Raw genomic sequence first — 53022 nt, forward strand, 5'->3', positions numbered from 1 at the left:
TATAAATATATATATATAAAAAATAAATAATGAAAGGGATAGAATATTTTAACAGGAATAGAGTATGTTTTCCACATGAGGACTCAGTCCTGGTACTACAGTAGATTCAATAATTTCAGAAAGCAAGCTACATGTAAATAGTTCTCCGAGTTGTGGTTGATACCTTGACAGTCTTGCCTTACTTTTCTTGTTATTATTTATTTATTCTGTTATTTATTAATTAGAGTGGGGGGTTTTCCTGTCAGAAGTTAGATTTTCATTGAAGTTCTAAAGAAACCACGCAAACCAATTTTTTGGTCGTTTATAAATAACATCTTTTAAAATAAATCCTTAAAGAAAGGAGATTAGGAATATGTCTATATAACAGACCAAAAGTGTCTTGCTTGTAGATTGACGCACTTTTGTAAAATATATGTTTACTATCCCTGCTTATCTCTAGGGATTATGCTATAGAGAAACTTAATTTTTATGGATATTTGGTATTCATAACTCTTTAATTTCAGTTGATTTGAAAAAATATTAAGTGCTGTAATATTTTTTTAAATGTTATTTTTCTTAGGCAGCATGGTTAATAGGGGACAAGGCAATGTACGCAGCAGTAAAACTCAGAATGTATCACATATTGCATTTGGATCAAAGATCCTTGGGCCACCTCCATCTTCAAACAAGAGAGTCAGCACAAGGGTATCTGGAGAGGTAAGAAGGTTTAAATTACAACAAAACTGCTGGCACTTCTACCAAGGAAGAGATTGACAAGCAGAGGAGTCACACCAAAGGGTTTTTTCAGAACTGACCTGAGGCTGTGTCTGGACTGTTGTGTTTGGTTGTGGACCCCCAGTGCAAGAGATACTGAAACATCCAGGGGAGGGCAAGTAAAATTCTTGGGTGACTACAGCACATGGCATGAGTTTGTTCAGCCTGCAGAAGAGAAGGCTAAGGAAGATTATAGTTTCTATTTTCAACTGATGCAGAGTTATAGAGAAAACTGGCCCTCTTCTAAGAGGTGCAGTGAAAGGACAAGAGGCAACAGGCTCAAATGGCAGGGGAGCTCTGACTGGGTAAAATGTTAAAGGGGTTCAATAGTAGAACAGAGTCATAGGGAGATTGAGGAATTTAAAAAAATTGACTGGAACAGGCTGATCTAATTTCAGCATTAGGCTTACAGGTGTCTCTTCTGACTGAAATTACCCTGTGGTTTGTTATTTTTCTGATTTTGGGGGGTTTTATGGCTGGAATTCTTGTGTGTGTAAATATTTTTCCTTACGATGAGAGCTATGATGCAGAGCAGCATTTCAGTGTGCTCCAGGTGGATGGCAGTCAGCCATACAGTAGTTGTGTGATGCTGTCCATTACAGTGCCAGGAAAAAACTGCTGATCTCACCCTGCCCGCAAACAATATGCCCATTTTAGGAATCTGGTCAGGACTACAATTCCCAGTTTAACATTGTGAGTAACAGATCCAGAAAAGGAAGTAGACTCTTCTGTAGGAAGTCAATTGAAAGCTAAAACTTAAAATGAGATTCCTTTCTCCAAAGGAGAAAAGACTGCTTCTGAGGTCTAGAATAGCCACAAAGTTTACTGTCATTTTATCCAGACAGTGATATTTTTTTTTTAATCTTCTTTGCCTTGTTTTCCTTTCACTCAGTGAAAAACCCTGTCTTTTACTAGACTGTAAAGACTGAAGATACACATATACAGAACTGTACCTACCATAAAGTTTCATGAAAAGATAATAAGTAAAAAAATAATAATTTAGAAACATTGATAAATAATCTTAATTCAAAGTGTGTGATTACCTTTGTGTATTTTGAAAGCTTTTACATTTTTGTCTTTTATTAAGAAAATAATGTCTTTCAAGGTAAGAAAGACCTCGGGCAGCAAGAGTAATAGATCATGCCAACATCGGAGTTCAGGAAAGGGAACTGAAACTGTACAAGACATTGAAAGATTGGAGCTATCATTCTTGCCATACGATGATTCTTTAGATCAGAGAGGCAAAGGAAATACTCACCGAACTGAAGATGAATGTCAAAATGGTAAGAACATAAAGCAAAGAATATGTAGACTTCACAAACTGCCAAAATTTTTGCACGATTCTGACTAAAGAATGTAAGACCTAATACTCTGTTTTTGTGATCTCTTGTCTACCTGGTTAGTTACTGAAGATATTTGTAATAAATCATGACATATTCTTACGTATGAGCTTGAATAAATGCTCGTTCTCTCTGCAGATATTAATTGTGTAAGTTTGTGAGCCAAGGATCCCCACCTGCTGGCAGTAGCCACAGTTTATACACATATTCCACTTTCCTCATGCTGTGTATATAACTGGGCTACTGCAGTGGTTCTTGATTATTTTTCAGACTTTTCCAAGACTGTTTTTTATACCTCCTGTGGCTTGCCTTTCTTCTATACCTAGAGTCAAATTTTTACTTTCTTGTGACCATCATATTCCTAAACCCTACAAGATTCCTGTGCTGCTTGGAAGATGTTTGTATTCCGCGATAGTGCTCTGTTTGCTGTTTTTCCATGCCTCAAGTAAGAAAAGCACACAATATGAGTGTTAACAGGTATTTCATAAGCTTCTGGGTTGTATTTCAGATCCTGCAGTACAGGCTCAGAAACCCTCTGAGAGTGAAAGAGGAGATTTTCAGCTCACCTCACCACAAAGACCATCAGCAGAAAAGAACAGCCATAGAAGATTATCTCTAAAAAATGAAACAAAAAACACATGGGACATAACCAGCGGTATGGTGCCCGTTTTATATTAGGTGGGGTTTAGGGGACTGTCTGTTATAAATTTCAAAGGACCCAGAAGCAGTTCACACGAAATATAAATGTCTGTGTTGTGGGGGATTATGGAAATCAAGCACCCTGCAACAGAATTGCTTTTGAGCATTGATAAGGATCTGCAGGATTAAGCAGAGTGCCACAGGAGTGAATGAATATAAAAAGAAAAATTTTGTGCTCTCATGATTAAAGGGAAAGAACTAAAAAAAAATTATTCTTTAAATCCCTATTAAATTTAACACTAAAGGCTCCAAACATCAAATCTATGAGAAATTTTACTTGTCCCAGGCAAGAGTTTAGGATATTAATTACCTTACTAGTGTAGTATCAGGGGGTTTGTTTTAGTTTTAAAGTTTAGTGGTGAATTTACTTTCCTATTTATATAAAGACATCTGAGATTTTTTTTTTTTTCTTTCGCACCTATTTGTCAAAAGGCATGGATATTTTTTGTCATACAGTGTCAATCAACTTGCTTTGCAGGTATCTGGAAAATACATTATTGTGGAAAAAATAGGCTTTGTTTCTATGAAGAAGTAGTGTTACTTTCTGTTAAAGGGCATAGCCACCAACTTGTAAAGTGGGCAGACTAATTAAATCTACTCAAAATTGACCAGAGAAATTTTCCCTCACATTTTGAGTTATTTCCATTTTGGTTTATATTTGGAATATTTAGACACAATTGTATATTAGGACAATGTCAGTACTCCATAATTGCTCTTATGGGTTTCATAATGTAACTGAAGCAGATGCAAGATAAGGCGAGTAGAGTCTTCTGGAAATTTTTTTACTTGCTATTTACCTGAATTTTGAGGACTCTGAGGCAGGAATCACTGTCTCATTCTTCATCTGGAACACTGGGGCCTCTACCTAGGGCTAGAATTTCAGAAAATTGCGTCAACACTTGTTATTTTATGTAAATACAAGAGATGGGAGTAGACTGGCGTGTCTAAATGCCTTATTGTAAATTCAGAAGCAGAGAACTGAGGAGGAAAGCTATGTATAAGTACTGCAATTTTGCTATTTGTGAGAATGAAAACTGTTTCTGTATAGTCTGGGTTCTGTGTACAGGCAGATAAAGGCATGGTGTGAAGACCAAGTATAGTCAGGATTCCCAAGGCTTTTCAAGTAAACTCTTTTTATATTAGATAATCATATTCTTATTACCTTAGAGGTTAGCCACCGCTGTTTATAACAGTATCTTTTAGATTTATTATATACCTCAAATCAGCATGTCTTCTGTGGCAAGTGTGCAGTACCTTTACCAAGGTAAATTATTTTAAGCAAAGGAAAAATGAATGAGCATTGTTTATGGCCTGCCAATCTTATTTATACGATGCTGACACCTTCATTAAAATGCTATGCTGCAATTAGAAGCTTTAGCATAAGTGTGACTTTGCAGAAGAACTAATTAGACGTTCAGGTGATCATTCTTGCATTCACCTTGTTTGCTGCAATGGTGCGATTACATAGTAATTTGCATATTTTGCTAAGAAGATACTCCAAATTGTTCATTACAATTGACATGGAAATGCTGACTTTAAAAAACATTGCAATGTAGTTTGTGGTGGGATTTGCTTTGGTGCAAAACACCCCATATCTGTCACTTGTAGGCTAATAATAAAATACTGCACTGACTGAAGGTTACAGAAGTTACTGAACTCCATAGCCAGCAAAAAATGTCATCTTATAGCCTTATGGACTCTTCTGTCCTCCTCCTGCATATTTCACTGAGAAAAGTACTGTGGTACACAAACTAATATTCGCATTTAACTTACTACTAACCCAAGTATATTTCTTCAGCATCTTTGGAAATGAATGTTGTTCTTTACAGAGGAGATTAAATTGAAAAAGCAGAATATTCAGGCTAAATACTATACAGACTATACTGAATCATTTATAGTTCTTTATATTTCTGAAGTTCTTTGGATTCACAGTGGTTGACATGGACATTCAAAACAATTTCAGGCTTTTCAGATTCCTATTGGACAAATGATTGAGTACTTTAAAATACTGATTTAGTGAGAGAGAGATTTTTAATCATGTTAGGCCACAAAATCAGTTGGGGAAAAAAGTTCCCGACTCAAAGTCGAGTCTTCTCTGCCTTTTCGAGCCTTTATTCTCAAGCATCCTAATACTCTGTTCAGCTTCATGCAAAAAATTAATAAGATACCTCTTTCATTTCATTTTATAGGGGAAATGATTACTCTAAAAATGCAGCTTATATAGATATTAAATATAGTGAAAGCATAAAAACTGTGAAATGTGAATTCATTATTAATACTGTGCTTTCTCTAATGATTTTAGTTGTTTTATTTGTGTATGACATTTCGCATGTCATTCCATTTCCTTACTAAGAAAAATATGTTATTAGAGGAGTGTGAGATGATCTTGAGTGATCAAAGACAGGGAAATCCTGTCTAGTATCCTCCTCTGAAAAACTCGTAGTTATTGATCACAATGAAAGGTCATTGGGTTTACACAAGTGAATAGTAGCTCTTAAAAATTTTGAATAGTCTCACTTATTTCTTGAGTCTCTTGAAAAAGCTAGTCCAAAATATTTCTAAAATAAATAGCAGTACTTACATGTTCATGTTTCAAGTTCTTTATTAAATAAAAACAAGATTTATCTGTATTTACAAAATAGACTTTTTAATGTACAATAGGCAACAATCTGCTAGATTGTTTGAAACCGACGTAATTCTCAACTATAAAGAGTTTACCTGAAAAGCCTTAGAGCTTCTGACTATAGAGGGTCTTTATGTAGAGACTGAAAATAGTCTCTTCTGGAACAAATTCAGTTCAAGCCCTGGATGTACAAGATGTTTCAAGTTCCTACCTCTCGCTGGTTCCCAGTACAAGCCATTGTTTAGGATATTAACTGAAGTTGGGTAGCCTTACTAACCGTCTTCGGTAAACTAGAAAGAAGACAGCTGTTTCTCCTGATGTCTCTTTCTTCTTTTTTTGCCTTCGTTTATGATGGTTCAGACTTTTTTTTCCCCCCTCCAAAGCTGCTGAATCTGCCTGGAGTGAAAATTATCTTTAACAAACCAAAAAAGAGTAGAATACCATAGTTAACTTACTATCTTCTTTGATGGCAAGCATTTTATTATTGCAGTGCTACTTTATTATTACATTTTTAGTATTTTTTTATGGAGGCTTTTTAAATATGGTTGGTGGTAACTTTGTTTTATGGAGCCAGAAACTTTCAAGATCTAGTGAATAATCCACACCACACTACCTTTAATGAAGATAAGAGAGTATTGCATACTTGAGCAATTCTCCTTTTCTCAGATGCTATTTGAGATTGGTTTTAATCAATCAAATTGACATTTTTTTCTATACCATCATTCCAAACAGTAAAATATAAGTTAAAAATAAGAGTATAAAAATGGCCTTTTCATGTTTGTCTGGTGCACTCAATCTTTAAATCCATTTCTGTGGTTTATTGTTTGTTTTAAAATTGGCAGATTAGTACAGCCTGTGTTCAGAGAAACTTGGTGAAACAGATATCTTAATACATTTTTCGTGTCACATTTTTCATCAGAGATGTAGTTTGAAATTGAGATTTAAACCATAAGTTCTGGACATAAAAGAAAGTGTAGAATTTCAGCAATGAAGCAGCAGCAGAATGTGATATTATGAACTTTCCACCAACTATGTGTGATTGTTTTTTTTTTAATGTCAGCCACAAAAAATGCCAATAGAAATAGATTAACAGCCAAATTGAATAAAATTATGATTTCCTAGAATGAAATTCAGTTAAACAGTTTCAAATCTTCACAGCTAAATAGTTACAGATTTGCAAATTGCAGGCTTATGTGTCATCTATCATAGCCTACAGATTTTTTGAGCTCTGATCTGGGAATATTTTGATTAACTTTACCTCACTTAGCAGCCTGATCTTTTCCGTTGCATCCTCATCACTCTTGCAACTGTGTAAATCTGATAAGCAGAAAGTTTCTGTATAAAAAAATACCAAACACCTTCCAGAGAAAATGAGAATGATAGGGTAGCATACAATTTGCATATTTGCCATTAAAGTAAACACTGTACATTTCAGATGAATGGGTGTTCCCAGAAAGCTGCACTGAGAGTGTTCAGTTGGATGGGAGTGAGCAGTCCGCAGCTACTGAAGGTTCAGCCTGCCATAATATAACCTCACCACAGAATGCCTCTGCTGAACATCACAGCAGTGGAACAGGCGATCATCAGGTGCATAATAAAGAGATTTTCACATTTTCATCAAGACCTCGACCAGCTCCTCGTGGGAAGTCTCCCAGTATGTCACCAGAATGTTGCGTTTTCCCTTTGGATTTGAAGCAAGACAGTAACGGAGTACGTGTGAAAAGCCAAACTGAAGATAGCTTTCAAGGAACTGACAGCAGTGAAGAGGTAGGCCGCTTTGCACAGGTAAATCTTGATAAAGTAGACTTCATCCTGAAGCTCCTAGGATGAGATTCTGTCTTCAAGCTAGGCAGAGGATAAATCATCTTTTCCCCATATACCCACAGGTAGATTTGTCTTTGTCAGGTTGCTGTGTCTAAGTGGATACAGGAGTGAAAATGCAGGTATGCCCTCTGTAACCAGAGGACAAAAGAAACCTAACTCAGTCAGCCCCTGTGCTAACAGAGACATGTGAGCATCATTGCAACAAAAAAGATTTTGGGAAAGCTTATATCGTAGATTTGAGCAAGTCCGTTATGGTTGAGCAAGAGTGCAGTAAATGAGATTTCATTTTGCCTTTAAAAACTGTAAGCAGGGACTGTTTTGCCCACCAGCATTGTCAAAAGCAAATTAAGAAATTTCGGCTTTTTAATGTCACTTGATTGGTATTTTGGCTTTGTATCATCTCTGATCTGTGTCTGCATCACCAACTTTAATTCTTTTGCAATGTGGAAATCTTTCAGCAATAAAATTAAAGAAAGAAAACAAATATTTTTTTAACAAAGGTATCAACTGATGCATTTGGTGAATTTCTGTATAGTAATAGCTGCACTGTGTTGTTACAGTAACTGCTAAAAGTTTCTTCATGAATGTTCTAATATGTTTCATTTTTATATAAGAAATGTTTCTTGGCGTTCTAATGAGCAACAGTTCATCCCTGAGAAATAAAATGCAACTGAGTTATGTAATAACAAAATGAACTGAACTTAGCTGCTTCATGTTCTGAGAAATCAAATTGCTAATGTTAACTATAGGAAACAAAAAAAATCTCATTTTTCTTTCTGCAGTTGTGGGAATTTTCCCATTATCTGAGGCAGTGTATTACTTATTAACTTAAACTTTTATTTCAAAGTTCTTTTATTTCAAAGTTCTTTTATTTCAAAGTTCCTGAATTTCAGAATTAAATCAGTTTTAGCTAATAGTTCATGAGCGATGCTGTATGGGATACCATTCTGAAGATATAGGATGGTCTGAATGTCCAAGAATTTCTTTGTCAGTTATGCTTATGAAAAGCCAGAGAGGTTACAGAAGCTAGGTTAAGAAAATATTTTCCTAGCATAAGGATTGTAGAAAAAGGGCAAATGAAGATACCTGAAGAGGTACCAAACAGTAAAGGCCATGCTATGGTAAGTGAGTGAAAATAAAGAGTCTTTCAAAATGCAGTGTACATGGCATACTTCTCTTGCTCTATAGTACATCAGTTAAATTTATATAAATTAATCAAAAGTTAATGTAGTCAATAAACTTTGGTGATTAAGCAGGTACCGAAGAAGATGGCTAACCTTCCCTGCCATCAACCAGCTTCAGAGTGCCAAGTGCACGAAGAGAAAGCAGCAGCCAAGTGCTCCTGCTTTTACGACACAAGAACAACTTTGGGACACAGCACAAGCTGGAACACAGGAGGTTCCCCAAAAACCTTAGAGAAGGCTTCTTCACTGTGAGGGTGACAGAGCCCTGGCACAGGCTGCCCAGAGAGGGTGTGGAGTCTCCTTCTCTGGAGACATTCAAGACCAGCTTGGACGCGTCCCTGTGTGACCTGCTCTGGGTGCTCCTGCTCTGGCAGGAGGTTGGACTGGATGATCTCCAGAGGTCCCTTCCAACCCCAAACATTCTGTGATTCTGTGATTAATGTCATTCTAGAAAGCTGGTGCAAGAGAGACTGATAGAGGATCTCTGTCTTCCTTAGAAAGATTTAAGGTGTTATATGTATATATACTGAAAACTTTTCTTTGACCGTGTGCCAGAGGTGTGCTAGGGAACAGCCTGTGCTTCATTTGTTATCTTTGGATGCAAACTGCATTAAATAGCATCAGCACTGCAGCTGGAGATGTATTAGACTTACAAAACTAGAAGATAATTCCATTAAACAAATTTACAGCATGCTAACAAATTATCAAGGGGTTTTTTTCTCAGTCTAACCACTACATTAGTAATTCATAGTTAAGCCTTTCTTTCATGTGAAAGAAGTCACTGAATCAACAGATTACTTAGCAGTCATATTTTGCCCATATTCTGCCTCTCCTTGTACAGATACATTCTGTGTTGCTTCTTGAATTCCGCTTTATAGTAATAGTCTGGATACACATTTAATGTTCAGATTGCTCTACTTTGCATTACTGAAGTAAACTAGAAAGCAGTTTTGTTTCAAGCAATGAAAATACAGGAAGGAGGACCTTTGAAAAGCCATGATTTATGAACATAAGACCGCTGACTTAACCTTACCTATTTTAGGACAGTTTAAGGTATCTTTGCAAAATTACCAGTTCTTTAATGTGTTTCCCAGTTTACTTCATTGTCCTGGTTTGAGCTAAAACAGAAGCAATTTGGTGCAGCTAAATCTTTTCTAAGAGACTGCACCTCCTGAAGTTAACAGCATATTTTTACAGTGTCTGCTTCTAGAAGTGATAATGCCTGATATTTGTACTTACTACCAAAGGTTGGTGTGACCGAATATTTATTTGACTAGATTATGCTGAATCTTGCGGTGCTTTTTAAAACTATACATTAAATCTTGCATGCTGAAATAAGCTACATTGTTACAGGTGTTCACATTGGTATTGTTTCTCATGATCATTATATCACAGCTTTCTTTGAAATTCAAATTCTTTATATTTGTATAACACATGGATATAGAGACACTCTTGAACTACATCAGATAAGATGGGTATATCAACCTATAATTTAAATAATTGGATGTGAACATAAATTTCCTTTGTTCTGGAAAATATAAATTAAACCTAGTTTTAATCAAAAAAAAAAAAAACTTTTGCCTATCTTTTTAAGTATCTCAGACTGGTAAAAGTCCAAAAATTTTCCTTGTGTTTTTTGTCCCTACATCATGAATTAAACATAGTTAAAGGGGCTAAATCTCAGTTTCATCTTGTGTCCCTCCTTCCTTGAGAATAAGAAATGAGGCAAACACAAGATACGCTTCCCCATTACTTGCTTTTTGTTGTTGAGGTGGAATACGAGTGGTCATACACTTGATTCATAGGATATTTTGCAGCAACATGGTTAGAAGCCTGAATATGAGTTTAACAAACTAACCTCCAAAACTTTTAAGTGATATTTAAATAGTACTGAATGTAGTATTCAATGACACTTCCAGAGGTGACCAATGTTAGAAGCCTGAATATGAGGTTAACAAACTAACCTCCAAAACTTTTAAATGATATTTAAATAGTACTGAATATAGTATTCAATGACACTTCCAGAGGTGACCAAAATTATCTCAGCAGCAGTTATTCCTTGTACACGTGTTGAAGATATGGTGTGAAAATATGGAACATTAATAATTCTGTTGAAAAACATCATTATTGTGGACATTTTGCTTCCTTTTGGTTTAAAATTGTAACAAATTTTATTGAAATTATCATTATCATGTAACACACAGGTTTGGTTGGATACTAGCATTCTAAATTTGGGCCGACATTTTGAAAAGTGTAATCTTGTCTCCCTCTCCTGTTTTTTCTGCCTTCTACTTTTCAATGCTTAAGATGTAAGAATACATTTTTGGTATGTTAGGTGTAGTTTCCAGGAAGAGCATCTGTTTTTTGGAACCAATGGAAATGTAAAATCAGGCAGCACAGATTAAAAGACCCATTTTGAAATTTTAAGGTTATGCAAAACTGTATTGCATGATGATGAGAGGGAATCACTCTTACTTTGTTTCCTAAAATTAGGATGACAACGATGAATTCATCCAGGGTACTGAGAACCTGGAGATCAGCTACAGTAAGCAAGGAACATCTGATTCAGCGGTTTTGAAAGCGACGATGTCATGGCAGAATAAATACTGGAAGAATAAGGAACACAGGAAACATAACCTCGAAGATACCGTCTTGTCAAAGCCACAGAGTTCCACTGTGAAACACACAGCTTCTGTTACCTCCCAGAGCAGCCTAAAGCCTCCCCTTTCTCTTTCTCCAACTGGAAGTAAATATGAATTCTTTAAAGTAATTCCAGATGGATCTGAAATATATGAAGGAGTTTCTGATCAATTAAAAGGATCCATCAGTAAAAAGTCTCTCAAAAAGATCTCCAGAGGAAATTCCTGTCTGACAGAGCAGACTTGTGTAAGTGATTTTTACTTTTAAATTACATTATTGGATTATATAGAGAAGCTGTAATAGAGGTACCCATTTGCTCAAAGTAAGAAATAATATGTCTTTTATCCAGATATATTCTCTTTTCATTGTAGCAGTATTTAAAGAGCTTAGTCTTTTGAAAGTTGATTTCATAGTTTTTGTGGCACACAAAATAGTACTCCAAATAAAACAGAAATCACAGAGGTTTATAGATAAAAAGACGTGTCACTGAGCAACTTGCACCTTGGAGATCTGCGAGTTAGACAGTAGTTTGGGGCTAAATGATTACAAAGGAAAATTGACAGACTTTGAATTGATGTATTAACAAGTGGACATAGAAAGAACGTTAATCTAGGTACTTCATAGTCTATCTGTGACAGCCCTGAAAAATAATAAATTATGTGATGGAGGGCCAGCAGTAAGGCATAAGCTCAATCGCCTAGCTACTAAAGGAATTATTACATTCACCAAAGTGTTGTTTTATTCCTATTTTTATGTTCCTGGATTCTCCTTATGGAAACATGCAGTAATTCAAAGAACAAGTTTGTCTCAAGCTAATTATGTTCTTAAATATTTCCTATTCTTTTTGAATCAAATATATTTCTCTCATGTTTCCTGATTCTTTAAAGTTTTGGAAAATTGTTCCACTTAAAATTCAACTATGTTGAAATGATATGTTGATCACTTTTCCCAAAGATGTTATCAGTGTTTACTGCAGTGATTAACTCTGTCCTGTAGAATGTAACTAAATATAGACTACCTAGGTGGATTGCAATTAAGTTTTTAAAGTATTAGATTTATTTTACAGCGGTTTTGTGATATTTTGTTTTAAAAGATGAAGGAAAAGTATTCCTCTGCTCACTAAATAGTTGACTAGTAAATTAGACAGTAGAATTATTACCGTAATGTACTTGGAGCTGTAAAAGTACTGAAAATGTAATTTTTTGGGTTTGCAAGGACAAAGCTTATTATCAATGTGTAGAAACTCAGGAGTACTGAACTTTGTTTTATTGCTGCAAAGTGTAAGATGAAAGTATCTGGCAGATTTAGTTCTCATACTTGATTTGATCAAGTAATAAATTTTTCCCATCCAGAAGCCTTTCCTCAGAGTTCCTTGATACTTCTTTTTGCAATGGTCAAAATTAGAGATAAATTTGCGTGCCACTGACTGCCTTTTCAACAGGGGGCGTTTACACTAGAAAGTGTGTTCACCTGACATTTGTAGAATAAAGTCAAATACATATTTTTTATTGTTAATACTTCCAATAATTTTAAAAGTGATATAATAAGCTATTGTATCAGCCCTTCTGATCATATACCAATGTAAAGCTTTTCTGCTGGAGCAGTTTTGCAGGAAGAAACTAGTAATCTAAGTCCCCACAAGTTTTAAGAAAGAAGCACTGACTTATAATACTTTTAACTACAGAATTTGTTTTTGTGGGCTGTGGGCATGTAATTACTTTATTTCCATCCTGCAACACTGCTCATTGTTTTAGGAATTATGTATGAAAGGATAGTTTTGTATGAAAGGGTATTAGAGTAGAGTTTACAGAGAGGTAGTCTTTTCTAATCTGCTCATACGGAGGACTGGTAAAGAAAAGAAAAGAAAATGCTTAACCAACCCTTGCAATCGTTCCGCTAACTACGTAATACACTTTAAGGACCTGGTTGCTTGCAATGTTTTATTCATGTTTTCTTTATTATTAAGTTCAAATATTTTTAATTAAGAAAGAAGTACAGCCCTCTGGGTAATATTGCAAGCATGTAGATAGCTGGTAATTAAAGTTTTCTGTATGTATAACTACGTTCAAACAATTCTGAATAAATCATTTGAACCTAGAAGAATGCAGATGTCATTATATGTGAAAAAAATCCTTTCAACAACAGGTTTCGTCAATCTAGCAAGTTTTAAGGGCTTAATAAAAATACTTTATCATAAGGGGAGGATATGCAAAAGACGATAAGCTTTTAATTACTAAATGAAATAATAATTTTAGACAAATCTACAAGTATTGCAAAATTATTTCTTACATCAAAAGTTTCTCCTAAATTACACTGAACTCAATTTCAGATTCAGTTTTCAAATTTTCTCTTTGAAAATGGGCCAAGACAATATAAAATTTGTGAAGAGACTTTTTTGTAGTAGTCATCTGAAGGTACAGAATAAATAGTCCAAACTATTTCTTCTTGGTTACAAGGAGTTTGTTGTACAGGATGTTCAACACAGAAAATTGTCAGGACACCTATTCTCCTTTCTGAGCGTGGTATTTCTAGAGTGAGACCATTACAAGAAAAGAAAACAGAATAACGATTTGAAATTAACTGGGGGAAAAAAAAACCCAACAAATGTTTTGAATTGTTTTGTAAAAATTCCAAAAATCTCTGTGTCTATCCAAAAATCTATTCATCTATGGACATGAAGGAAAAGATGCGCAGGTTTGGGCAGTGTTTCCAGATGTAGCATAGCAAGCTACGTATGAAGTAAACAAATAACAGCAACTGAGCTAATAACATACATTCAGTGATGGTCCAGGGAGAACATTGTGTGTTATCGGAAGGATTAAAAGTAGTAGTAGTGATCATGCTATTCAGGAATGAAGTGTGGACCTCAAAAGCCAGCGGTAAAAAAGGGGTGGCAGCTGTGCTAACAGCTTCTGTCATCTTCTACCTTGTACACAAAGGCAGACTACGTTTATCTATACCAAAAAATAGCCTGAGTGCTTGAGGTGATTCTGTAGGAAATATCTTTGCAAAGGCTTAAGAATTTGAGACTTAAGAATTTGAGATAGGTAGGAAAAAATTGAAAGTGCTTGCAATAGGCTTTAGAACTGTTTTTTTTCACGCAGATTTTCACACTTTCATGTGCAGCTGTTTCCATTTGAGTGCCCTTCAGTCATAAATCCTGTTTCTTGTGATATATTTACCTGCTGATTGTCAGCTTGCAGGCATACTTTCCATCAAAGGTGGTTTTCTTCATTATTTCAGTGCGAATTTTCTTTTTGACCAGTTATTTGCAATAGATGGCTTTAAGTGAAATAGTAACGTGGTAATCAGAATGAAACATCAAAGATAGATGATAGAGTTGCTGCTCCTGAAAACTTACTGTTTTACATCAGCCTTAACTGAATGGAACTTAATTACTTAACTAGAATTAAAATAGGAAGTATTATTTTACATACTATTGAGATAATAACTGTTGATTTCTTCTATGGCGCCCATAAGGAAATAAAACTATGTTACAAATTTTTATTCTAAAAGTATTTTTGTTAATAGGTAGCAAAATATTCTAGGGCTTGAAGTGAAATCAAGGTTCTGTTCATGGCATAATACCATTAAATGTGTTATTAAAAAGAAAGGCTCACTTCATCTGTCTTTCATCCAAAATTCCCTTCCAGTGTGCACATCTTATACTTGGAGTTCAGCACGGTGAACGAGTCTATGAGCACGTCTATCCCCCGTTAAACACGTTTCTGGACTTAATCAATCTTATTGTGAGGTTTCATGTGCAGTACAAACTGCAAACTAGTTAAGTTCGATATAACAATTAGAGTTACATTAACAATTAAACCAACGAGTATAAAGAAAATTAAACCAGTGATATTTATTTTTAAATGTATACACTAGCAAGTTACCAAAACAACTTGTGAAATTTAGTGCTGACATGTAACTTTCCAGACAAATTTTATGCTGTGCTTGACAACTAACTAGATGTTGTTTTGATTATGTTTATGGTACTATGATAATGCTGTGATTGGGTTTGTTTCCGGATTTACATTTAATGCTTAAGCAATCTGAGCTGCTGGATTTTTGAACTTCTGAAGGCCTGCTCTTATCTTCTGTTTTTAAATTCAGTGGAACATCAACTTCACCGAACACCCTGGATCCAAACTGCAGTCTGTAACAGTGTGTTCTTCTTCCTTCCTATAATTATGTGTAAATATGCTTGATCTTCATAGCTGAACAGAAAGCTATTAATTAACCTCTTCTGGTAAAATTTTTGCTTCTCTTTTAGTATTGTAGCTTCTTGAAGGTTCACCCCAAGTTTCTCCAAGCTATCTGTTTTGTTCATATATTATTCTCCATGATCCTGTCTCTATTGTTGACCTTTCAATTTTATTTCACAGGAGTACGACTGGAAAAACTACCAGTCGAATAGACTAAGTTCATCTGAACTACAGATGCTGGCTAGCATGAAGAGACAACAAAATGAAGAATTACAGGATACTGGAATCTCACACGGGCTGAGTGCATCACAGATTGATAACTGCAATGTTAGCATAAGTACAACCAGTGATGATACAACAACCTGGAACTCCTGTTTCCCACCAGTAAGTCTAAACACACAGTATTTTCTCTATATAGTTTCCATCAATTCTGAAAGTCAGGGGTCTTGAATATTAAAATTTCTTTGAGTAGCTTTGAAATTTAAGGTATCATTACCAAGCGTCCTTTAGACCTTATGAAGTAAAACATGCAACCAAAACATAAGCACTTCCAGCAGAGGCAAAGAGCAAATCTATTATATACATTCATTCCTAGAATCCTGAATAATCACGTAGGCTGTACGACTTGTCACAATAGTGGCTGACAACCTGCAGAGTTGTCATATAATACTTTAAAATAGTTCCAGAATGAATGAAACCCAGATACACCAGTCAGCAACCGCATTACAGTGTGAGTAATGGAAAGTAATTGCTTTTTACAATGATAAAATCTCATTAGTGAGAAGCTGTTTAAAGGACTGAAGCAGGAGAACAGTGGCAAAAAGCTGCAGTAGTTCTGAGCACTTAGGATGTGATCCTTTGGTATTTTATACCTTGTATCATTATTTGTCCTGGTACAAAGTCATACAAAATCAGCCTTTTACACTGTTATGTTGCCCCAATGTAAGCAACTGTAGAGTAAATACACTAAAATAGTAGGGGCAAATTACCTCCAGGGATCTATAGGACGCAAATAGAGGGCTGTAGTGGCAATCTTCCACAGTGAGTGATCAACACAGCGTTGGAACGTTTTAATACACTGGTACATGGAGGTTTCAAATGAGAAGAGATGTATCAATAAGTGGGTAATTGTACAAATAAGAACTTTGTTTACAGATTAATATTTTGCAGAGTATTGGGGGAATGTTCGTGGGTTTTAACTATTTGAGGTTCGTCAACATTACACATGCAGTTGATTTCTTCATATTTCCAATGTGTTTTCTCAGTACTCGTTAAACGTGGTCTAAAACGGCAAGGCTAGGCAGATGGAACTCAATTAAATAAAGAGAATAGCAGTCTCATTACTTTTTTAGTAGTTTAATTATAAGGAAATTGATAAGAGTATTTAGACATGTCAAGTTTGGTTAATATGAATTACATTATTTAAAAAAAATTAACTTTAAAAGTGAAATGTACTGCTCCAGTATTCAGTGAAGCACAATATGATGGCAAAGACAATTCTTTGATCTTACTGCCTTCATCAGCTTCTGTAGCTTAAGACTAATAGACTCAGTCTAAAAAAATGTTTATATATAATAAGTTAGTCACCTAAATCACAGTTTAAAATAGTTATAGTTTTTCATCATAGACCTTGTGGCTATCTTTCTTTACATAAACCAAGTGTAAAAGGCAATGTATTCGTCTTTGAGAGAGAAGTTTTTCATATTTCATTCAACTGAAGTGTTGCTGTGTCTTACACATACATCCTTGCCAGGTTTCTGCTCTGCATTTTGCAAGGTGGGCATTGAGGTTTTAAGATTTAATGGCAAGAACCTCATTTCCAGGAAGAGATAATTTAGAAAGCAAACCTGATCTTTCTCAGATAAGGACTAACTGCCTAGTCCTTTGCTACATCAAAGACTGCTGAAATTCAGCTTCTGTGGTCTTCCCTACCCACGTACCTCTGCGTTTATGCAAAGGGGCTCTCTGTACCAGTACTGCGTCAGTTTGTCCATGGTATCTATTGATTCATTTCATATTTTCCTTTCCTTCTTTTTGTGTAGCCCAGGATGCGATTGGCTTTCTGGGCTGCAAGCTCATATTGCCGGCTCACATCCAGCTTTTCATCTACCAGTACCCCCAAATTCTCCTCCATAGGGCTGCTCTCAATCCCTTCATCCCCCAGCCAGAGTAAAGTCATCGCTTTATCAACTTCCAATTTTTACCAAGAAGTGTTCCTTATGTATATATTTATTCCTTATATATGTTCTGTAAAAATTAAATGTGTAGAATAAAGGCAAGTTTGATTTTGTCAGTGATCTTTAGTACCACCATCATCTGAGTTAAGAGAATTTGCATTTGATCAGTCCTTCCAAAATCAAATTTACAAACTGCAGAAAAGTTTATATATATCTGTAGCTATCTTCTAGCTGCCTAGGCAAATGGTGTTAGCAGAGCAATATATAGAAAAGCAGGAGAAATAATCCTCATGTAGTAGTTAGAGAAATTAAGGAAATCTTGAAATTCTTGTCATGATTAAGCTTTCATGCTTACGTGTGTTTCCAGGTCATGTCTTAAATCAGTAATATCTATTGTTTTCTCTTATGTTCTTCAAAGATAAGAAAGTGTTTTCATTCTTTCTTTTTTTTCATTTTATACATTTTTTTGTCTGTTAGTGGAATCTATGGCAACAGCACCACCAGAAGGCAGCTTTTTGTGTATCTTTCATTTTGAAATACCTATAATGTTTTACAGGGCAGGATATATAACTGTTAGGTAATAAACCTATGTATCAAAGTACTATTTTATATATAAAGCACTTTTTTAGTGAGTTTATTTTTTCATCACTTGCCATTGTTAGTTTGATTTCTAGATTCATTGGAAGTTCTTATGTTACTGACTAAGGAATCTAAGAAAGCCTTCTGGATGTAAAGGCACATAGATCAATCATATTGCTAAGTTGCAGTTAGAACAGTCCTTAAACAACTGTAAAACAAATACTGAAACTGTATTTTTATATCTATGATAGTTTACAAAGAACTGTCAGGAGAAATTGGTGAAATGTAAGTTGCTTAGCAGCTGCTGTAAACTATGACAGCCAAAAAGGAATAAAATAGCTTTGAATATTATACATTACCCAGCATAGCTATCAGATATAAATGTGAAAAACTTCTATTTTAAAACAGATTTACTTTGAAGAAGAGCTATAAACCCTTGTAGAATGTGTGTGGGGGGAAACAGTTCCAGATCAATAATATATGTATGTGGAACTGAGTGTTTTAATAGACTTTGACTGTGTCTTACCTGAATGTTTTCTTCAGTATTAAGGTCTGTGAAATTCCATGTTAGCTTTGCAACAATAGGAAGGACACAGTTCTGTATATTGCAGAGTATAATGTGAAGTTTATACTTTCACCTTATCCAAGAAGATGTGTAAACCTTGCAGAATATTTCTACTTAAATGTCTTGCTTTATTCTAGAGGTCCAGTAAGATCTACCTGCCCTCTCAGGGAATTGGCACATCCAACTTATTGGATAGCTCTTTCCACACTTGAGACACCACTTCAGACATAACACAAACATTTTGCAGAAAGATCATGTATGAGAGAATTCAGAATATCTGATTGCATACAGGCCCTGATTCTCAGTCAGAAATGCAGAGGAGAGGGAAGGTTCTCCTAGACTGCTCATGGATATATCCTAGAAGCTTGTAGTGCTATAACATTCCATTAGCAGACTGCAAAATATGCTCACCACTAAGACCTGTCCTTCAAATAAGGAGTACTGACAGAGAAGAAAGATTACTTATTCCCCAGGCAACTTCCTAAATATAAATTCAGTCATATAAGCCTTGATCTGCAAAATATTTGAAAGAGTACTTCCAGGTTCCTACCTAATTTGTGGAAGGTCTTCTGGCCTCCTTTGTGATGTTTCAGAAAAGAAAGCCACTTAACACAAAAATGGTCTGGCAGAAGTGAAGTCTGAAGACAAGAGGAGTGATATTTAAACCCAGAATTATTCAAACTGAGAGCTCAGTTTGACAACCCCTGGAGGGATCTGTTCACATCAAGTCAAATTGCAAAACTGAAGCAGACTATCCTTTACTATGAAATGAGACTAAAAATTATTTAGACGGGTGTTCTGGTTCATAGACTGACTTATTCACTTTCTGTCTCATCCTCAGTCTTCCACTAGCCATCATTTGGGAATTGCACTATCCACCATTAGGCAGTGACTCATATTTGGGAGTATCATAGAATCATAGAATAGTTTCAGCTGGCAGAGACCCTGGAGATCATCGAGTCCAGCCTTTGTCTCAGCCCTATCAACCCACTAAACTATCACAGAATCATAGAAAATTAGTAATTAGAATGTCATTCATCCTGAACATATATTTTACAATATCCCTCCCCACTTCCTGAAACTGTGAGAACAAACTCCTTTTTATATTGATTTCTGAAAAAAAAAATTACTTTCATAATGCTTAGTATTTAATTTTAGCCTTCTGTGTACTAAATTGTACAAGTATTGTTAATGCATCCTTGTATTTTCACTTCTTTTGCATTTGCTTCAGAGATTTTTTTAGAACTGGTTTTGGGATGTGTGATAATGATAGGTGAGTTCTCTTCTGGAAACACTGAGAGAAAATGTGTCACTGAATTTTAGAATTCTTGAACTTCTGTTCCAATTTATGAATATTGATCTTTCTTACCAATAGCTGATTTAAATGCCATAAACCAAATGTAGTTTAAAACCTGTGGGGTACATTCTTAAAGTGGGTAAGTAATATTTGAAGACTGTGGAAAATGATAGTATTTTGTATGAGTACTCATACAGTCCACCACTAGGTATTAATGAACAGCTTAATCCAGGTTTCAAGTTGGAAATGCCGTAGAGGATCACATGTGCTTCAACAAAGTTCATTTGGAACTGCTAAAATTATTGTTAATGGTGCTTCTGAGGAGAAAGGAACCGTGCCTGCCAGCCCTATGAGCTTGGGCTCAGTGTTGTTGAGTCCTAAGATTGGTTGGTTCCTACTAAGAGTTTGCACTATGCTTCCTGTACAAGTGCAGTCCAGACTTTTTTATCAGACGAGACTTCGCCACCTCTCCCCTCTGAAATTTCCTGATTATCCCAACAGTCTCATAGGCAGCAGAGAAACAGCCATGTGGTTAACTCCCTAATTCGTATGTATTTCCACCCAGACTAGAATAATCTGTTAAACTGTACTTTTGCACGGTTAGGGTCTGAATATCCATTTTAAATTTCACAGATAAGAAAAAAAGACTGTAACATTCTAATATGAGAAGCTGCAAGTGTGTATGGTCGTAAAAGATCTCTTACACACTTCTAATCATTCTGAAAGAATATTTGCAAAGTTATTTTCTCACTATTGTTTTTTGTTTTCCATAGCCTGTCAGTCAGGAGCATCACTATCAGAAAGAAATGAGCCCACTTTCTCATTCCAACCCACGGTAAGATTCCATTTATAACCCAGGCGGTAAGGATTCAGTTAGAGTGCTCTGAATATTAAATGTGACATTCTTCGGTTTAAGCTTAAATCTCTTTTCAATTGCAACCACCTCTCAAAGGGCTTTACTGTTGCTTGTTTTAGTCATTGTCTGCAGTGTGTCTGCATAGTCCTGGAACACAGAACTGAATTCTGCATGTTTTGAATGTACCACTGCGTATTTAAAGTAACTGGCACGGGCCTTGCTCCTACATCCACTTCGATGCATGATTCAGCACATCTTCCTCACCTGACATACGTACACTCTCATCTCTTTCTTTTTCGCTCTCTGCTTTGAAGGCTCAGAGCTAGAATTCTGTGTGTGACTGTAGGTGTCAGGGAATCCATTTGTTACCGAAGATTTTAATGGGTTTTATTTAGACAGTTTTTTTCAATAGATAGCCCAGTCAGGAGAGAGTGTTAGAACACTGGGATAGTTCAGAAGGATCCTTTCTAAGACATATTCTGTCTGTCAGGTTTTTACCTTGATCCATTTTGTTTGGCATCAACAACAAAAACCCTGTGGCTGTAATATAAAGTGAGATGAAGACAAAGGGAGAGAGTGGCTAGGGAGAAATAATCAAATTGAGACCATCAAAATCAGTTGTCTGGTTTCAGAACTGCATTGTACCTGTGAAACCCTAGTATCACTTTGTCTTCTTTTTTAACAGCCTGAATAGGAAGTGTACTTACTTCTAAAAGCAGTCCTATTTCCTTTCACTTGGTGTCATTAATGTGGATCTTGCTTGTGCAAGTTTTAACTGTACAACGTATGTGTGTTGGGAGGGACAGGAGGAGAGGACACTTCAGATACAACTTTAACTTTTATGAACAGTCTGAAATGTTTTATGTTAGCACACTGCCAGTCAGTTGTGCGGGATAATACACATTTGTTCTCACACAGATGTTTTCAGTCACTTGTCTCACTTGCCGTCCACATTTTTATGGATTTAAACTCTTCGTGTTAGATTTTATGAAGTGAACACTATGAAACTTGCTGTGCAATTTTACCTAGATGCATAAGTTATTGCAACATACAGCCATATGTTCCATAGTTCACACAGTACATTACTGGAGTTAAAGTATAATCCTGGGTTTCTGATCCCTTTCACATGTAAATCGAAGAGCTTACGTTGGTCTAGAAAACGTCTCTTCCTTGGGCGCTGGTTATCAAAGGAACTATCTCTATCCATATGAATTGTTACAATGGATGAAGAGGACAGAGTCGCCTGACTATTATCTCCCAAGTATGATATTGGATACCTTGTGACTGATGCTTGGACTCTTTGTTCCAGAATCGATTTCATAATTCTGATGGCATTAGAATTGCCTATATTTTAGTGCAAGCTACATTATTGGTCTTCCTTTTGCCCATATGTTGGTTGAATCATAGATTTATTTTTATGCATGCGCTAAAGCAATTTGATATTCAGTACATTTTACATGCTGAAAAACAGAATAAACACCACTATCTGTAAAAATAAAGCATTTCATCAAGTTAATATGATCAACAATGAAAACTTATATTTCCATATAATAAAATTTAAAACAAAATAGTATAAATTACAACCTAGTTCTTAGGGTATTTTATTCCAGTACATACAGTAGACTTAGATTTCTCTAGAAACCATTCTCGAAAAATGCAGGCAAAGTATTCGTAAAATACCTGACTTGTGAGTGTCTCATAAATTCAGAAGCCCTTGTGAACTGCCAGAATAGCATTATTGGGCTGTAAATACAGAAGCTGACAAAATTATGAGGTCAGCTTGCATCATGATATAAAAACTGGAGATGATGTGACTTGAATACCATTATTCATAACATTACTTTTTATTTATAATGGAAAACTCTGTAATGTTTTTCATAGAGGGTGTGTACCTAAATGAGAGGGAGATAAAACTAATGGTAATTCTATAACTTAGTCCCTAATCTGTTTTTAAAGCCAATTTTAACAAGTCATGTATGAGCAACTGGAAAATGTCTACATCGTTGAAAACCTACTGTAACTATGTAGGGGAACACATAGAATTTATGATAAATTCATGTGTCCTATGTAGATGAATCGATGTAAATGCCATGGCAGGAAGATGGTTGCGTGATGCACTTACTGAAACAACAAATAGTTTGTCGTAAAGAGTGATGAAAAATTTGACAGGTCTCAAGAAACTTTAAAAAGTATAGTAATGATATTTTCTGGGAAATTAAGAGATAGCAATGTGGAAGCTATTGTCCAGTAAATGTAGCTTCTGTCCATAATAAGATAAAAAAACAAGCTGGGAAAGAAAGCACCTGTGAAGATAATGGAAAGGCAGTCAATAAAAAGACCCAGGTAGACTAATTTTCCATTGGTTCCACCGGGTAAAGGTCGTAAGTCTGCCAAGAATATTGCTGCTGCAATACAAATCACCTCCACATCATGCTGCTTTCCAAGGTGGAGAACCGGTTAATGAAAGGAGACAGACTGACTGCAGAGGCTACAGAGCCAGATGAGCAGGATGCTGTGCAGTGTTTCAAGCCTTAGCTATGTGCTTCCCACTGATTGATGGGCTCCTGTGGTCCTAGCTGAACTTCAGAATTGCTCTCTTCTCTCCAAATAGGAAGCTTTAACTATCTGTGTTACTTCTTCCTCCAGTGCAGGGACTGGAAATTGTAATGTACTCTGCATCTACTTAATAAGAATTTGTCCTCCAAAATATCTGTATGTCATAGAAACTTTGCAAGTTTCATTAAAGGAAGTGCTGAAAGAAAGTAAATATTCTAGAGGAATTTCAGCCGTACTAAACTGCAGAAGGTAAAGGTACTCTCTGAAAAACACCACTTGAGCCTAATTTTATGAAGAGATTTTCCTAACTTCTACAGATCCTCTCCAAAAGAGTTATTTCTGACAAAACTTGACTTTTCCATCATTGAGAGAGGGTTTTATTGTAAGTTGAAGACTATCCTGATAAGCATTGCCTCACTAGATCCTCCCTTGGCAGCCTGCTCAGCTCTTCACAAGCTACCAAGTAGATTTTGTTCCTCTGAAGTTCAAACAGCTCTTCCCCAGAAACCGCACTAAAGTAGGACACAAATATTTCAGCATTTCATTGGATATCCTTTCACAAGAAGTATAGTTTGCTGAAGTAACTTCATGCAAAATGTACACAGACATATTCTCAGTTAGGTTCTACCCAGCCATTTAACTCTGCATGTTAAAAAAAAAGTGTACGCATAATGAATTGTGAGCACAGAGGTTTGATGCTGGTAAATGTCTGCCTGATTTGAACTATAGCCAGGAATATAAGCCATAAAACACAGACATCATTTTATGAGAAAGTGCACTGATCAGTGCTCTCAGACTAAATAATTCCTGCTGATACTGAGATCCATCTGTAGCTGATGTGGATTGTCAGCCAGAAAAATCCAGCAAGAATCAAGAATCTGAAGAAGCAATGAGATGTCATTTTATCAAGCTCCCATCTACCCTTTTCAATGTCTTATTCTCCATGGCCCTCTGACCTGCATCCGTGGACACTGTTATCCCCCCCATAGACTTTGCTGTGAAAAGTGAATGTTGCAGTTGCTCTGAAGTGGTAAGATTCAGGACCAACTTCAAGGCAGTCCAGTAGCTAACTTGTAAAATAAGCTAGATTTGCGCACTCTGTAGGTGCAAGTCGCTTCTTCAGTGGGAATTTTTTGTGTTTAAATTAGATTCTGTTGGTTGGTTGTGAGTAACAAAGAAACCTCTTAAAGCTAAGGAGCATATGAGGTCCTGAACATTTTCAGAAGAAACAATGGTGTTATGAAGTGTTTACTAAAAGTTACTAAATGAAAATATGATGCAGTTCAGGCCAGTGCTTTGTCTAGATTTATGTTTTACCTATAAAAAGTGTCACCACTGTGCTGTGGTGTAAGTCCTTTGTAGCTTTGCCACTTGTGGATGTAATATAAAGTTCCTTGTATCTGTAATTGGCTGACAAGGTCCCACAGTCTTTGACAAATGATTAATAGTTACTGACCTCCCTTCACATGGGCTTGGTGCAGGCTGACTAAAGCAAGCTGTCTTATCATTGTAACCTACACGTTACATTAAGCTGATTGGGAGGTCATCATTCTTCCCTGTACAGTCAGGGGGGAAAAAAAAACACAAAAAACCACAATCCCAAAAAGTTAGTAACATTTTCTTCTCTTTTTTGGTAAAGTTATCTTTTCAGTTATGATAAATGTTATAGATTTCAGATTTATCATCACAGGTGCAATGTGTCATTGACATGGAGATTAACATAGTTGAAGGCAGTAACTATAAACTTTTCAGAAAAAGTTGTAGGGTTTACCTTAAAAAAAGAGCAGAGCAAAACTTGTATCCTTAATTGCTACTCTGTCAAACAGTATGATTTTCTTATTTTTGTAATGATATGCATGCACAGTGCTTCACATGTTCCTTTGAATATTTTTTTTACTCCTTTTCAAACTTGATTATTGGCAAAATTCTGATGCATTAGTTAAATATAGTGAACATCTCTTTCTAGGCATAACTCTGACCACTCTATTGATGTTAGGAAGTAGATTATTTCTTTCACTTTCTTTAAAAGTTTCTGCTAGAGAGGTCTGTTTTTAGAACCTATTGTTGCCATAAATATTGCCATTATCATGGCACCTGAAATTTGCATAACGCATCAGGGATTCCAGCACAAAACCACATCCACTGCAAACTCTCAAGTATTAAAAGTAAGTTCAACTTTGAGACTACCCTTCAAGTACTCTCAGCCATCCCAGATGAAAACTAAACATTCCAATAGCTGATGCCTGTGGTGTTGTGCTGCTGAGAGATTCAGTAAGATTGAACTCGCCTACAAAATGGTGCAGTAAAAGAAGGATTGTGGCTATAACAGTAACACTACACCAGAATTTCTCCAAAGCACATTCTGTGAAATGCAGACACAGAAAGTCTTTTTCTCCCGTATTTCCAAGCAATGTAACTTAAAGAAGCACATTTAAAGATTAAGTTTTGCAAACAAAGAGGCATATTTATTTTTATGAATCATTACAACATCAAAGTCATACAATTCCATTACTTCTGTACAATAGACAATATTACATTATGAAGTATTATAAAATTACACAACAGTTGTCAAAATAAGTGAACAAGAGCAATGTGTCACAAAATGTGCTTTGGTTTTTCGTTGTACTTGTTCAGTTACTTTACTAATCCACAAACCAGAGTAATTTGCAGTGGGTCTTCCAGTCGTTAATCTGAATTAGTGAAGTTCCGCTGCATTTGTCGGGCTATAATATGCATGAAAAAGAACATGACAAAAGAAGCAAGTGACTCAGGAAACATCTAATTGAAAAGGCTACATTTTTTAATCATGATGGTAAAAAGCTTAGCTGCGGAAAGGTTGTTGAGAACCGAGTGCCTAACACGTAAAAGCTTGTTAAAATAATCAAAAAATGGCTTTCCCTTGTACAGGAATCTGTGAACATGAAAATGTGGCAGCATATACACTAAGGGTTTGAATATAAAACATGGCAAACGCTTTCAAACATGCTGTTGCATCTATGTTAATATAATGTAGGGTTCTGGGGTGTTTGTTTGGGTTTTTTTGTAATTTCAGGTCTTACTGGGAATAATTTTTGTTGGTACGACCTTTTTTCTAAATATTCCTGGGCTGTTCAGACTGAGTTGTCTGAGTGTGCTTATATGTAAAGATGGCGAATAGGCAGTAAAAGATGTTACGTGCCTCTAAGATCTTAGACTGAAAGGAAGAGATAGGTGTCACCTTGTAAGTCCAGGACTCCCTGTTGGCAGAGTGTTGCAATCTCTCCAGCTGACCGCTTGCTGCAGCCCTTTACCAGCACGTTTTCTCTCAGGGCACCTCCAGTGCGTGATAAGACACCAGTCCAGCCACAAGCTGGCATCTAAGGTCTGAGTGCAGCTTCTGACAACTCCTAGAGCCGTGGGGTTTAGGGTAGTTCACAAGGCAGGCAAGCTTCCAAATGGATTTGTACCAGTTGTGGTGTTCCTTTTTCTGCAGAGAAGAAGCTTACTACCACTAACAGCCCCTCATCTGTGGAGGTGTTTGGGTTTTTTCTCCATCCTCCTGAACTGGAGCTTAGAGAAATACAAACGAATCAAGCTCCTTGACTGACATCCGATATGAACATGCCATTTTCTTACAGAGCAAAACTGTCGGGGTTTCCCAGGACACAAAGGCTCACCCCTCCCTTTCTCTCATTAAATGTGGAAATCCATTTGATTCGTTGATCAATGAATATCTGGTGTCGTTATCAAAATTTACTTGCCTAAGATTAGATAAATATGAAGGAATTTTAACACACCCTTGCAAATTCATTACTTTCATTTTATATATCTTATACAAATAAAAACTAGCAAAGAAAAGGCAAGTGCTTTACTTAAATTAGGTGGTAAAACACTGGTTTTCTCTACTAGTGTAATTTATATTTAGTGAATATCAAGACTATAATCTAGCCAGCAAGGTAACATGGTGATGAACTAGAGCTTTAGTCTTTAAGTAAATTCCAATGTTACTGTCATTTAATAGAAGTTATAATAGAAGCTTCATGTATTTAATTATAAAACATTGACCAAATAGCACAGTGTATTAATTACTAAGCTGTTAAACCTCAAAATTAAGGTCGTTCATATTTTTAGACTGATGTACATGACTGTGTATGTTTTTAATAATCCACACAAATTTATCATTTGAACTCTGATAATGAAAGAAAAATGGAATAGCATTAACAGGTCAAACTTTTAGCTCATTCCACTCACTGTGATTATATTGTGCACACTTGTAATAGCACTTAAACTGTTTAAATATCTTGTTTAATAAGTAGAATTCACACCTCCTTTGTTATCCTTGCATCTACTCTAGCACCCATAAGTCATTTCATTTACAGATTTAACAATTTAAGAGCAGATTCAAGTCTTCCATGCAGAGTTGCACTTGTACTTTTTTGCTCTCTTTTTTAGTTACTGATTCATTGCAAATTAAATAATTTATATTTGAGGACGTCTCTCTGCCTCCCTTAGAAATATGGTATTTGGCTGGCTGGACTTGCTGAAGTGGTTTGGAGGAAGGAAAAAGTTGTTCTGTAAATATGTTTGTGATTTCTAAATCTTAGTACTAGCAAAGAAAGAAAATTCCAGTAAGGCATACAGTAGATGAAGATATTATGTATTAGGGATGGAATGAATCCGTCACTTTGACGGATTGTGAGGCAAAGAACATATTAACAGATCACTCATAGTCAGAATGCAGCTCACTGTGAAAAATGTGCAGGAAATAAGTGTTGGTTTGTGCTGATTTAATGATATTTTGAAACTCCAATAGCACTCCAGGAGAATAATACAATGTAACTCATGGCCTGCATTTTTTTGATTATCAATGATTACCTTAAAAAAGTATTTAAAGGTAATCTTTAAAATGGAGATTTCAATTCATACAAAGTCATATGGACATGTATATTTATGTTATTTTTCAAGATTTTTATTAAAACCTTGTTTTAAAAATCCTTGATTTGCATGTGTAAGTGTACTCTTATGTTCTTTTTGGTAGTATATCTTCTTTTTCTTCTGTATGTTTACTCAGTTTTCCATATTAAAGATACTGTTTTTCCCACCTAGAGCTGAGTAGCACTGAAAGTTATTGACATATCAATTCACATTGAATGTTTCTTGGTTTATTACATATTTATGTAAAAACTGTAAGAATGTTCAAAACCTGAAAGCGTTCAAAACACTTTAGATGGAAAAATGGACAAGTTAAGGCTCAGATGACTTCACATTTATTACATACATTTGTAGTGGCAGGATCTGTAATTTTATTTCAACTTTTTAAATAATATGTTTGCTTTTTATACATAACACAACCAAATCATATTATTAGTAGCCTACGTAAGTCCTTGATTCACTACCGAAACTATTATTTAAAAGTTTATTTCTATGGAAATAATTCTATTAAAAAAAGCATCTCCTGTTATGCATACATCATTAAAATATTACAAAGCAGAACCCATAGTTTTCAAGTATTTACAGATCTGCTAATCTAGGAGAACCTAACACGTAATGCATGCTCTAAAAAAGACGTAGCGGGGAATAGGTGAGGGGTCTGACAAAGCTGGGTGACTTTCTATTGATTTATCTAAGAACTGATTTATTCTCAAACAACCTCTCTTAAATAGCTATAATTAAAAATCCAAGCAAAGGGGAAAAATAGGTCTTCATCTTAGCTGAGTTGAATATTTAGGCTATACTGCACCACACTTTTGGTACGAGCTGGCACTTTGCATTCAGTGAATCATGGTAAGGTTTATTGGCATTCTCTGGCCTTCCTCAGAGTTTTAGTCAGTTTATCCATTGTAAAAAATAATTCAGCAAATTTGCTTCTCTTATTATCACTCAGGTACAAGCAAGATCTCTCGTATTCATAAAGATTTACTAAGTAGTTTCTGCAGTCAAATATCATCTTTTGTGTTCTTGGTTTATTATATTCTTCAGATGCTTAGTAGTTTGTCCATTTAATGTGGTTTTGATGATACAAAACTGATACTGTATTTCCATTCCCTGATTTGGTATATCGTAGCCCTTGCCCTGCATTTTTTAAGTATACTGCTACACTCACAGAATAAGTTGAATATTCCTTTTAATTCCTCTATAGATTGTTGGGCAAAACCATACTAAAACTTTGAAACATTTTAATTTTGTTAATAATATGGATTAAATTGATTTTACTAATACAAATTAAGTCTGATCCAAAAGAAATGCAGTGAAGTATGCCATCTCAATTCATCTCAATGTTAAAAATCTTTATAATGAGTGATTTGCCTTTTTCTCAGTCCAATCAATAATTTAGACTAAAATGCAAAAATACCTGTAAAAAATCCAAGTATCAAAGATAATAATTTTAAGATTTTTTTAAAGGTATTAAGAATTAAATCAAACCTTCTGATTCTTCAGATTTCTGTTGATGGTAAAAATTTTGATACGTTATCATTGGAAAATTATGTTCATAAGTCCAAAACTTCCCATCATAGTTCAGCTATCATGTGATATTTCAATATTTGACAACTATTTTTTAAAGTATTCTTTTAAGAGAAGACCCTAATATAACAAGATCATATAGTGTTTTTTTATTGTATCTTGGCATGGAGAATATCTTTCAGTATAATGAGGGATTTCAGAGCAAGCATTAAAGGTGCAGGAAACTTTGAATGAGTGTGGAAGCTACTCTGAGCCTTCACACAGTGCAACTCACAATGTCAAAAAACAGTATTTAGTATTCCACATTGTCATCAAGAAAGGTCTAGATAGTTTATTCCACATTGAGTCTATCGATTACAGCTGGAGGCATTGATAGCATAAATGGAGTATCTTTAATTAGTCAAAATGTGTGATTAGCTTTTCTGTTTTAAAGAGATAAACTAGCTTCTTAAAGAAGTTCCCTCAAAAAATATTCTTTAGTCAGTCAGAATAAAAACACAAAAAATGAGACCACAGGTCACAGTCTGCATTTCTCAGAATATTGCCAGTTTTCTCCATGCTGAGATCTACTTTTAGGCAAGATCTAAACATTTTTCAGGATTTTTTTTAATTAACTCTGTCTCACACACACATGCTTTAGTTGCTTCCTAAAAGCAGCTGCAGAATTCATTGCAAAAAATTCTTGTCTTGACTGCTACTATATAGCATCTACCAGAATTACTAATGTAAACTCACTTCTCAGACGTTGTATCATCAACTGCCACTGTTTACTCTCTGCTGCAACTTAGCCAAGATTTCAGCACACGAGATGTTTTTTTACAATTTTTTCAGTATTTTAGCAAGAGTTGGTTCAGACATTGCTAACTTGTGAAAGTACTGAATCACTTTATAATGTAGAGTGTAAAATATTTCAACCTGAAAAGTAATATTAAGTCAACAATAAATCCATAATACTATAGTTTTTTGGTTGCTTGTCTTGGTGGGAAGGATTTGAATAGTAAAACTATTCGATTTTGTAGACATTGAGAGAAAAAAACATGAACTAAATCTAGACTGTCTTAATAGGAAATATTAAACTTGCCGATACATCTCTGTTGCCTCTTATAAATCAAAACTCCTTTGCCTCCCTTTAGAACCATCAAAATCCCTAGATCTTACACTTGCCCTTCCTAGAGAAAATAACAATTCATCTACTGAACCAGATGCATCAAAATAAAGATGAAACTGAACAATTCCTTTACATGAGAATTGACCCCAATGAATGTAAGACAAAATCATCCAGCTACTCGCAAATCATCCTGTCTGATTTCTCACACTTGATCTTTCAGGAGTGCCTTCCAGAGATGAGACTTCCAACTAAAATTCATAAATTTCCTGAGTAATAAGAACTATTAATTTAAAAGAAATACTGGTTTAATGACATATGATTGCCTTGACCCTTGTTCTCTAAATGAATTGTCTCTTGGAGATGGAGATTAGCATTAGTAGTTCTTCCTTACCTTCTCTGAAATTGCCACAGTTTCCCTGAGAGATTTCCATTGATGACATTGTGTTTCAGTGCAATTGTATGATATTGTAGCGTGAATTTAACTGTTATTCCTAAAAACTTGTGAAGCTTTGGAGTGCTTGGCTGTATTCAGGGAGTGCAAATATGGTGAGCAGTGACAGAGAGCTAGTAATGAGATGTCTAGGCAAGCATATTGCTGCGTGGATTAGTTGTACCAGTTCTCACTGGCATTAGCTGAACAGCAGAAGAGAGGAAGGATTGGTTGTGAAGTTGGCCATATATGGGAAAATAATATGATGGTGTAAAAAAATTGTGAAGTATGATTTTTACATATTGAAATGATGGAAAATTCAATACCTCTTCCTTTAAATTTGCTGGATTTCTACACCAGCAGTTCTGTTTCCTGAGGCAGAAAATTAGTTTTTTCCTTTTTGACTGCAAGCAGATAGGTGTTTGTCCCCTGATTCACCCCAGATTATGTATACATGCCAACAGGAGATGATGTGGAATCAATAACTAGTCCAGAAGTAGCAGAAAAACGAACAAAACAAACAAAAAAAAAAGGCAATTGGCATATTTTAGCAATTCTAACACATGACTGAGCCTTACCAGATTTCCCTGTCAGAAACAAATCTTACATGAGGTCAGCATGGCTTTTCAAACAGCAGAAGTACATTACCTGTTTGCTTGGTGTTGGACAGTTGAGATGAGACAATTACAATCTGACAGTGTAAAGAGATCTGTCAAGCTCTGGAAAAATTCCTCCCTTCTAGATGAAGCTGTGGATGTTGAAGCTACCTTTAGAGCTCCGGCAAACCTCCCTGGCCTCTAGCACATTGGCATGCAGAATGCTTTTGTGCCAGCTGTGGAAACAGCCATGGCCAGACATAACTTGAATGAACTCCAAACCAAGTTTCATTTATTCTGTAGAGCTGTGTTGTTCCTGTCAGTGCGAAGCAAACAAAGAAATTTAAAGACCCCTTTTCCCTTCAATTCCCTTTGTCTTGCAGTGAAGTAGATTGGTCAAAGAAGATGAATCTGGTTCTGTCAAAGAGGTGATTTACTCAAGTCCCTCAGATTCTGTGTTCAAGTTATAGCTTGCAATTTGAATAGTCCAGTTAATGGTTACATGGAAGCTTTAATGTGTTAAAAAGCTCTTTACTGTTGAAGAGGAGAGATGGGAGCTTAATGACACGTCACCTATGCACAGTGTACAGAGATTAGTTTCGTATTTGAAAAGAATTACAACACATAGTCACCTGCACAAGAAATGTCTTAACCTTGTGACTTAGATGGGTTCTCTCTCTGATAGTATAACATGAGTGACTTTTTCAGTGACAAAATCTGCAGTTCAGTTTGCAATAAAAAGCGTTACAATAACAATAAAAAGGTTCTGTTTTCTTTGAGCTGTAACAGTCAGAGACAGTGTATCATAAAGTGGTGTATGTGACATGAACATTGAACTTTGCGTGATGTATGGTAACATAAAAAACATTTTTAAAAGCTATCACAAAGTAGTGTTCAGGAGAGATGTAAATTGCCTATTGAATTGAACAGGTGAAGAAGGGCCATACTCCCTCCTCTGTGATAAAGACCCCATCAAAATTTTTTCTGTGCAGAAGCAAAATTGATATGTGGCAGCTGTGATGAGAAGTATGCTCTGTATAGTCTTGCCAGTTACTTAAATCATCTTATGCTCAATAACAGTTTTTTATAACATATAACATAAAAATAAAAAATATTATAAACACTTGTTTATAATGTATTTACCTAACAAATGTCAACAGTACTATCAAAAATAGCATCCTGACTCAATGTTTCCTCCTTAAAACCACTAGAAAACGGTTAGCATATTATTCTTAGCTCTGATTACTAATTCCATCCCTTGATTGAAAAATTTTAAAGTTAAATTAAACTGGAAAGATTAAGTTCTTTAGTACAAATCAGATGTCCTGCTGTTCACGAGCACTGAGTTGGTGTCACGCTGTTGGTCTAAGCTCAGCTCCAGCTCACCACCCAGCCTGTGAGTGATCAGCCTCTTGCTGTGTCACCGAGACAGGGGCTCCAGGTAGTGCCGAGTCACTCGTAACCAGGCACATCTCTTGTGATTGTCTTTAAGCCTTTTACCTTGGGCTAAGGATTTTTAATCATATTGACCCCCCATAGTTCCTCACCAAACACGGATTGTTCATCCCGAGTCTTTATTCCTCGGAAAAAGCCTCTCCTGAGTCCCACAGGTTTTCAAAGTGTAGCTCTGTGGCTTATGGATCACACTTTTTGCTGAGAGAGCAATACCAGCTGAAATCTGCAAAGCAAACCTGGCTTAAAACACAGATTTTAGTGCGAGCAGAACAGCTGAAAAGGCGAAGTAATGAAGAAAACTTTAGCATCTAAGAATTGTATTAACTGTAAAGTTTATTTTTATAGTAATAAAATCCAGCTTGATTTTGTTTCATCATGTTCAACAACCTGCAGTTTCCTTTGATTTCTTTTTTTTTACTTAAAGAATTAGAACAAATAGGAACAAAACCTGTGCTTTATGAGTGATATTTTCATTTGTATTTTTCAGGGACTGGTCGAACGTTTTCAGTCCCCCCATCATTCCTGGAAGCCAACAACTGGAAGAGCACACTAAATCTTCAACAAATCAGAGTATTCCAGGTAGGAGTTCATGAAGACAATGAAAAGTACCTGGGGAGAAAGACATTTCTAAATGCTGTTTCTGTAGTGCTCGTGCTGCCTTTTTGTAGTTTCCTGTAGTGCTACATTTTAGTTCCAAGTTCTCATGTTTATTATTCTCAGCTCAAGCTAGCAGATTTTTCCTTGCCTCTGATAGAAGAATAACTTAGGCAGTTGCAGTTTTCCTAATATTCTGGCTCAATACAGATTAGCTCATTAAAAATGCCTTTTATCTTTTAGAATAAGAAATTTATGCTGGTGAGCATGGCAAACCTATGAAAGAAAGAATGCAAAGACTAAACATGCTTATTCAGAAGCACAGTTACACTTATGTGTAACTTAGTCTTAAGTGAAATCTCAGCATGATATCCTGAGTAAAGACTGTTGTCATCACCTAAAGTGTTGCAGATTTTAGTTTATTAATGATGTTTGCTTAGTGAATGGCAAAGAACTTAGCTGAAACTAGAAAGTCAGCAAGAGTAGAATAAAACAAATACCTTGTTTTCTTCAAATCCCCTTTTTTCTTAAAGATTGTCTTGGGAAACAGGGTGGATATCTCCATGCTTCCATTGGAAAACTGTTGCAACATCTAGGAATACTTTAAAATGTATTTGCAGATATTGTGAGATGCTAAATGAAAGAAGCTTAGTTTTAAAAACAACATACTTCTGAAAAACTAAGTTATCTTCTTGCTCGCATGAAAATACATGTGGGGAATTACTGCTATAGAGGTATAAATCCAGCTAGTCCTGGATGCAATCTAATTCTGATTTGGTACGAATTCAGGGCATACAGAGAAAGAGGTATACCCCTGATGAGTCTGAAGAATTTCTTATTCTAAATCAAACCAGGAAGAGTATATTGAGAGGCCACTTCTAAGGTAAAGAGGGAAGGAGATTTAAGCTTAGAGAAGAGAATCGTCTTGAAGAGAATCATAGGAAGGGAAAAGCAAAATAATATAAGAAAGAACTCAGTGGAAATAACAACATGGTTTCAGGTGGAAATGTAAGGCTATGTGAGGGAATGAGGCATGAATACCATTTGCTTGTATACTATGATAGGAAGGGTAGAAAAAGACTTTCAGTTTTATGCCTTCTTCCTGCGCTGCGTAATTTTTCCCAAGAGCCATCCAAACAAAATCTCTCAGTTAACCTCATTTAGCTTACTGGGCCTGATGAAGTACCCACAGCAGGGAGGACAACAATTTAGCTTTACCTTTTTACCTTTGGCTACAGTAAAAGACAGTTTCTTTCTGATGGCATTTGTTAATGCTACTGAGGAAAAAAATTAGATTTCTTTTGAAACGATAAAGTACGTACCTCTTCTGTATTCATTAAATGCATCAACCTACTTTCTGGTCTCTAGATAATGTAACCTACATATCGTCGTGTGATCCTGGCTGTAAATAGATCCTGAGCATTGCGAAACTGCTGCTGTTAGCATAACAGGCCATTACTTATTATGAAGTGTTAGGGCATACAAAGCATTCAGTTCGTATTAGCAGTCCGAGGAGGAGATGAACATTTCTGATGAAATCCAAGATACAAATTACGTTCAACTGTGAATTATTTCCCGTTCAAAAGCTAGAGGTCGTATGACTTAAATTTAGCTCATGTGAAAGACAGACAGGTTTTGAAAAGGAGCTACAATATATAAAGCTTCTGTAATAAAAGTCTATGTGGCTTTATCAGTGTGCTTTAGGCTAAGGATTAATTTCTGTTACCTGAAAACATTCTTGCCTTTTACATAACTTCAGACAACCTAGATTAACATTTTTATTGTCTGAAAGACTCTTATTTCCTCTCTGATACTGAAAGTCCTTTTGTACTGATCTACCTATACTAGACATTTAGGTGACATATTGGATACCAGATCTTGAAATTCTTTCATTCTGATATACACTATCTTTGTTCATTATAAAATGTATTTTAAGAATGTCTTTAAGAAAAATATCACTTAGGAATACCTTGAACCACTATGAGTAAAGGTTAACTTCTCCATTGGACTTTACTGTAAAGTCCAGTTGTTAAGGAAACTGTGACTGATATCATTTCACCCCAACTAAATACGAGTCTTCAGAAATACAATAAAAATGTGAATTTTTATTATCTGAAGGTAACAATTCAGAAGTCAAAAGATATACACTTTAAAGAAAAATTCTGTCACGTGACAAAAGATATTTCCATGTTATTGTCTAAGTAAATAAAAGTGATTTATTCTTACTTTTCCCATCTGACACAGGTGAAGATGACCTCAGCACTGAAGAAGATGAAATTTTGACTCTTTTGTATGATCCATGTCTGAACTGTTACTTTGATCCAGATTCTGGGAAGTACTATGAATTGGCGTAGTTGGATCATGAGAAGATACCATTTTGTATTCAGAGTAGGTTTATCTTTTAACTGTTTGTAAAGTGTGACTGAACTATAGAATTTGTCGTATAACTTAAAATCTAAATTAGCTAATAGTTTTGCAAACAAAGTAATATATTTTGTAAATAGTGTCTTATTTTTTTTAGTTTTGTATTAAGTTGTAATGCAGTGGAAAATCACATAACATAAATGTTCCTTGTGACTAAGACATTATTTGTTAGTCTAATTTATTTACAGTGTTTCCAGATGGAAACAAATTAGGTTGAATCAAGAAGGTTTGTGGTGTTTATCTGTAAGTTATGGTTTTATTCAAATAAAAAGAAAGATCGTTACTTGCTTGCTGTGTATTTTTAATTGGTTCTGAGCAATATTGTTCTTTGTACTCTAAGATATACAATGTGTTGTTCAAAGGCCTCCAGATCATAAACTCACTCTCTCCCTTTAGTTGTCAGAGAAAGCAGTATTTTCCTCATCTTCAAGAAATTCTCTACTGTCGTATATTACAGTAATGGGCTGGTGCCAAAGCTCCAGGGTAGTGCAGTGTGCTGCACTTCAGGGTGTGTATGTGGGCAGTTTATAAATCCAGACTACAACAGGGTAAATATAAAGCTAAATACTCTGAGAGTACCGGCTACTGTCTACTTTACTGGTGTAATTTAATGTACAACTGAAGAGCAGTAGGATTGATAGCTTCCACACTCAAAAATTGGAGCCTTGTTTCGTGTAAGTCAAGAAGGTGTGTATATGGCTCATATGGCAAGCTGTGCTCAGAGTGCAAGTCTTCACGTGCTTGTATTGAGGTTTTCCATTACACCTTGCAATAAAAGAATGTAATTTATTTAACCCATCTGTATTGGGTTTCAGTGCAGTTTTCAGCGAGAGTTCTGAAGTTCCAACTTAGAGTTTTAAATTGCCTGCGTTGCTCTGCAATTTTCTTCTATGGTACATAAAATATCCCTACTGGCTATGGAGAAAGACTGTAGATATAAACCAGATCACATATAGCCTTTGAAAATGAAATCATTATGTGAAATAATGAATAAAATAGTGTGCATGGAGACATGTCAAGCTTTGTCTGCTCTAAAAACCAGTTAACCTGATCCCGATGTTTCTGCATTGCTGTGGCTGCTACTTCCAGCCCCAGAGCTGCTTGATCCCAATACCAACAGGACATTTGTTCAAAGGGTAAGTAAATCATTAAAAAATCAGCTGCCTGGTCTTGAAGAAAAGGTGTCGGGCAAGGGTTACCCATGAAACAAAAAGCCCAAGGAGTTGTGTTGTAATGGAGTTGAGTTAGTGAACAGCTTTGGAGTCCACCAGTTCAGTACAGAACAGTTTTCTGGAGACGGTAGAAGGTAACGGCAAAAGCATGTGGCAAAAGTGATCTATAGACGTTTCTGGTGATTCTCGTTTTAAGTTTCTACTTGATTATATCCAGCGCTATTCCACTGTAATTATTTGCAACCTGATTACTCAGTGAATTTTTAAGAATAATGTATTTGAATGTCATAAAGTGAGCTTAGTAAGCTCACTGGCAAGTGATTTAAAATGATATGTCTGTAAATTATATGTAATTATGGATCTCAGTTAATGAATATCCTAGAATCAATTGAAAATGCAGTTGTTAATAGTGACTTGGCATAAGATCAGATTGTGTATTTGGCTTCTGTGGCAGGTACAAACATATCATCACAAATTGATTCGAGTAGCACTGAAATCCCCCGGAAGACAGATACTGTGTTGAGATAATTTACTTACCCTGCCTTAGCCTGTTTCTCCCAGAAAGATTTGTACCTGTTCTTGCTAATACCATAATGAGTTTAAAAGTTCAATGAAATCATAATTTTGACCTTCAAAAATCAGATGCTAGCTTGTACATGCTTCTGCATATCTAACCACTTTCTTTTTTACATCATTTAGTGATCAGGACCATGCTCCCTGTGTCTGTGGCAATGGCTATTTAAAATGTCCTGTTAATTCTCCTTTCATAGCTACGCGTCTCACAGGAGCAGTTGGATGTCCTAGGGCAGCACTGTGAATCCAGGCTGGATCACTAATGCTACTGAGCTAACTGCTCACTTTAAGGGAAAAAATAAAAATACTGGCTGCAAACTCTAGTGTCTGCTGTTTGCAGAGGTCTGACAGGTTGTCTGCCAATGCCAGTCTGGCTAGATAATGCTTGTCTGGGCTTCAGAGCTGGCAGTCACTAATGTGTCACGTAGAAAAGTGTTCCAGTGGACATCCAAAGCTTGGGTAAAAGGGAGTCCTTGGAGACTCCACCCTCTTATCCCCACATTTAATGGGATACGGAGGCAGCAGGTAGCAGCACTAGGGTCAGCATCAGTCTTGTTCCAGACAGGTTCATAGGCAAGTCCTGATACACTCTGTTTTCCTGTTGTTAGCACAGCAGTATTTTATAAGTAAGTCCTGCTTTTGAAAATCAGCAGTTTGGGATCCTCGCCCTTTGTGTTTTAGTTAGCAGCTTTATGTCTTCGACATCCGTGGGGATTGATTGCTGCAGTGCTGTGAACAACACCTGTGAGCTGAGTGGGACAAAAGGTTTAGCTACAAGGACTCTAAGGTTTGCTCACAGTATTTTTTTTTAACCATCATCGTGTGAACCTAGAACTGAAGCACTGCTGGAATGCAGCATGCTTTTTGTTTAGCCAATTTGTCAAAAGCCAGCATTTATGGCAAGTGATGATGAGCAGAGAGATTTGCTCCTAGCAGTCATATGTAATGTTTTAGTCTATGAGAATCACCTAATTCTCACTAGAGCATGCTTTCCAACAGTTAAAGACCTATGTCTGGGTATAAAGTTTCAGGTCAATGAAACTGTCTGTAGGGATTTATTTCTACAGACCCAGCATCAGTTATTTTGGGGATCAGAAGTGTTGAAATGCAGTAAATTTTAGTAAGGCTTCCTTAAAGTTTCTTAGATGTGCATTGAAAATAGGGGAACTGAAATCAGTCTGGTAGAGCTGCTGGAATCAGCAGATCACAAGTCAATCAATTGGTCTCTCGGGCACTTCTATGTTCCCTCCGCACGTGAGGTGTGACAGACATCTCTGGTTTGTTTCCAGTTGCTAAAAAACACCGTCAGCCATCTTTCAGATAGTTCAGGAGAATAAGAAATACCTTAAAGGCTTCTTAGCCACAGCCCAGAGCACTGTGTTTCTGTGTCGCTGGAATGATTCTCCACATTTCTCTCATGCTTTTTGCCTTAGGTCCATCCACCGAGGTTTTCTCTGGAGCCCAACCAAATAACTAAGTTTCAGCCTTTAGATCTCGGTGGGCTGCAGCAGCTCAGACAGGCCAATACATGTGAGCACCACCATGGACTCCTCCAAGCAGCTGCTAGAATTTTGTAAATCTTTGATCTTGTAGCACTGTCACTACTAGGTGAGAAAGCTTGAAAATCCATACTTTATTATTTACATATCCTTCAGCCACAAAGCATTCTGTTTAAGAGCACATCCTCTAAACTCTGGGTCAAACAGCAAGCTTGCAGAGGCTGAAACATCATTGAAAATAATTTTGTATGATGCATTTCATATTCAGGTTATTTTTTTCATGGTATTTCTTTATTTTAGAAAAGGGCTTACTTTTTTAAGCAATGGGCTACATGTAAAATGAAAAGACAATCCAGTCTGTCTTTTCTATGTGGTATTGCTGATAATCACCACTTTTCTCATGGTTACTATAGTAACTTGGCATCCTTATCTGCCACCTTTTTTGGCACCTTGGAAAAAACTATTTAAATTCAGGTCCCTGATAAACTGAGAGCTTGGCTTCATGATACCCATGAGAGTATGTAAGTGTAGCAAAAATACTTGTCATTTTTTCTTATTAGGTATTTAACTTGCTTGTTAGCTGCTGCACAGGCAGTTTTAACCGTGAAGTTTTGGGATCCTGCTGCAGGCTTTTTAACCAGCACAAATGCAAATACTCTGGATGAAGCCCCAGAAACAGCCAAGAGCTCCCAAGAGGTCACATGCTAAGGTCTTTGGAGCCCACAACACAAAGACCTGAGCAGGATTTTGCTCTTAACGTGCTACTCTAAAAGCAGTTCTGTTTCCCAGCTTTACAATTTTCAAGATGAAGACATGATCTGTGGACATTAAACTACATAGTAAGAATTATAGTGAAGGTTCCTGTGGTAAATCAGCAGTGAATCAACAGGCTTGTGATGTTTCTAATCTCTTTCCAAGTGTGTGCCATCCAGTCTGCATGGCAGAAGAGAATGGACTCAGGCTGGGGGTGCTGGGGAGCTGAAAGGCATCTTTGGAGGCGAGTCCAAGGCCAATGCAAACACCAGGTGCGCCAGGTGAGCACATCTCCCCAGCAGTTCCACCTCTTTTTTTTCTCTCTAGGGGCACCCAAATGGCACTTGTGATAAAGGTTGTTTTTGTTTTTCTAGTTCTGTCAAAATGTGGCCCAGATACACCTCTCTGCTCACACAGCCCCTGCACTGGTGTCCTTAAGCCTCTCTGCACAGACATACCCTCATCACTGGGAGAGAAAAAGAGATGTCGGCACCTGAACAGCTCATGTTAGCTCCTGGCCATCAGGCACAATGGTCCAGCATGTGCTCAGAGGGGCTGAACATTTTGCTGAAGCCAGAGTGTTTGGTGATCCATCCCTGCAGCTGTGGCCTCTTTAGCAGATCTCAGGGTTTTTTCTTTGTCATCATTGTTCTTTTGCCAGGAGTTTTGAAGAGCAGACAGGTTTGGAAGATACGTGGTTGCAAACAGATGAAAAATGCTATCAAAAGCTGTTAAATAAAAAGCAATTTTACTTTTGCAGTGTGGCTGGAGTGCTCCCGGGGACTGACAGTGTGGCCTCATCACGCTCCTCACAGATATCCTGCCCCAGCCACTACCAGAGAAGAGATGTGGGCTATGCCGATAGTATCCACTCTGCGCTGAGCAGGTACAGCCACAGTAAAATGCTGGGCTCCCCGTACAACTGTTACTACACCAGTACTGCTAGTGCACTTGAAACGATGTTTACATTATGCTACTTAGGGTTTTTGTCTATTAAAAAGTTTATTATTGGATGATTGTGCATTTTATCTACGTGGGAGACCAAAAAACCTTAGGTCACGGAAATTACAAACGTCGTTTTAGAGCTCTGCATATTTATTAGGCCATCTGCTACTGCAGCGCTCAAGGCAAAAATCTTCATACAGGCAATCTATTCACAGCTACTGTTTTACCACCTGATGTGCAAAATATCAAAGCTCTGGATGCATTTATTATTGTGCTGAGTAATTTTCTAATGAATTCATAAAGCCCAGGAAACGTCCCATGTAAGCGTTTCCTTTGCATTAGGCTGCTGTTTCCTCACCAGAGCTTGAGAGGAGCCTCTGAAGAGGAATCCCACCATGTCAGTAGGTTTGTTGTGCTGAACATGCAGCTGGGTGGCACCGCCTTTTGTCATTCCAGCCTTGGTAAGATGGATTCTGGCTTGAGGCTCTGGCAGATACCTGTATGGCATTTTCCTATGTAGCCACGTGAAGTCCAAATTAAAACAGCTAGTTTTCCCAAGGCGATAAAAAAAAAAAAAAGAAAAAAAAAAGAAAAAAGGCTGTTTCCCTTTCAGAAACAGCCAGTCCAAAGTAGCATTAATGCCTGGGCAAGTTGCATGATGTTCACAAGAATACCAGAAGATAGTCCAGCTTTCAGCTTTCCTCCTTCATTGGTGAACGATGGAAGGTGAGCCAAGAGAGCAGGTTCCTGCTCTGAAGTGTTCGTGGGGTAAAATACAGGCATGCCAGCTGCATGCACACATGTTCCTGTGCGGGCCTGTCCAGGCTGGAACTTTCTATGCTTGACCCCATGCAAAACATCGAGAATCCTCCATCTCGGCACTGAAACAGCTTCATCCTGCCCGTGAGTGTCTGCCACGGCAGTGGGACTGGAGTTGAGGGCCTGGCAGCTATTGTGCCATTGATCCATTACTCCACAGTGCCCCAATCCCTTGCAGTGCATTACACGGTATTTAATATGATCTATAAATCCTCACGTGCCAATAGAAGGAAATGTCTGATCGGTCTGTAAGGCGCTCAAAGGACACATCTTTTACTGGTGTCTTCTGTTAACTTGCAGCTCATGAGCAAAACCAACACACGCCAGGTGCTGAGACACCCGAGAGGAGCACGTCAGCTCGCATCAATCCATCACTTCATCTCCTGCTGCGACTTTCCCTCCAGAGTCGCCTGCAAGCCACACGCGCACAGACAGAAGGTATTTATACCTTGCTCCAAGTGAAGCATGGGGCCTGATGTTACTTTGTGCATGTTGAAAGTAATCTTGGGAACACTTTGCCACTGTTATGAGTTAATGATGCGTTGTTTAAATGGGAAAGGGATGTTTATAGTCAAAGTTATAGCTCCAGCATGTCCTGGCAGTGCTGAGCCATGGCAGTTGCCGCTGCTCGTGGCAGGGAAGCTGCACTCAGCCCAGGGGAGCTGCTGCCCCAGCCTTGCTCCCTGAGACATGCTGTATCCCCTCCTCGGGCTCTGCTGGCCTGGACCCTCCTTATGTGCACCCCAGAGAACCCACAGCCCAAAAAGCATCAGCCACAGGCCTTTGGAGGTTCCTGCACAAACAGCTCCAGTGCAGCCAGAGCTGCCCAGTGAAATAAGGATAATGATGCTAATTCATGCATTTGCTTTCACTTGCCGGTCCTCTGATACCTCCAGGTCTTCAGTCCTCTCAGCTGTAAACTCAGTGCCGTGAGATTAATATGTACAACTAAGTGACACCTTATAGACCATATAAATATGAACTGGCAAGGCCCCTTAACAATGACGGATTTTGCACAAAATCTCTGGGCACTAATTCAATCTCAGGGCTCTCTCACTCCATTGCAGTGGGTGTACAGTGCCATTAGGAAACTTTGACTGCATTATAACCTCTCATTCTCCCAAGGCATCCTTTTTTCCCTCTGCAATAAGATTTTGTTTTGACCCAATCATGAGCATAAAAAGCATTAAGAGATACAAACGCGCTTAGTGATAGATTTGTTTTCTCTGGAAAAATATGCAACACTGGTGCTAGGAAAACAGCTATTAATTTGAAGGTTGTTTTAAAGCTAATGGATAATTATTATTCTGTGGGCTTTTTTTCCCAATGAAGAGTTTAGTTTGCTGAACGGTCCCTTTCCATTTACGGCACTGATGTTTCTCTTTGCCTGCAATAACATCTTACCATTCAGAACGAACGGCTGTGCTTTTGGCTTTACATTTTTCTTCCACATTTTTGACAATAGTTTTTTATGTCTTATATAAATCACTGTAACATATGATAAAGTCAAGCACATTCAATGCCTGTGAATAGTTAAGTTACTGTTTCTCCTTTGTGCAATAGCCCATAACTATATTTTAAAGCAGTTACAGTCTTTTATCAAGCACATGTAAAGGTATATTTCTGTAACTGGATTACTGAGCATACTCTAACAACTCTTAAGCAGCTCTCATAGATTATCATGTAAATCCTTCTTAATTCACAGTTTATCGACTACAGTCATTCTGGATGAGCACCTGATGCCAATTTGCTCCTGTGGGCAGTGTGCCATGTGCTACCACGTTACCATGGAAATTCCCAAAATTCCTCTTGAAAAACCCATCTGTGTGTTGCAGACAATCACCACTTCTGCAGGAAAACCAAGTTGGCGAGGTCACGCTGTTTGCAGGGAATTGAGGAATGGAATAGCCCACAGCCAAGCAGACAGAAGCTGCTTAGTCCTACTGGAACCCCACAAGCTCATGGGAAAAGCCTGTCTTGTGTGGGACAAAGGAGCAGGAGCATCTCATCCTTGTGAACAGGAGGGTCAGGTCCTGGCAAAATGGGAGGTGACACCCAGCACTCAGGGACGTTTGTGCCTGTAACAAGCCCGACAGCACTCATGTCTGCAAACCTCCTGGGTGTCCCAAATCTGCACATAGTAACACCCAGGACACCATTTGTTCAGTGTAATCTTCAGTCAGTGTGGGTGGAAAGGGTTTATTTTGCTGATTTTATGGACTGATTTATGGCTTGTTTACTTGGATGCCTCACCCACATTCCTAATGCTGTAATTAAACCTCGTTAAAGTGTTCATGCCCCCCTCAGGCATGAGGTATAATGTGTTTTTTCCCCCTGAACAATGATTATTTTGTACGGATGGAGGGGGGGAAAAAACCTGTGTAGTGGGAGGGGTGTCAGGCAGGTTTGGTTGTAGTAAACACCTATTTAGCAGGCAGAGAATGTTTAGTCCTAAATCAAATTATATATTAAAAGTGGAAATTGCTGAGATTGGTGTTTACCTGTGAAACCAAAATTACTTCATAAAGAAAATAATTATAGATGTAAGCTCTCTAAAAAACACACAGTTATTAAATAGTTAAAATCAAGACGCTGCTGTGAAGTGCAGTATCAGCACACACTGTGTGGCTTGGCTTGGAGGGACCTCTGTGGCAGACGTGCACCGGTGAGCTGTGTGTGTACACACCCCACATTTTCCTGGTGCACTGCAAACGCCTCACAAGTATAAGGTCTTCTAAGAGATAACAACCCCCATGAAGTAATATTAAATCAGGTGAAACAGGGCACAAGGGAGGAATCCTATTACCAGTAAAGGCTGATGAGTTCAGGGAATTAGCGTGAAAAAAACAATAAAAATTTCATTAATAATAGTTCTATCGTCTGTAACGAGGCACCAAACATCCTAATGAGCGAGTACAAAGGCACAGTGCTCACCCACGGCCACGGTGCCTGTTCTGCAGAAGCTCTTCCCCTTGTTTTAAATCAGCTTCAGTTCAGCTGAACTCAGTGCTGGGTTTGCTCAGGGACCTTTCTTCCGAGGCAGACCCAGCAGTTACTGCCAGGAGAGAGTATCTGTAGGTTTGTGTCTGTACAGATATTTGCACAAGCAGGTGTGGGTGGGTGCCAGGCGGGAGAGCCCCAGGATGCTCTGGGAGCTGCTTGGCCACACATGCAGCACTGGAGAGGAGGTGTTGGTGGTTTGACAGCAGCAGAAACCCTCACAATGCTGTACAAAGGTGTGCTCAAGGATCTTGCAGGGCCAGGGCGCTGCTTGCTGTCGCCTAAAGCTTCTCTCCTTCTAGAGACATGGAGCCAGGAACAGGGTGGCCCTTTCCTGTAACTCTCCTCAGTGCTGCATTACGAGACAGCTCTTCCAGGAACAGCCTCCTCGTGTTCAAGCTTTACGACTGAGGCACTCTGGAAGCTCACCAACGGCTGCTTGGATGTAGCTTTTCATAGCCAACCCCATCCAAAAGCAGAGTCTTTCTTGGAATAGCAGGTATTCCTCCTGGCAGAGTGGTTTAAAGCCCGATCCTGGAGAATCACTCAAAGGACAAAGATAGTGACAAGCCGCAGGGAAATGGTCTGGTCTGAACCCAGCGTTGATGCAGCTGTGCCACCACAGCCATCAGCATCAGTGCAAGCAGCACTGCTGCCCAACACACATCATTGATGTGCTGGGACATCAGTTATCCACAAGCATTTTGACAGTGTCTTAAAAGTTATGTTGTTTGGAAAAGAGTTGCTGAAGTGTTAAGAACAGCAGCTCACCACAACGCATGCGGTGTAAGGGGCTCCTATTTTGTGAGCTGAAGAAATGTGAGTGTTTTCAGGTCCAGATTAGCACTTTCCCTTCATGAGGATGACAGAGCGGTAGTGAGGGACCTCTGGCAGCCCAAAGGCCTTGACTCTTACCCAGTTTGCGTCAGCAGCTGAACCACTTCTCCATGCAGTCCCTGGAAGAACACTCAATGACTGTCGGAAGTGGAAAGAAAAGTGGGAAAAAAACTCCACAACCAGATTATTCTTGTGGAGCTGCATGAAAAATTTTCTTTCTAGAGTTTTTCAGGCAATTAGCCAGCAGTACCAGATGGCATGTAGAATCATTCCTAAAAATGAACTGGTTGCAGTGCCACCCTACATAGAAGTTAATGGATATTAAAGCCACAGTTTTCAAAAAAACTGCAGACAGAAGTTCAGGCAGTTTGCAACCTGCTTGGTGCAGCTGTACATCGTGCGTATTTGCTCATTAAGGAGAGCCATTCGCTTTGGCACCGTTCTCCACAGTCAAATACGGGAGACCAGCTGTAAGAGGAGACCAGGGGTGAGATTTTGGATGCTCTTTGGATGCTGTTTATTGATGAGCGAACAGCATCTTGTACTACCTCAGTCATGAGGGAGTTTCTTTAACATGTATTATACAAGTGACCTTCATGTTTGGCCAGTCTGGCCTGAAAACCTTGCAAGGAATTTGCACCTTTGCAAATTTTACCATTTCCTTTAGTAGCACCAGCCATTCCCCCCGGGATAACACTGCCACTATGATGGCTTTGAATTGCATGGCTGATGAATATCCTCTTGTGTACAGCAAGCCTTTTGGGAAAACATAAATTATTGAACTATATCAGGCAGAAGAAAGAATTTTCCCCCTCTAAGACCATAATGCCTGGACGGTTGATGGGTTTCCACTGTAATGGATGCTGGGGCTGGGGGTACAGCACGGGGCTTCACGCTCTCCTGGGCACCTCCTTTGGGAAGTGAGGAAGGCAACTCCAGCCTCTCATCAAATCCCTCAGTGCACTTGTCTTAACCAAGAGTAAAGGCTAAATAAACACATCTAAACAACTGAAAAACACATCAACATCCAACTTCAAAATAAAATGCAGTGAAGTGTGAAATTATACCTCTTATTCCATAAATCTCCAGCAACCGGCACAGTTCTAAAACTTGTATCACGCTTTAATACTGGCAGAATTTAACACACCATGGAAACCCTATAAAGTAATTACATTTCGTCTCAACAAAGAAACAAAATCCCAGGTCATTCAACCCCCTCCGTTTGAGGAAGGATTATAGACAATTCAGTGCATGTCGATTTTTCCTGGTGATAAACCCAAAGCAGGTCACCAGTGAAATAGTAACGTGGGTTCCCAAGGCAGCTGATTTACAGGGAAAAATAGAGATGTGATTTGGTGTCCTTCAAGACAGTGTCACCTTGCTTTCTGAAACATCCTGAGGTTTATCCTCTACTTAAAAGAAGCTTAAAAATGTAAAACTTACCTTGAGCAACCATTTCAGCACTTGGCGATTGCCCCTGTGCAGGCTGGTTACGTGCTTCACAATCAGATTCCTATTCAGCTTTTAAAGAGTTATTTTATTTCACAATAAATGAGGTTATATGCGTGATGATGACAACAGAAAGGAAGCAGAAGACACTTGCAGGTCCACATCTTGCAACACTGGCCATCAGGCCCCGGGCTTTCAGGCTCTCCAGACCCATGGGTCGGGCTGGAAATATTTGTCATCAGACCCTCTGTTGGCTGCCCTTCTGCCAAACCAAGGGTATGTCTGTACACAACAAACCACAATTAATTTAACTAATTTATCTATTAAGTACCCTCAGATTAAGCCTCCAAAGTTTAATTAGACCACTGTGATTAAATGCAATTAAAAACCCTTAAAGCAAGCCAGCAAGGACTGCAGGCACTCTCATTTCCAAAGCCCAGCACAATGCTACAAACACTCACAAGGGCAGGTAACTGGGGGTGCTGGCACAAGACATTTTTGCCCACCAAGCACAAAACAACACGGCACCAAAGACTTTCTACCGTCCCTGACTCAGCCTCTGCAACAGGACAAGACCTTGGAAAGGATGTAGGACTCGGTGTCCTCCTGACGAATGGAGCTGAGAGGCTGAGAAGTCCTAAAAGGAGAGAGGGCTACAATTGCCTGCAATGGTCTGTGTTGGTGCATCAGCTCAAAAGGTGATCACACCCCTCAGCAGCACTGACACCGAAGGGGCTTGCTGATGGGACAGACACAAGGGAACCTTGCAAGTACACAGGTTTTTCCTTTATTCCTCTCTTTTTTTTTCCTTTATTTCCTTTATTCCCTGGACATCAGCTTGCTTCTCCTATCTATCTTGTTTATTATTTGCATCTCAGGCCCTTCCTTGCTTCAGTCCCAAGAAGATTCTACCATAAACGTTGCAGTGACAGGAAACATAGTTGGGAACAGCCACTGCAGCTTCCCCGCATCTGGTGCCGTTGTGTAAAATTCAAAGCAGATAATGCAGAAATAACTTGCACAAGTGTTTCCACGCTTTTTCAGTTGATGTGACTCATGAATGTAGCTCAGTTCCCAGTTCACTCCAAGAAACCAAAGACTTGAGAAGGTGCTCACAGTTGTATTGCCATGGTTGAGTCCTGTGCATGGAGAGGCTGGAGGGAAAAACATCATTATTGCTGAGACAGAGAGAGCGACACTGAGCAGTAGCAGCAAAGAGGACTAAATTGTGCTAAGCATCACCTGAACACAGAGTGGACTTGATAGAAGATATCAAATTTGGTAGGAAATTTTTCTATCAAAAAGTTCCCAATCTTTCTAGGAGTTTACGCAAGACTAAAATGAGGCAAAAAACCTGCAAAGTCTGCACTAGTCAAGTTGCACAGGGCAAAGAATATTTTAATATTATCATCGATTATGATGAAATAGAAAGACAAAACTAGAAAGGGCTCTGAGAGGCCAGGAAATGTCATGGTGGTGGAGGGCAACAAGGTGGTGAGCAGCAAGCAAGAAAAGAATCAGCTTTTATATATAAACCCAAGCCAGGTCCCTCATTTCAGCTCTGGTCATTTCTTTTGCCCTTTAGACTTCTCAAAAGGCTGACACTATGCTACAGCTTTAACAACCCCAAATCATTCCTCCTAATGGCACCTGTATTCAGATTTATATTCTGCAGTGAGTTGGAGTAAAAGGAGAGTTGCAATAGGCACCCTGCAGCACACCAGCCACCGCAGTTCAGGGTGTGTACAGCCCCAAGAAAAACCCAGCAGGTGCAGAAGAGTTCCCCGAGTTCCTTCCTATTCTCTGCCTAGCAATAAAGACACAATTACACCAGGTGGTAACTCTTAGCAGATGGTGACTTTTTAAAGTTGATTGCTGTATAAATGACACTTTCTGAGTTTGTTCCTTTTAATTCAGAATCTCAATAGCGTGTTCAAATGTCAGAGAGCATCAAATTTCTATCTTTTATTTCCTTTGTGAGCAGAAATCTTCTTTAAGAAGTCTAGGAATTACAGCTTGGGAGAAAAGATAGGCTCTCTTGATAAAAGTGATCTACTTTACAAATGTTACAGAATACAATAAAAACAGTATATGCAAAAAAAATCCCACTGGCTTTGTTCTCAGTGGAGAGTTTTAATTTCTATTACACTTTTCAAAGAGACATTTTGTCTGCACTGTAATACTTTACTGGATGGGTGAGGTCCATTAGCAGCACAAAGGCAGGATTTCCTCTGCTGCAAGCACAGGGAGTTGGGAGAGTAGGGGTGGAAGATACCTAATTAAGCAGCTACTACTGTAGACAAATAAAAATAATAGGACAGCCGAATAAGGACCTTATTTACCCTCCAGCCACCTCACAGTCCCAATCTGTGGCTCTGTGCCAGACCTCCATGGCACGCAGGCTTTCCGGGGCTGCACATGGCCTGAACTGGCAGCTACGAGCCTTAAGGCCGCGCTTTGGCATAAACCGGAATCAGAGACCGGAGCGAATGCACTTTGGCTCTGGCTGCAAATCCAAAGCCTGTGCAACAGCTCCCAAAGGCAAGTGGGCAGTTATATCGCTCCAGGCTACCTACTACCTGTAGCTGGTGGACTTACCTGCTTTCCCACAGATCTTTACTCATCTGAGCAAGGTGGCAAGTCTCTAAGGCCGCGCTTTGGCATAAACCGGAATCAGAGACCGGAGCGAATGCACTTTGGCTCTGGCTGCAAATCCAAAGCCTGTGCAACAGCTCCCAAAGGCAAGTGGGCAGTTATATCGCTCCAGGCTACCTACTACCTGTAGCTGGTGGACTTACCTGCTTTCCCACAGATCTTTACTCATCTGAGCAAGGTGGCAAGTCTCCATGATCCCAAAGAGCTTCACCTGTATCTGGAAGTGGCAACTACAAGGGTTTTCTGCAAAAACTGTTTACACATTGTCATTTTCTTAGTTCTGTAGCTGGAAACCCACCTATCCTCTGAAGTGAGGGAGGGTGTTAAAAACAGCAGGGGCGGCTTCAAGAGAATGCAGCGCTCTCCCCCAGAGTCACGGCAAGGATGATGGATCAGCTCTGAGGGCTGCACTCTACGTCATCCACCAAATCAGAAAAGATACACCTGTCAATAACTACAGTATGTTTTACGGCAATTTGATGCCAGCACTGCCAGCACTGGATGCCAGCAGCCCCCAAACAGTCCTGTCACACACACCAGACCTAGCCTGCACTAGCTCTTTCTGAGGGAGGCATAAAGGAGAAAATGAACTTTGCCTCCTTTGACAGCCGGTGAGCCTGCTGGGGCTCCCCACATCATCCCAGAGAAGGATCCAGTGGGGCTGGGAGAGCAGCCAAGGGCCCAGACAGTATCTGACGCCCCTAAACCGTGTCCCCACCTGTGGGCTTGCATGTTCGATGCCACCATGTTTCCCGCTGCTCTTCCCTGCGTGAGGCAGCCTGTAATGGCTCACTCTGCCTAATTACAGCAAATAGCAGGCAGTTTTGAAGCATTCAGATGATGCTTCCTCACAGTCCTGCTCTGCTATAACTGATACGCAAATCTGGCCAGCCCAGTGTGCAAGATTACCATATGCTCATTTGAACATTGCTTTTCAGTGACACAGACATATCAGAACTGTCCACAAATAAACCCAACCCACTGACCCAGCACTGAGGACCGCTGCCTCCTGCTAACACGAGAGTACTTTGTTTAAAATGGAGGTGACAAACAGATGAAGTGGCTGTGTGATTTGTATTGCTGCAGACCCCTCACCACCATGGGACAGCCTCTGTGTCCCCAGCTCAGGGCAGCTGTACCAAAATCTGAGCCAGCATGGCAAACTTGGAAGATTCAAAAGGCTTTGGTGCAGCCCTCTGCACTTCACCTGTCCTCAGAGTCTGTGTCTTAACCCATTTATTTATTGCACCTCATTGGCAAAAAAGGAAAGTCGTCCCCTGGCCAGAGGGAAATGTCCCAATTAAAAAGTGAATGATGCAGTAAAACAGCAGAGCATTCTTGAGAGCAACAGTAAAAGCAGCCACCCCTTGTCCTCAATTTATGCTGCTCCCATCACCCTGGGCTTTATATTTGTGCTGACAAGGATCACTTTAACCCCTGCCTGCACTCTAATAAAAAGCTGCCATCGTGGAAGCACGCATAATCCTTCTTCAGTGTCCTAGGAATGGGTGCAATAAAAAACTTCTACTGCTGCTTCTCAGTGGCTGCAGCTGCTGCCTGGAATAAATAACTCCCTTCCCTATGCTGGCAGCAGGAAGTGCTTCAGACCAGAGGCTTCTCAGCCCCTCATCCCTTTGCACTGCCACAGCCCAGGGTGGGCAAATCATGTCAAAATAGATAAAAATGCCAGAACTGCTGTGCGGGTCAGACTGAAGTGTCTGCAATAACTCAGGAGCCCACAGCCTGTGGTGGGAAGCCAGTGAGCCTGCCCACTCCTCCTTTTCTCCCACAGCCTAACACCCCAGCTGTGAGTGCAGCATGCGGCTGGTCATCCACAATTCCTTGGAATTTACTAGGGCCAAAGCAAAAGGAAAAGCCCAAAGGCTTTGCCATCAGTAAATGACAGAACCTTTTCCCCGTTTGTCATTAATTGACCAAATCAGTGCTGCAGAGCTGGCATTATGCTCTGCTACGCTTTGTAATGAAATCACTGCCTGTGCGTAAGAAACAAATTTAATGATACGATACTAATAGAGTTGGAAATTTCCCATGTAAATATTAATAATTTATATCTACATTCATTTTTTTTAATATTGCTTGTGGTCTATAACAAGAAAATACTGGGGCCTATCAGCCCCTCACACAGATCTCTAGGGATGGTGCAGCTGTTACTGGGCTGGAGACAGAGGCCCCCAGCACGATTTCACTGGAGGTGCAAATTAGCATTTGGAAATCATGTTCTGGCCTGCAACCGTGTTTTGAAAAAGAGATGATGCTTAAAACACAATCTCTGCTTGCATGGCACCAAGTGGCAACAGGAGATGAATGCTGAGTTTCGGTGCTGCCCAGGCCCCTTCCCCTGGGCATCCCTGCAGCACCTGCAGCAAGAGCCAGGGCTGCTAATTGCCTCTGCAACAAACCTGGGTGAAATGAGCTGTGGCCCAGGGGTTACAGGTCACACCAGGCACCTATCTGCATTTTGAGGCAGCTGGCAGCAAAAGGAGCAATCTTTGGGCTGTAGAATCAGAGGGATTTGGGGACTGGGGGGGGTGTGTTTTACTGCAGAAGTAGGGAGGGATCTGTGTTACATGTCCTCTTTTTTAACAGTAAAAAAGTATCTGAAAAGGAAGGGCAGTGACTGGCTACCCGAGGGTTTGAAAGAGAAGGTAATTCCCTCGGACAGGCATAATTGCTGCAATTCAGAATGCTAAAAATGGGAAATTAGGAATAATCAATGGCTGTTTATGATCTGTGAATTCAGCTAATACGGAGTAATTACACTGTGCTAATTCCTGGTATTTGTCATCGTTTGGTTGCAGAGGAGTCCTGCAAAACAATAAAAACAGATTGGCTGCGCTGGGCCCGCAGACTGGGGGCTTAGCAACGCACGATCTAATTTCTCTTTTAATGGTAAAAGCAGTTATGATTTCCCTTATTTATTTCTCTCTCCCAGCAGCAAAGCCGGCCCCAGCGGGAT

General features: G+C 38.3%; 1 protein-coding gene across 1 annotated transcript; it reads left to right on the top strand.

Annotated features, from left to right (window-relative positions):
• Positions 1-559: 559 nt before the first annotated feature.
• Positions 560-36273, top strand: LOC104268705 (chromosome unknown open reading frame, human C3orf67; the record flags this gene model as incomplete). The annotated part of the gene is made up of 9 exons (XM_009871432.1): positions 560-696; positions 1859-2036; positions 2602-2748; positions 6851-7182; positions 10917-11309; positions 15446-15649; positions 20657-20718; positions 33813-33904; positions 36164-36273. Coding segments are annotated over 9 exons (1655 nt in total), but the record flags the coding sequence as incomplete, so codon positions are not given.
• Between the last annotated feature and the right edge of the window lie 16749 nt (positions 36274-53022).

This window comes from Apaloderma vittatum, unplaced genomic scaffold (assembly GCF_000703405.1).
Source record: "Apaloderma vittatum isolate BGI_N311 unplaced genomic scaffold, ASM70340v1 scaffold22006, whole genome shotgun sequence".
Lineage (NCBI taxonomy): Eukaryota > Metazoa > Chordata > Aves > Trogoniformes > Trogonidae > Apaloderma > Apaloderma vittatum.